Raw genomic sequence first — 72089 nt, 5'->3', positions numbered from 1 at the left:
AAGCGACTTCATAGACGAAAAAGTGAGAATCAACAAGTCTGTGAATTCGAGAAATACTAGGAGCGATCGCCCCGGCGCGAAAGTTTTTAAGTTTAATACTTTGATGAAGACGACGAACAAATGCTGCCACTACCAAGCGTGGAAGAAACAGTCCGTGTAATTCATCGGCTTAAAAACTTTAAGTCGTAAGGAGTCGATGGAATTACAGCCGAATAGGTTAAATATGGAGGCGAACAACTACACTAAGCTGTTCTTCAACTGATGCTCAAGGTTTGGGATGAATCAATGTCTGACGACTGGCAACGAGGCATTATCTGCCCCATATATAACAAGTCGGGAAATCGGAGCTGGGCGCTTCATGTATGTAAGGTTTTGTTTGCTTCTTCTGTGAGTATATTTGAGTGTAGAACTATCCCATTTGTACGTAGCCCGTTATGTATATTATGCATTTAGCATGTCTGACTACCCATTTTAGTCTGATATTGATATTTAGTAGCAGTAAATATACAAGGTGAAGTCAACTTTGGACTTCGTTAGTAATAGTATCATTTTGATCAAACTTGGGGATAATATGCTCCATATTATATTTTTATAATAATACCTACCTTTGCAGACAAAACTTTCAAAAGGGAGATATTATGTAGTGTAGCAATTATAGAGGATTTATGTTGCTGTGCACTGCCTATAAAATATTCTTCGCTACCTTACTAGGCCGGATAGCCCCATACGCCCAGAACAGCATCGGCTCATACCAAAAAGGTTTTACTCCAGGCAAATCAGGAACATATCAGATTTTTTCTTTGCGGCAGGCGATGGAAAAACTGTTGGAATATGGACGTCAGTTGCACCATATTTTCACCGACTTCAAAGCCGCGTATGATAGCATAGCCAGGGTAAAACTGTACACGGCCACGAGAGAAATCGATATTCCGACGAACTTCATAAGACCAACTAGGCTGACCCTGACCAATGCGCGAGGCCATTAAACAAGGGTCCAAGACAAGGGGAAACCTTATCATGCTTTCTTTTTAACCTGGCCCCGGAAAAGGAGTTTCATTATGCTGATGTAATCGTGAGGGGTATCATTCTTTTCACATACACTCAGCTACTGATCCATGCTAGAGATGAGAGATATGCAAACATGCAAATTGCCTTCATCCAGACGAAATACAACATCCAAAACGAAAGCAACAACCACCTAAGATAACAATAGTCAACTGAATACAATAAAGATAGGAAAATACGACTTTGAGACCGTTGATTATTTTCTCCTATACAGGGTTGAAAATCACAGCCGATAACAGCTATGATGAAGGAGTCTACAACGGTTATTAGCAGCCAACCCAGTCTTCAGTCTATAATAACTGTTTCGCTCGAAACGACTCACCATAGGATCAGGATGAATCCTCTTTAACCTGGCCCTAGAAAAAGTGAAATGTGATGCTGATGTTAATGCGAGAAGCACCACCCTCTCTAAATCTATCCAGCTACTGGCATATGTTGACGATATTGACATTATGGGAAGAACAACCCGAGATGTACAATCTTCTTTCATACATATGGACCAGGTGACGCAAGATCTTGGGCTGCACATTAATGAAAGTAAGACGAAGTACATGGTGGCAACGTCAGCACCAAAAACAAAAGAACCAACAACATCAAATGACACTGGTAAGACGTCAAATAAAGATAGGAGACTACAACTTTGGGATCGTTGAAAATTTCTCCTATCTAGGGTCAAAAATCACAATCGATAACATCTATGACGATGAAATCCGCGCACATTTATTGGCTGCCAACAGATCCTATTTCAGCTTAGAAAAACTATTTCGCTATTTGTCTCACAATAGGACCAAAGCTCTTAATGTACAAAGTGATGTTCTCACCAGTTCTCATGTATTTCTCGGAGGCCTGGGTTTTTAGCAAGAAAAATTGCAAACTTGGCCACGTTCAAGAAAACTCTCCGAAGAATTTTTGACCCTATGCATGAAGATGGATGATTCCCTAGTCTACATAACAACAAAATTAACGAGCTATACCACGACGTCTGGTTGTGGATAAAATCTGGCTCAATAGTTTGCGGTAGGCGGAACATTTAATCCGCATGTGTGAGAATGATCTAGTCCAGAACGTCTATAATGGCAAAACCTATCGTAGAAAAAGAAGATGTGGCAGATGTACCTGAGACGGAGCAATGGCATAGGCCAGGACGCCAGGCAGCTTTTATGGATATCGAATTGGTGGACTTCGGTGCAAAATCGTGATGACTCCAGTTCTTTACTAAAACAGGTCTAAACCGGATGCCGGTTGTTGCGCCGTTGATAATGATGGTGGGCTCTAAAGAGTATTAATTTCCCCAGGCTTCGTTGTATTACGGCAAACGTTCCATTTTTAAAAACGACTTACAGGATAGCAAACAGTGGAAAGCGAACGTAATCAGTATTAATTCAATATGGAAATGATATTTATTTCTGCAAGGTTTTCCCTCTAAACTCTAAACTGAGTGCCTTACACATTGGTAGTGGCAAATGAAATCTGTTTTAATTAATCTAAAGCCGGCGTTAATGTTTTCGAGCTATTGAGCACTTCTGCTGCGTAATGATAAGAACGCCAACTTGCTTACCGATTGGGGAGCCGTGATAGAGAGATTGCGATGATATTTGGGCCAAATTATAAATTTTCTCATTCGACGCTACGCTTTTTACATATTGGGGGTGATCCAACCAAACAGGGTCACAGAAATTGAGAGGCTATGAAAGAGCTGAGCAGTAGAGTCGAGGTTTGTACTGTGTTCATAGCCTTTATATTTTGATTTTGCATCTGAAATATTGTAACATCGATCCCAAAAGAACAAAGACTATAATTCTTTTCAATGTTTATATACTTTCATTTCAAAATGATAAAAGAATAAAATGGTTTCCTTGGTTTCATGCCAAAATTTAAAACTTAGAAGAATGCATTTCGCAATCTATTGTTCAAATAGATTTATAACAAAATTATTGGAAGTAGACTTTCAAAAATGAAATTATTCAAGCATCATAAATTTTTGTATAATTTAACTGCAAGTAGTTGTGTATTCGCTTCAAAGCTATGTATTAATCTGTACGTTTACTTAAACTATGATAATAGTATAATTATTATTGAAGTAAAACCATATCATCTAATACTTAAGAAGAAATTATCACGATCGCTTTTTATCGCTGCCGCATCAAGTAACGCAAAATCTTTTTTAGTCACAACACTCATGTTGTAAGACATAATCGCATTTCAATTCAGTTAATTATAAAAACATTTTCATTGAGGCGTACAGCATGCATTATTTTAAATATACATTTATCATAGTAAAAAATTAAATTTATTGTATTCTCATTATAAATATTCTCCATTCAATATATACTTTTTTTCTAACTACTGCCACACTCCCGCGTAATTGCCTATTAGCGTCGTCTGAAGTGGTCCGCCGGCAGCAAATATCCGCATGCCACTACTATCGTAGCAATGTGTGTATATTGCAGGAACATACTTCCCTTGTTGTATGCCATCAAGTTCCTCCTCAGGATACTAGATAAAAACGGAAAAGTAATAACAGCACAAGCAATTCGGCTCAATAACACTTACCACATATCCTCGGCTAGCTTTCAAAACTACTGTCCGTGAAGCATTCACACTACTCTCTAGGTATTTACCGGCCCTGATATCGTAGAACATCAGCATGCCCAGGCCAGTTCCAACAGTTAGGATATTAGCTTTAAAACTAGTGGAGCGAATTGCACAACCACTATATCGTGCGGGAATTTTTTTAACTGCCTGTTCGATTCAAAAATAGAAAATTGAATAATTAGTTGAATAAAATTTAAACGAGGAGTTCAGATCACTATCAAGAGTTATTTTCGTGGCCGATGAGGTAGAATACCTTTGAAAACGAGTGAATTGTATCCGTACTGTTCGATGTGTAGACAATTGTATATATTGCACAAACCGGAAATAGTTCAGCTGGGCAGTAGCGAACCATTAATAAACTAAAAATCGATTCTTCAGCAGTATCAGAGTATGTAAAGGTTAAAAATATCAAGGTCTATCGTGGTTAGGATCGATGTATTCTACTAAATTATGGTGCGAGATTGGAAACTTTGAAACACTACTTGAACGAATTGGTGTTCTAGAACTAACGTTCTTTCTGGAAGGCGCACCAAAGAACGTCTCAAATCCAAACTTGCAGTTTCGTCCACCCTGTCACCCTCTATGATCTTCATTACTGGAAGATTATCGAACATAATAATCGCTGTCTCGTGGTAATGGAGACAAACATGTTGTGTTGGGCCAATGGCGTAACACACCATGATCATATTCGAAGTGAAGATAACTCCGATCGATGTGGAGTGGAAAAATTGCGATTCGATACTAAGTTTGGTTTGCGCATCGTGGCCTATGGCTGAAACAGCGATGGCCTGATATGATGACTTGAGAGTTTCTCGACTCCATTCACATGAGGCCTATGACACAGCATCGATCAGGACGAGCCGAACCAACAAAGATTAAACAAGATGAAGGTAGGATAGACCACTTATCTGAGTAAATTCTGGTAGTAACTTTTACGAAAGAAACACGCTGTAAACCGGTGGCGGGAAACCCTGTGCTATGACTTAAAACCGGGCTCTTCTTCCTGGAAATATACATTTTTTTAATTGCCTGTTGCTCTGAAATTCAGACAAATCGTTCTCGATCATCTACCGAAGTCAAGGACGTGGCAACCGTTCGAATATTCGAGCAGATCCCTAAGCATGCGATGCAATATTGGATCGAGTTCAACACGCCTACAAAACAACAATTTCGGTTAGTCTGATAACATTAAAACGGAGACTAACTTCCTCTCGGTATGGATATCGCACTACACCCATGAAAAATTTTTCAGGCGAAAACCACATTGAGAAAAATCACAACGGTTCATCTATGGTCTATGACCGCATATTATTTTACGCACTAGACCACAACAAAATTTCAAACGCGACGGTTGAAAGGAGAGCAGCGGTCCGCCCTACGGCTAGTCGTTAAATTGGCTATACACAGGGCGGTTTTAATAAGCGGCCAACCGTCATGAATTTCGACATTGAGAAATTTTTGCTTGTTGTTCAAAAACGGACAACAATTTTCTATTTTTTTTTAAATTACAACAATGGTAAGAATTATACTATAGGAATGGAGTATACACACACATACATAGTATAGTATACCCAAAATTCTAAGTCAATTCCTATATAATAGATATAATAGATTTTTGATCGCAAAATTTATTCCCACGATATTTGGTTCTTGGAAGTTATTCAATATCATTTATCTAATTCTTGCAACTCAACAAAATCTGGGATGGTGTGAGACTGGTTCATTTAGAATTTTTACATATTGAGTTTCTGCAAAGTAATAGTATATCGTGGGAAGCTAGAAAACTTAAGCTTATTAATAAATGTTTAAGGAACATCAATAAAGGACCATGAAATGGTGGATTCATTAGGTCACCGAAATTCGAATTTGTTTCAATTCATTTCATACTTTATTTAAGATATAGCGCTTCAAGTGCCGTGCATATCACTTATTAATATAGTACAGGTAAAGCAATCTTTTTTTTTAACAGAAAGCATTTTGGATACCATCGCCATGGTATATGATGACGTCCACTGCATCTCCGAATCAAATGTGCATTGTTCGGCAATCTAACTGCCCTATTTAAGCGGGGGTTTGCCGCGGTGTTCAGCCGCAAGTGCGTATGAGCCCTAAGCCTCAAAATACATCCCGTTTCGATATCTACTGAAATAAAGTGAATAATGATATATTACCATATTTTAGAAACTTACTTGAAAACTCCCGTGAAGCTTATCCTAGAAGTAAATAATTCTAGGAAGGAAATCGAACTATTATTAACGAAGGTCTGGAATGTCAAAATTTTGTATTTCACGTGAATCAATACATCATACACGTGTATGCCATCATCATATATTTTAAAGCGAACTGAAATGAACGACGAGATGCATGAGGATATCTTAGTTTCCTTTTTTATACCCGAAGCGCCCAGCTTAGTATTCCGTTGTTTCAGTATAAATATGTTTTCAAAATTCATTTCTTCATTTAATTTCTTTCATCGTTTTGTAGCATTAGAAAATCATATCCTGAATATTAAAGTAAGACACATAGTACAGTGCGATGAAATTAAGAAATTAATTTTTTTCTTTACATATTTCGAAAGTATAACATATTGAAAATGTACAGTCAAAATCTCAGATTCAAATTCAAATATTTCTAAAGTTAAACCACAAGGAATTGAGCGCGCCCCAGTAGCTGTATAAATAGTAGTAGTAATTAGACGGCACCAACCACTTCAATCGCTCCTTCTTCTCTCTTCAACCCTATATTGTTACACTCAGCTGACTAGGGTCTAAGCATTATGTAAAAATATATGTTATTAGAAAATAAGAAATCTGCACAGAGAAAGAATTCCGGAACATCACATCAGTAAGTTTGGTTACGAACAATTTATTGTCAAAATTTTAACGCGTTTTACACAAAACCACGTTTTCAAAGTTTCGGAGAAGCACTCACAAAAACTATTTAGGTGATTTAATTGAAATTTGCATCCTTTCATAAAAACGAAACTTTATTGTGAAGAAAATAGTTACATATAAATCATTTAAAGTATTGCCCATCGCTAGCTTTAACTATTCCCCATCTTTCTGGCGTGTAGAAATGCAGAGCATTGCTGTGCGCCCACATGGTTGCGAGCACGTGGCAGCATCTGTCATAACAATAGACACAGCTGCTTATGGCTTACCACATCCCAACCGAAACTAAAGGCAGAGCTTCCTTAAAGATTCATTTCGTATTAATGATAATTGATAATATTTTAACCACATTTAAAATTTTTGTAAAGAATTCATTTTCAGTGACCAAAGCGGAAGGAAAATTTTCCATTTTTATCAAGTTAGGTGTGAAACGCAATTCCTCAGTTGGCGGAAATCGAGGAATTGAATTTTTCAATGATGGTAATGTGAACGTTGTAGCTGATAGTTTAGCAAGGGTGATTGAGTGTGAGAATAAGTTTCCGCCTTTTTTATACACAATTTTTATTCATATAAACCGTGAAAGATCAGAATAAATAGAACTTCGAAGGAGCAATGTCCTGAGAAAACCCCGGGTTGGACAAGATTTCCCAATTCACTCCTTTCAAATATTTTTTTGACTACTCGAGAAAGATGTGTAAGAAAATGATTTTATTCTTTCACAGCTCCATTTAACCATATTAGCTGCAGCTGGTAACGATCACTAGTAGTTGTTTCGGATGGTTTAAAGGGTTCATTATAAATGACACTCCTTTGATCCCACTAGGTGCACAACATAGCTTTTGAGGTATGATTCTGCTTTCGAGGCGATGGATCTTGTTCACCACTTAGAATTATCGTAGTATATGCATTTTTCATTGCGGGTGGTAAAGTGGTGCAGAGAACTTTTTATTTTCTGCTGTTAGAGGACTTTTCACGTCACCAAACGATGTCCTGCTCTTTCAATTGCCCATTCCCTGTTTCCCCTGTTTTGAACCATTCCCATCGCATCCAAACGTCTACCCACCATCGATCAGACAACATTTAACTGTTCGTATAAATCTTTATCTATTAATCAATTCAAGATATGACTTTCATGCATGGTGCTATGGTGGCAGATGGATTTGAGTAGAGCACCTGATTCAAATCTATCCACAATATTAAAAATGAAAATGTGGGCCACCCGTAAAAGCGTTCTCAGGATTAAGCAAAAACAAGTAGGAATGGCGCTCTGGGTGTAAAGGTTTTGTGTTCATCTTATGTGAGGAACCTTCTATGGAAAGGGACTTTTTCAATTCGTACATAACTAAGAATACAAAATATTCCTTCATATATTGCCAAACTCCTAGATATGTGGATATAATAATATAATACATAAATATTATGCTCATTCTAAACAAACTAACAATCTATAGTTGCTCTCAAAACTAATCACGCTTTTGCCAAGTGTAAGATTTTATCAGTATTTCAGGTAAATGTATGGGTGAAATCCTCCAAAATGTACGGTATAGTACCGAAATAATAAATTAATGGCGCATCTTTCAATATGCCTATTTTTGCATTACTGATTTTTGTGGGTAATAACCATGATTGCTTTTGCGAGTTGCGAAAGCAAGTGAACAAAAAATTGCTTATTTCCTGCCGAATAGAAAACAAATTTTTTGTATGGAAAATAAAAAGAAGTTAAATCAGAGTGGAAATAAATAATATAAATAATATTTCTTTTGGTGGAAAAAAAATGGTGAGTCCCATCGGTAAATCTCATTTTCGACACACGTATCTATTATCATAGTTTAATTAGCAAAATTTGCAAAAATATAGAAAATCTTCCAGCAACAAGTAAAGGCAATCGACCAAAAGTTCTTTTTGAAGTCGTAATCTGTGATTAAATATTCCATCATCCTCGACTCCGTAGAACTATAACAGAGAGTTCTAAAGAGGTCGGTTACTGGAGAGACCGGAAGTAAGGAGCAACTGTAAGTAAAAATATGTCATGGTAGGATATTCCCGCAAACATCTGCAAGGATCTTTGTTTATAGCATTTTAAGAAGAACTAGAAGTTGCGCTGGACACAAAAGTGAATGCAGAAAGTATTGATGACGATTAATTTCCGAAATGGTTAAAGTTGCAAAACTGATTATGGAAGGATTTTATAATTTTACTTAACTTTATGAAATCAATTGCAGTACAATTGTCTTGATGTTTAGTTTTAAAGAAATAATTAAAATTTACCTTTGCGAAGTTGCATAAAAGGTACGCAACCGGTTTGTACGAACCCATCTAAATTGATCAAACGCATTTGAACATTTCTGCTTTACTCCGTGCCCAAAAGCATACAGGTATATGCATGAATACGGCTGGTGTTAACATATCCAACAGAGCCTATTTCAGCGTACAAAAACTGTTCCGCTCGAAATGTCTCACCATAGTGTCAAATCTCTTACTGTACAAGACAATGATCTTGCCAGTCCCCATGTATTCCTCGGAAACTTGGGTTCTTATCAAGAAAAATTGTGAACTCTTAGCCGCGTTCGAGAGGAGAATCCTCCGAAGTATTTTTGGCTCCCTACATGAGGATGGACGATTCCGTAGTCTACATAATGACGAAATCTATGAGTGATACCATGACCGTCCGGTTGTGGATAAAATCCGGCTCAATAGGTTACGGTGGGCGGGCCACTTAATCCATATGGATGAGGATGATCCAGCCCGGAAAGTCTATAAGGGCAATATCTATGGTAGAAAAAGAAGACAAGGCAAACCCTGCCTAAGATGGAGCGATGGCGTAGGCCAGGACGCCAGACAGTTTTTAGGGATATCGAATTGGTGGACCTCACTGCAAAACCGGGATGTCTGGAGTTCCTTATTAAGGCAGGCCTAGACCGGATACCGGTTGTTGCGCCGTTGATGACGATGATGATGTTAACATATCTATTTGATTTGAACACTAATCGCAAATTTCATTGCCATACACACGTACATATGTCTGCCTCGAGTGGTTGATGCTGAAATACATGGACGCTTCGGGAATAAGGGTTTTGTGTTCAACTTTTGTCAGAAATTCCCTATTCACGTTTTCCCAATCGCGTATAGCTCCAATTCAAAATATTCCTTGATATACATATGTATTTCAAAACTCCAATTCCGCTGTTCATATGAGTTCACTTTATATGATAATGACGGCAAGCACGGCTTAGATTGCGACATATTCACAATTTTAAATAAATTTTTCAAATTTATGCACTGTTATTATGTATAACTGTACCGTTTTGTACTTCTAGGATTAAGTTAAGAGGGTTTTGGTGTAAATTTCTAAAATGTGGTAATATACCAGTATCAACTTTATTTAAGCAGTTATCGGTTTGGGATTTCGTATGGATGTATCAGACAGACGGACAGAGAGACACTGAATTGATTTTAGTCTATCACACGTTCACTTTAGGTTTTTTAGAATCGATTTTTTTTATTGCATATATAGTATATAGGGGGGCATAGCGCGTCCACCACACCTATGCGCGATGGCTCGCGGTTACTCGAAATGCGCTTCAGCTTCCGACACCACATCCCGAGATGCTCGCATTCCCCCCTACTGGTCTGCGACAAGTGCGTTTGGGGGCGACCCACCCGTTGGTCATCTTCGAAGAATGGATTCCACTGTATGATGTAGCCTGCAATACCACTGTCGCCCCTCCTTAAAATGTGACATATTCACTGCCACTTCCGTCTTCCGATCACAGTGCGTATGAGCGACAGGCCTGTACGCCGACCAAGTTCTTCGTTAGATATAGTGGCATGGCAGCGAAAGCGGATCTAACGCTGATAGTTCGTCGGGCGACATCAAGTTCGGTGCCACCGTCCGCAGAAACCACGCTTCCTAAATATACAAATTGGTCGACGTTTTCGATGCTCTGCCCATTAATGCTGTCAAACCGAAAACCTTGGTTTTGTTGGTGTTTATCTTCAGTCCAACTTTACTTCCTCTCTTTCTAAATCCAGAGCCGTTTGGTCAAGGTTCATGACCTGGTGAGAGAGCAAGCAGATGTCATCAGTGTAATCGAGGAAAGATGTGATCAGCGTAGTCGATGAAAAATGTCATTGCCCACTGAACACGTCTTCCGGAACACCGGAACGAAGAACGCCACCGATATTAAGGGGAAATAATATCAGTGACAGAATGCAACTTTGGCGCCATCATATATCGCTCTGATAATAGTCATTAGTTTCTCTGGAATGCCCCTCCTGTGTAGAGCACTCCAGATATACTGCCTGCTCACGCTATAGAAAGCTTTTCCGAAATCTAAGACGAGCAGGTGTTGGGCGTGGTCAATGCAGGAGTATCTCGAACAGAAACCAGCCTGCTTTCTGTCGATCAAACTTTCGAGATGTTCTTTGATGCGTCCCAGAATTATTTTAATTATCATTTTTGCAACGACAGGAAGCACAAGATACCCCCAATTATCGCACCCAAAACAGGTCCCTTCTTGGGGATTTTGACGACCATCCTTTTTCCACTCTGTAGGAAAAGTCTCGGATTCTCTAAATTTGCTGTACGAGTGGAAAGAATTTCCTGGGATTTCGCTCGCAATCGGAGTTTGAGCGCGTCACGCCCGCCATCACTCGACAGTAGGCAGTAGTAGTTGAAGGCTTTCAACCCCCTCCGTTCGTCGATCCACTTCAACGATTCCGCAGTCATCCAGATCTTATAACGCCTTTGTTGGTGCGCAGCTTTGTACAATTGTGATGCTCCTTAGCCTGGGACGGAATCTTGAAAAGTATGTTAGAAACTAGCTCTCAGGTCAAGAGAGCGCGCCTTGTGGTAGAAGTCAGAAGCAAGCGGGCACCGGATTCGCGTCTGCTACCACTTGGCTTTCCAGAGTACAAAAGCACGTTGGCGCAAAAGGCAGAGGAGTATTCTCCAGAGTCCCACCATCTTACTTCACTTAGGCCCAGAATGTACTCCTTATATCGCTGGAATTCCCGATCAAGTTGGAGAAAGCGAGCTTTCTAAAACCAATCATCATAGTCAGTTTTTGATAGCAAAAAGTCGTTGTCGTGAGGTCAGTCCCTATCTGAGGCGTTGTTGACGCTTCGGTAACAGTAAACTTTCAAAATTTGCAACTTGTTCACAAATTTCTATCCCTTTTAGTCGCCTCTTACGACAAGCAGGGAAGACTTTGAGTGTATCTTTAAGCTCCAACTCACGAGGAAAGCTATTCTAGAATACACTATAAAAATTTCAAATAGGCGGTTCGGGTAACTTCATGCAATTTTTTTTTTCATTGAATATAGCCATGTGGGTGTCAGTTTTGGGATGAATTAGAAGTAGGAGTGCGAATAAGGACTCAAAATATACACAATTGAAGTGAGACGAGACTCATTTTCAGAAACTACCCAATCCGGACAAAATCAGGGAAAGGTGCGCTTATATGAAATCTAGGCCTCAAAATATGTTCTATACCGATATCTGCTCAAATAAACTAATAGTATATTACCAAGTTTTAGAAATTGACTAAAGTTCATCCTAGGAGTGCCAAATTTTGCAGCAGCATAGAAGACAATCTCGCATACACATGCCAAGTTGGAAATGGAAATCCAGCTACTAATACCAAAGTTATAATAGCTCAAACTTATCCATTTCGGGCGTAATTACTTCATTTGAAGCCATGCAAATAAGATACTGACGTCATAATCAACGAGAATAATTGACATTCGAGTGCAATATTAAAGTCCCATATATGAATAAGTTACTTCTCCCCAGCCCTTTTACCATTTGCTACTATTAGGGGAGCCCTGAGATTTATTCAGAAACGGTTGGACCGATTGCCATGAAATTTGGCGAGAACCTGTGGTCTGTGAATCACTTTACATATGGCAAGTGGCGTCATTTTGTGGTGAGTTTAAGGGGCTCCCCAAATATGCGAAAAAGGGATGGAAACTTTTTTAACAGAATATAGCATGTGGGGTATCAAATGAAAGGGCTCAGTTAATACTTTTTTAAACTGCTATAATAGGGAAGTGAGGGCTCTAAATATGCCCCTCAAAAAGTGTAACAGGTCTCGTTCTTACAACCATCCAACCGAAAAATTCGACAAAATCACAGTAGTATATCTAAACGAAATCTACTGCTCAAAATGCATCTCATTCCGATACCTACTCAAATAAAATTAAGAATAGTATATTAGCATAAAAGTAGATTTTTCATGAATGGAACTTTAATATTTCACTCGAATGTCAATCATTCTCGGTAATTATGACGTCAGCATCAGGATTTTTTTAGTTAATTTCGAAAAGTTGATAATATACTGTTAATAACTTATTTGAGAAGATATAGGAATGGGACATATTTTGAGGCCTAGATTTCATATAAGCGCATCACCCTGATTTCAGTCTCACACATTTTCACTTCTTACTGGCGCATTTTGCAATTTGCGTGAAAACTTGCGATTCTATCCCATTATAAAATAGTCATTACGTGAAAAAAAATTACATCCCCTCTTTTCACGTATGGGGAGCCATCCTTTAAACTACATACATTGAAATAACTTTTGAGGCCTAGATTTCCAATACGAGTTGCATCATTATGATTTTTCTGAATTTTTTTTGTTGCATTGAATTTGAGAACGCCCGCCATTTGTTATATGAAATGGCCTTGTTTAGCCACCGTTTTCCTGAGAAGTAGTTGTAATCATCGTAGTTGCGGCTTCCATTAATGGGTAGAAAATTGACTCTGAAAGCGGGTAGTGATGCGAAATGCGCTTAGGTGAAATGCTGTATATGACTAACTTTATGAGATAATAATATCCAGACATGCATGATAACTTTGTACACCGTATTTGTGCGAGTTAGCAAATTTTAACTACTAACTAGATCTATTACAGTTGATAAGATACACTGTCCGTATATATAATAGCCAATTTTGATAAGAGGATCTCAACAAAATTGGACATAAATACATCACAAGGTTATTGAACTGTGATACTGACAGGTAACAGAATATACTGACAGATAATAGAAAATATGACAAAGGTACACTTAAAATTGGTCATAAATCATCAATAAATGTTATCATTGGTATTCACAATTCAATTGTTCATATTGTGCGGCTAAAAAGTTACAGGGTTGAAATGCCCCTAACTTTTGCATAAATAAACATTATTTCCATTTTTAATGAGACTTCGTCAAGGTGTACTATCATCATAAACAAAGCCAAACATAAATATTTATGATCGAAACCAGAATTCGAATCCATGGCACAGGGATTGCGAAGCTGACGTTCAACTACCTCCGTCATCGCACCGCGAATTAAGCAAGCGTACTAGTCATAATTGTAAATTTTATTTATGGTATACATACCTGCAAAGTTCTCGCATCAAGTAATATTGTGTAGGATCTACAACCAACAGCGTACAATCCGTCATGATGGTACGCTAAGCTAACGTTATCTTGGCAATTCGGCAACTTCCTCGACAATTTTTGTTTGAATGTTTCTGCGTTGAATATATGTATGTAACCATTTAGAGACAGCGCTGCTATTTCTTTATATTCATTGTTAAAACAAAGCGACCGTATCTATGGAAAGATAATAAGAATATTTTCTCGAGAATCAACAATGTATCATCGCTGTACCCTTTGCGATTGATGGCAATCTTTAACGCACACTGGCGAAACATTTGCGTACGTAGGACAAGACTCTTCACCACCATCAGGAAACTCCATGAGATCTTCATTGATTCGCCATAATGACATTTTTGAATCCTTTGAACCTGATACTAAAAATTGGTCATCTAACCAGCAGATGTCCATGATGCAGTCACGATGACCATTTTCACCAACACAAACTGGATCAAGTGTGGGCAACCTGTAAACAGCTATATCCACTGAATGTCGCGCTCCTGTCGCCAAATATGTTCGACTCGGATTGATTTCTATCGCGTGTATACCGTTTTGCATTTCGGGTCCATTCAAGCGTGTATTAGATAGCGTTGGTATAGCATCAACACGTCGCATATTAACATCGTAAACCATTAACTGAAATAAAAACACTAGCGTTACATTATATACGCTCACAAGACATTGATGTTTATATTTGGAGATTGGCTAACAAACGTAGAGAAATATTCAAGAAATAAATGTTTCCATTCTGAACATTATAATAATAATAATCGGTAGCACAACGATCCATATTGGAGCCTTTAAGTGTGTGTGTGTGATTGCAGCCCCTTCTTAATGTATGACCTGCCACTTCCGTCTTTCAATTATAGTGCGTACGAGTGCCAGGCCTGTGCGCCGACCAAGTTCTTCGTTTGTGATATTAACTTAAATTCATAATACGCCGCATGCAAGTGTTTACGAAGATTTGGACCTTTTGAGCTACAATGGAGTGCACTTTCTATGTTCTACTTCCATATAGCGACACAGAAAGAACAATAGCACAGAATAGTCTCAACTTGATTTTGATATTGAGATAACTGTACTGCCAGGTTTTAGACAAGACAGCGAAAGCGGATCTAATGCTGCTACTGCGTCGGGTAACATCAAGTTCGGTGACACCGTCGCACCGTAGGACGAATGACCAACCTAGGTGCAAAAAAAGATTTTATTAGCCTATTTTGTTCAAAATTTTACGTCGACGACGAATATACCCCGCGTGATAGCTTAAAAATATAATAGTGAGAAACTATTGGTAAAAGCAACTTTTTTGCCGGTTGTGTGAATAATTTGCATACGTTTTTGAAAAAACATCTTGCACTATTACCGTCATTATTGAAACTGGAACCCGCTTTTGTTTATCCACTATCAAACCAAGCTCCTTAATGTTTAACTTTCTGTTTTTCATTTCGTGCTTTTTCGAATGCTGCTTTATACTTCATTATTGGGGTTCTGTGTAAAGCAAAGCGTTATTAAAACAGTTTACTGTCATATATTCGTTTATGTGTCATCATATTTACTTTTCTCGGAAACCGCTACACTTCTTTTGGTGCAATTTCGTGAAATTATTATATATAGAATATGAAATCCCATGCATACAGCGCAAGTGACTATTTTGCGTGGAGTTTAAGCAGAGTCCCCATACAAACGAAGAGCGATTTCACATTGTTAGCAAATTAGGGGAATAAAGGGTCAACAAGAACAAATTTGAAGTGAAGAGGGCTCATTCTCATACCCAGCTGAAAAACTGGAAAATAATATAAAGATGCCTCTTCCCTCCTTTGCTTAATCCTCTAACGCATTTTATTATTCGGATAGAGGTAACAGAATTGAGCCCATATCTTTACATTTGTGTCACAGTTCGTCATTGTGGGTTGGCAGAAACCACCCTTCCTAGATATACAAATTGATCAACGCCGTCGATTCTCTGGTGGTGGTGGTGTTTATCTTTAACCCAACTCTACTTTACTCACTTTTAAAATGCACAACCATTTTGTAAAGCTCCATGACCCGGCGAGAGAGCAAATAGATGTTATTAGCGCAGTCGAGGTGCTCGAGGAAAGATATCATCGTCCCTTGTATTCCTCCACGCCTCCGGACAAAGCAGTGTGAAGAACATCACTGATTACAAGAAGCCACTCTGGTGGACTCCGCTTTGGAGCTACACTCCCTATTCACATTATGGAAAGCTTTCTCTAAATCGAGAGCAAGTGAAGCGAAGATCTAAACTCCGCGCACTACTCTTAGATGGTCCGTAGGGTGTTTGTGTGATCAATGCGAGAAGATACGGGGCGAAAACCAGCCTGCTCTCTGTCGATCAAACTTTCCAGATGTTCTTTAATGCGTTTCAGGATTATTTTAGCTATTATCTTTACAACGACAAGGAGTACCCAGATACCACCACATTGTCACACTCACCCTTCTTCCACTCGCTGGGAAAAGTCTCAGATTTCCAAGATTTGCGTACGATTTTAAGCAGCGGATGTACAGTAACTGTAGATGCAGCGATAAATAATTTTGCGAGGAGACCGTCAAGCCCAGTCGGTCTACTCCATTTGAGTGCACTGATGGCCGAAATGATTTCTCTTCTGCTTGGAGAAACAGTCCGTATCCGCACAATACGCTGACTAGTCATTTCGCTCGGTGTTACTTGACTATGTTAAATCCTCCTTGAACTATCTTGGTGGCAGGTCCCACGAAATGCTGGCCAAAAACCATTGGTATGGTGGATATGTTGAGACTTAGATGTCCCATACGGGCAACTTTGTGATTTTTTTCAGATTTTTCGGCCGGGTAGCTTTTAAAAATGTCCCGGGGCTCATCCCTTCATAAATAATATCAAAACTAGGACCGGCTTCGGAAAGTACCCATTGATACCTTTTAATTCCCTATATTTGGGGGACAAAATTGTACAACCCACTTTAACATGAATGCGGAACCTCGTCCACCTTACAATAAATGTAGAACCGTATTATTCATTGAATCCATGTGTGTTCACAGTTCTAACCTTCCCACCAAATTATGTCTGTCATAGACAATTAACCGATTTTGGAAGGTTTTTTTTTAACACTAAACCTGAAAGCTGAATTAAAAATTTAAAGGTGTTTACCTCAGTCGACGTCCCCTCGGGCAATCAGCAAAGGGTTCCTGACGTAAGCAAATTAGTATCAAACAACAAAATCCTTGTCTGCACGCTGAATATTGGTCCCTTCACTGGAAAATCGAAGGAAATAACAGCTGGTTTTGTAAACAACTACGGAAATACTGGCGCGACACACGCTGTGCGACTACTGATTGAGAGACATCATGAGAAGCATCGAACTCTCTTCATTGCATTGGATCGTGTGTCATATAAACTCATTTGGTATGCTCTGTGACGATACCAAGTGCCACAGGTGCTTGTACGCTGGGTAAAACTGCTCTACCATCATCATCATCAACGGCGCAACAACCGGTATCCGAAAATAGTCTAGTACAGTCAGAGGTTTTACTCAATGGTGAGACGATTCGAACGAAACAGTTTTTGTAAGCTGAAATTGGTTCTGTTGGCAGCCAACAACCGTGCGCGGATTTCATCATCGTAGCTGGTATCAGTTTTCTCATGAACAGTTTTACTCTGGTTAAATCTGATCTGTTGCTACTTTGCCTGGAGTGAAGCCTCTTTGGTATGGGCCAATGATGTTCTGGGCGTATGGGGCTATCCGACCTAATACGATAGCGAAGAATATCTTATAGATGGTACGCAGCAACGTGATACCTCTATAATTGTTGCACTTCGTGATATCTCCCTTTTTATGTATGGGACAGGTAGTGTCTCGTTGCCACTCATTAGGCATTGATTCGCTGTCCCATACCTTAAGCATCAGTTGATGAACTGCTTGGTGTAATTGGTCGCCTCCATATTGCACCAATTTGGCTGTAATTCTATCGGCTCCTGACGATTTATGATTTTTAACGGACTGTTGCACGAATTGCACGGACTGTTTCTTCTATACTTGGTGATGGCAGTATTTGTCCGTCGTCTTAAGTTGGCGGGACCTCTGACTCGCTGATGTTCTGGTTGTTAAGCAGTTCATCAAAATACTTAACCCATCGCTCCAATATGCCCATTCGGTTGGAAATCCGAAAAGTAAAGTTCGAATTGTAGCGGGTATATCAAAACCCCTTCGTATCTCTTCGCCTCTCGCCCTCTCACCAATCCTTTTTGTTTTTGTTGTGAACACTGTCAGGTGGGACATCCAACGTCCAGCGTCTTAAACATTGCTTTATGAAGATTGTGTTTTCCTAGCACCCCATAGCAAAGCTGAAAGCGGAAATAAGCACCATCACTATCAGAAACAGTGACCTGCGCATATTCCGGATCAATGCAATCAGCTTCAAGCATCCGTGCAACTTGGATGAAGTGACGTTCCACAACAGGAGTTTTTCTTTCGTTCTAAGTGTTGGCCGATTATAAAAGACAAAGAACAGCGCGTTGTGGTAATACAGACAAAGATATTGCATTAGGCCAGTGGCGTAACACGCCATGACCACATTAGAAATGAGGATATGGGGTTGCACCGATCGTAGAGAAATTGAGAAAGAAGCATCTTCTATGGACTGGGCACGTAATTCGTGCTGATGAGAACTCGACTCACCAAAATTGGTTTGAACATTGAAGACGATAGGAAACGACAAGTGTTGTCTTATTATTACCAAAGATATCAAATTTAGTACCTTTTGAAGTTTACCAGTTCCCAATACTTTTTCTGATCTTTCAGTATTTTGTTAGTTAAATTAGTACTTTTCAGTACTTTTCAGCAAAAGGGAAGGGAAAGCGAGTTTGTCTAATATTTTGTAAATGACAAAATGACCTCAGAGTTAAATTCGTATTGTTACGGAGCCTGTCGTCACTTCGTGAAATATTTTATGAAAGTTGTAAAATAACCCACTAAATTGAAAATAAAGTGAAATGATTCCCCACGGAAGCTGGCAATTCGAAAACAACCGGACGTCATTTGCAGTTCTAAAAAAAGGCCGTTCACGACATTGAAGGAAGATGTCGCAAAATCTACGGGCAGGCAAGTTCACTTTAGAGCAGGTAGGCAGGTAGATATGTATCAGTGGGCGCTTCGAGGAGCCCACTTAGCGTTGAGGTGCGGCTTTTTGATGCCATAAACTCCTAAGACCATGACTGCTGTTATGAGAGTAAGGGGGCAGATTCCAGCCGGCTCATATAGTCAGAGCCAGTCCCCAGCATTCACGAAGGAAAGCAGCTCTCCCACCTTGCAGCAAGGGATCTCTCTGAGGTCCTCAAAGAAAATTCACATTACCTAGTGTCCGTGGCCTAACTCTAGCTAGAGCTGAGGAATCGCAAAAGAAATGCCTTAGGATTTTCATGTCTTCTCCGCAGCTTCGGCAATGTAAATTGCAGGCTATGCCGAGTCTGATGGCATGGTCCCCTGTAAGCCAGTGCCTCATGCAGACCGCCGTATTCTTCTATGCATTTCTACGCGTCTGATACAAAAGCTCTCGCGATCGGCTTTTGTTATAGGTGGGCCAAATCCTCCTTGACCGATGGTGAGCCGTCGCCATCTGAGGTTCGCGGCTGTTAAGTAGTGCGAGTAGATTCCAACCTTGACCGTTGCCAACGAAGTTGATTGTACCCACCGAAGGACTGCCAGGAGCAGAGCCCCGTCTGGCCAGTTCGTCAGCCCGATCATTCTCATTTATGTTGACCGGGAACCCAGAGGTGGGTGACCTTGAGTGTGCCACCCAGACTGTTAAGCGCGTTTCTGTACTGCCCCACCGGCCTGGGAATGCCGTCGCTGAGTAAAGGCCTTAATGGCAGCTTGACTGTCGATCAGATTGATATCGTTTTTGGGGAACGGGTCATACCACAGCCATCGACAGTATCTCGGATACACTGTGTGTATTCGAGAAAACTCCCGCTCCGACTCTAAAGACCAAAGTATTGTGGGTAGCGAAGTTCCATAGTCGCAAGGCCAGAACAAAACCGTTTATCTCTGAAAATATCCAGGAGGCAACCTACCTTTGTGAAAAAATGTTTAACTTTTGATATTCTTTTCTGTGTCTGCTTAAAGTGAATACAATCTGTTTGGGCATAGAAGAACCATTTGTCTTAGAGTAGGGCAAGAAACCCAAGTTCACTTCCTGCCCGGCACGAGAATATAATAATCGTTGGCGCAACAATCCATATTGGATCAAGGCCTTCAAGTGTGTTAGAGCACTTCATTCAAGACCGTAACGGTACACTAGGAGGCAATGTGGTCAGCATTGCGCTCGCCCGATATTATTACCCTGATTTGACTCAGGTACTCATTCACAGCTGAGTCGACTAGTATCCGACGGCACGAGAATAGTTACTGTATAATGTCCCACACCTCCCCAATCTGCAAACCTTAATTTCTGTAATATATGTAGCGTTTACTTCAACTCTAGCTCTATAAATGGCACAACTCCCCAAAAAATGGTTTCTGGAAGGCATTGTAGGAACTTAGGAACAAAAGTTCTCCCTCCTGAGTAGGACAGACATTGACGAAGGAGAGGATTTGGGCGCCCGCATCGTATATATTGGAAACGAAATCACGGAGATCAGCCAAACTTTTTTACGAAATATAAGATAGTGGGTTGCATTTGTATTGCTTCAATTGTCCTGAATACAGCGCTAGACTCTTGAATCAGAATCACGTTATATTCCATTCCATATTAATTCAAGAGATTTTGAAGAATAAAATTGAAAAGCTTCCATGATTGCGTGACGCTCTTCTGTGGTTGTTCTGAAATCTACCTAACTTCGCAAAATTCTTAGAAATCGCAAAAAAATATATAAAACGAATTCGTTCCTTTCATTTTGTATAAGTACTCTGAGTTGCGAGCTGATGAATGTCGAACACCAGGAATTGCGTAAACTTACCTTATTGCACTTTGTTCCGAAAACAACTTGCCTGTTGCTAAGCCATTGCGAACAGAAAACTTTGTTCAAATAACCCAGGGAAATGGAAGTCTCCCGAAGCATGTCATGGGTTAGTATATATCTCGTAGTGTAGTCCAAGCTGACGTACCTCTCCTGGAAAGGCAAATTGGTTCTTAGAAATTGCAGGTGGCAAACAAGAGCGAGCATTTACTTGTTTCAAGTTTGATTCTCGGCTGCGAAGGAAATCTTCAAAATTGAATGTTGTGTGTAATATCTCGTCCTGCTGTTGTGGAGTCTCTTCCTCACTCTCGGAATCATCGTAGGTTATGAAATCATCTGGTTTGTCGGGTTTTCGTCGGCGTTCCTGTCTGAAGTTTCAAGGTACACTTTAAGTTCGTTTTTAACAGGAGATAAGAAGTCTCTAATGCAGTACCTCAAAATTCGGGCTTTGGCTCGTCGCTCCTCGATCCGACTGCGAATATGACATGGTGGATATGTTCCTACGATGCTGCTCCGAACAGTTTTCACCATTGTCCCAAATCCCAGACTTTCGAACATGGTGCGCTCCGTGACCGAGACGACGTCTTGGTCAACACCTTGTCAATGCCAATGTTTGCCTAATCATAAATATTTCGACAACGACTAGGCTTGCCGATACTTTCAAGCAATATCGACAATTTTTCGACGAGATTCCGAACCAAAACACAAGAAATTGTTTACTTTGTTATACACAGTGCTGTCACTTGTTCGGCTGACAATCCAATAATAAAGGGAAATTTCGATCTGACAGTGATGCCAGCATTTATGAATGATAATGTTAATGTTAAGAGAAGATTTAGATTTCCAACATCTTACAAATAAGCATTCGTTAAAGATCACGAAATGAGAATTTCAAAAATAATATAATATATTTAGTGTACTCTATTCGAAATCAGATTATACTATGCCACGACAAGTGTTGACATTGCAATTGTGGGTTAACATCCCTGTATTTCTGTGCTGGAAATAAATGACAGCTTAATGACATTTTGTCGGCCTCCCCCATACGTAAATATTAAAACGTGCATTCCCTATTGTGTAGGAAGCGTGCAAGCGAATTCGGTCGTGATTATGGTGCAAGTGCCAAGAGAGAGGATTTTGGAGATCGGCAATGTCTTGAATGACGGGAAACGGCCTTTGAAAGAACGATTCCGGGCTTTATTCACGTTGAAGAATATCGGTGGTTTGGAATCGATAGATTGTATCAACCAGTGCTTCGGCGATGAATCCGCATTGCTCAAACATGAACTGGCGTATTGTTTAGGGCAGATGCAGGACCCGAAGGCTATTCCAATGTTGGTGCGCGTTCTGGAGGATGTTCAACAGGAACCAATGGTGCGACATGAGGCAGGTAATAGTCTATTTCTATCCTTGATTCCAATCAATGAATAGAGCCCATTTTCATTACTTGTGCATGACGCATTAGGTACTTCGGTTATTTCCCAGAAAACCTTTCGTCATTCTTTCAGCTTTCCAATAATTTGAAACTATTGACAACCCACAAAACTTGGCATACCCTGTCCACTTTTCATCCCGATTTTATGAAAATTTCCATTAATTTCTGAAAGAGGTTCTAAATATTTATTTTGCTAACGAAGGCATTCTACCGGCTTTCAAGGCCGAAAAAAAAAACCAAACATTTATTGAGTAATCTGAGCAATTTCCCGGAACGAAGAAGATTACTACAAAAAGAGAAAGAAGAGAGCCAAGCTTAATTATTTCAACAAAAAATATAACACTTATTTTGCGGCAAATTTACTTAAATAGGTAAAAAAAAATATCTAACAAGTTCATTAGTATTTATCGTTGCCTCCAAATATCACAGCTTGTATTAGGTGTACAAATAAGTTTCCGCGGTTTTTTATAAAAAATTAGGAATTTATTGTGAAGGAACAGTACATTACGTTTTATTTAAAGTATTTTCCATCATTTGCCACTACTTTTCCCCATCTTTCTGGCAACATTCGGATACCCCGTCGAAAAAACTCTTCATCTTTTGACGCTATCCACAAATCTACCCAATTTTAGGTGTCTTCATATGATGTGAAGCGCTGCTCAGACAGACCATGTGCCATCGACCGGAACAGGTGATAATCGGAAGGGGCTAAGTCTGGTGAATACGGCGGGTGGGGTAAAACTTCCCAGTTGAGTGTTTCCAAGTATGTTTTTACCGGCGCCGCAACATGTGGACGAGCATTATCGTGTAAAAGAATAATTTTGTCGTGTCTGGAGTAGTAATGGGCGCGTTTTTCCTTAAGTGCCCGACTCAATCTCATCAATTGTGTTCGGTAGAGAGCTCCAGTAATGGTTTCGCTTGGTTTCAGCAATTCATAATACACGACACCAAGCTGATCCCACCAAATACACAGCATAAGTTTTTTTCCATGAATATTCGGCTTAGCTGTCGATGTTGATGGTTCGCCGGGCTTAACCCATGACTTTCTCTTCTTTGGATTATCGTAGTGAATCCATTTTTCGTCACCAGTGACTATACGATGCAAAAAACTCTTTTTTTTATTCCTGGCAAGCAGCATTTCACTCATGCATAATCGGCATTCAACGTCTCTCGGCTTTAGTTCATATGGAACCCAATTTCCTTGTTTTTGAATCATTCCTAACGATTTTAAACGATGTGAAATTGCTTGTTGAGTCACTTGTAATGTAAGTGCAAGTTCTTTTTGCATTTGGGACGAATCTTCCTCCAATAGTACTTCTAATTCCATGTCTTCGTACACTTTCGGCCTTCCACTGCGTTCTTTGTCCTTCACGTAAAACTCACCGTTCTTAAACTTTTGAAACCATTCCTGACAACTTCTCTCACTTAAAGCAGCTTCACCATATGCTTCTAGAAGCAATCGATGCGCCTCAGCTGCAGATTTTTTCAAATTAAAGAAGTAAATCAAAAGTTCCCGCAAATGATGCTTATTCGGCACAAAACTTGACATTTTTGCACGAAAAAAATTACGTGATGCTGATACGGAATCACTAGTACTTTAAGGTTATGGTGTTGCCGGATGACGAAACTTGGGATATTACGTTTTACATCTGACAATTTCTCCATAACCTTCTGGTGGAGCAATCTTTTGACAAACCGCGAAAACTTATTTGTACACCTAATAACAGTCTGAGTGCAAATCGTACCAGATTTTGTAGGTAATTGATAGCAACCGATTTTCGAGATGTTTTAAACTTCTTATATAGTTTCATCTTTATTCCTCCTATTATCAGCAATACGTCTTTGCTTTATAACCCACCATACATGTTCGATGATGTGCGAGTCCGGGCTCTGTGGGGACCCATCCTGAATATTGACTCAATCTTAACATTTTCTCAAAATCATTCCTTTGGTATTCATCATCATCATCAACGGCGCAACAACCGGTATTCGGTCTAGGCCTGCCTTAATAAGGAAACCACACATCCCGGCTTTGCGCCGAGGTCCACCAATTCCATATCCCTATAAGCTGTCTGGCGTTCTGACCTACGCCATCGCTCCATCTCAGGCAGGGTCTGCATGGTCTTGTTTTTCTACCATAGATATTGCCCTTATAGACTTTCCGAGCTGGATCATTCTCATCCGTACGGATTAAGTGACCCGCCCACCGCAACCTGTTGAGCCGGATTTTATCCACAACCTGGCCAAGAGTTCGCAATTTTTCTTGCTAAGAATCCAAGCCTCCGAGGAATACAGAGGGCTGGCAAGATCATAGTCTTGACCAGTAAGAGCTTTGGCCCTATGGTGAGACGTTTCGAGCGGGACAGTTTTTGTAAGCTGAAATAGGCACTGACAACAACCGTGCGCGTATTTCATCATCATCACTGTTATCGGTTGTGATTTTCGACCCTAGATAGAAGAAATTATCAACGGTCTCACAGTTCTAGTCTCCTATCTTTATTCTTCCTGTTTGACCAGTGCGGTTTGATGTTGTTGCTTGGTTGGTTTTCGGTGCCGACGTTGCCACCATATACTTTGTCTTGTCTTCATTGATGTGCAGCCCAAGATCTCGCACCGATTGCCGCCTGCTCGATCTGGATGAAGGCAGTTTGTACGTCTCGGGTGGTTCTTCCCATGATTTCGATATCGTCAGCATAGGCCAGTAGTTGGGTGGACTTAAAGAGGATTGTACCTCTTGCATTTACCTCAGCATCACGGATCACTTTCTCGAGGGCTAGGTTAAAGAGGACGCATGATAGGGCAACCCCTTGTCATAGACCGTTGTTGATGTCGAATGGTTTTGAGAGTGATCCTTCTGCTTTTATCTGGCCTTGTACATTGGTCAGGGTCAGCCTAGTCAGTCTTATTAATTTCGTCGGGATACCGAATTCTCCCATTTTCATGTACAGTTTTACCCTGGCCATGCTATCATAGGCGGCCGCAGAGAGAAAATCTGATATGTTGCTGATTTGCCTGGAGTGAAGCCTCTTTTGATATGGGTCAATGATGTTCTGGGCGTATGGGGCTATTCGGCCTAGCATATGCGGGGAATATCTTATAGATGGTACTCAGCAACGTGATACCTCTGTAATTGCTGCACTGTGTGATATCGCCCTTTTTATGTATGAGACAGATAATTCCTCCTTGCCAGTCGTCAGGCATTGATTCGCTGTCCCACACTCTGACCACAAGTTGATGAACCACTTGATGTAATTGGTCGCCTCCATATTTAACCAATTCCATGTAATTCCATCAGCTCCTGACGACTTATGATTTTTAAGTCGATGAATTGCACGGACTGTTTCTTCTATATTTGGTGGTGGCAGTATTTGTCCGTCGTCTTCAGTTTGCAGCCAACCCATTCAACTACTCAACCCATCGCTTCAATATGCCCATTCTGTCGGAAGTCAGATTTCCCTCTTTGTCAGAGGGGATTCTGGATGGTGTTGTTATTCGAGCTCGGAACGCCATACCAACCGACTCGTCTATATTGGCTCCCCTATATGTTCTGACATTCATCAAGGTTGAGTGGTGGCGGCGTTCGATCAACACGTGGTCAATTTGGTTGAAAGTGGTCCAGTCTGGAGAGGCCTACGTACTTCCAACAACCACTTCGTGTGACACAGCTAATTGAATGATCGACAGTCCGTTATCATTTGTATTTTGGTGTAAGCTATAGGAGCCAACGTATCGCCTGAATACGGCAATATTGTAATGGTGCTTTAAAGTTACAAGCCTGGAAAGTTGACAAAAGTTGCCCCATTATATTAGCTTTCGGATGACACGTAAAAATAATGATCTTAGTTATGAAAAATTTACGAATATTACTTATCAAATGTAAGATAACACGGTCTTGATGTGAATCAAATTGACTTAGATATGGTAGTACTAATTATTATAGAAGTTCCAAACAACAAAAAGCGCTTGGAAGATGTTTGATTTGTTCCACTTCAAGACCACGTTTTTACCCGTAATTTATGTATTATAATTAGGGGACACCCTGTATATATGATTGCGATTCACCCCTTGTTAGGGTATAGCGGGTCAATCACATCTATACTTCAACTCCCCACCAGAACTTCTCGAGACGCTGGCGGCTCTCTTCTAATGTTCTGCGCCAAAAACTTCTGGTCGCCTTTTACGACAAGCAGGGAAAACTTTGAGTGTATTAAATTCCAACTCACAGGGCACAAATGATGATTTTTCACCCACCAGAATTACATTTTTTATTCGATCGGAAAACTGGAGGTATGGAAAAACATATATAAGAGAAGCTACAAGAAGAATCAAATTGGTTCTATAATTTATTTTCGAGTTATTACTAGAGTAAATCTGGAAAATGTAGTTTCGAAAAAAAAACATGTTTAAAGTTGGAAGTTGCTGATTTCAAGGTTATAAATCGAGAAATATCATATCTACTGTTAATTAGCTACTCCACGCGCACATAATGTACCCTAGTCTTCTTTGAATGATATCCTTAGGGTTGCTGAATTCTCTTCGAAGAGCCCGAAGAATAACTTGGGTACGGTTCCTACCTAAAATTTGAAATTGTCGAGAAAACAATTGTTTTTTTTTTCAGAATTTCACACTGCTCACACTAAGGGAAATATGGAGAGCGTTCCGGAAGACATACATCTTCAAATTCATTTCTCCACATCTCCGACGAACTGCTCTATTGCTCGTCTTTACACCTCCATCCTCCAATATAGCAACGGATCAAACTTGAAATAATCTGATCGGCTCTTGTGAGTCGTTTCCCGCCTGATTCTGTCTATTTTCTACAGTAATAAAATGGTTTTGCTCCCGCACGGTACTCGGTATGTCGAAAAATTCTATATTTTTCGCCAGCTACAAAGCTGGAATTCCCGCTTTAAATTTAACAGACTGGATCTCGATACTTAGTTCTGTCGTTTTCACAACACGATTACAAACTGTTGGTAGATAATAGATCTGTGAAGTAATATCACCTTAAAGTGTGATATCCCATTACCATCACCATGCGCGATTCAACCCACCATACTGCATTACCAAAAATAGCCGTATTACAAATGTGATGTTGTAAATAACGTTACCGCTCTTCGTAGCACAAGTCGCGTCGGCAATTGTGGATATCGACGCCGAATATCGGACTAGTTTGGTGTTGCTTTACGCTGACTTCAGGCTGGCTTTGAGCTGGAAAATGATTTCGAGTGCATGTGAATGTGGGGATGCAGATTCTTGGCATTAAGTAATTGATTTGTAATGTTATGGACTGGAATGAATGCTGCCTGCTGGTTGATGTGTGTATAACGTTGGGCCACGTACGTACAAGTGGCCGAGGCGACTATCGAGTGCTGATACCGACTATCGGTTGCGAATCTTTTCTTTCGGGTGGCTTTGATATGAAAAGGTGATTTCGATTTGTATGTGATAGGCTAACTTTAATTAAGGCCAACAAAGATTTTTTTTGAGAAGAGGAAATCTTTAAAATGTTAACCCCACGGTTCACGACCCCAGATATTGGTATTTACCAACTAAAACCACCTCTCGCCAAGGTATAACCAGCATTTTGGTTGGCTCCGCTGTTTCGCAATAGCTTATAACCTTAGGCATCCTTTATGTTAGCAAGTCATTTAGCTTTACTCTTTTCAGTCATATTACAGATATCACTTTATTTTCGGATTTCGTTATTTTTAATATGATCGTGGTCGGTGGCTATGCTTAATTACTTGGTCTTGATGACTTCACTAACTAACTGTACTTTCAGGTCCCTATGCAGATCCTCATTACGAATTAACCAGGGAGCGTCTACCATGCGTCCAAACATTTTATTTTGGAATGTGTGACCTTCAAATTTGATTCTTTGGTACAGCTAGTACATTTGTCTGTATTTGGCTTATAGTTCGTCCTTCATTCTTAGCATGTGTCTTTTCCAGCTAAGCTTAGCATCCAGTGTCATATTTAGACCTCACTCGCCTAAGGCATATCTTATTCGCTTATGATGACTTTAGCTGGATTCTCCTTTTTGTTTCTGAAATTAATGTACGTTGGTTTGCTTTCGTTTAATTTTATTTTCTAATTAGCTTCTTCCCTGGTTTGGGAACCATCAGAACTTTCGCCACTTTCCATTGTCGAGGGACGTATTTTAATCTGAAAGCTGCATTAGACCCTTTTCTGGCAATATTTTCAGTATTACCCCTGTAATAAGTTCATAGCTAGGAACTTTATTAGGAGGCACATTTGTTTTAATTTCTGTTCTTAGCTCATTTAGTTTTACACGGCCTATTGAGTAATAGTCCACTTTTCTGACTGGGGTTAAGCATTTAGACGCTTGTGTATCTAAAGGCTGGAAGTTACTTTCTTGATGCTTTGCGAAGAGATCTGCCGAATCTTTTGCAAAACGAACCCATTTCCCGTTTTCCTGTCTCATTTTAGATCTTTCCCAACTTCCACAGTGAGTAGCCTGTGTTTTTTTGCGTTGTCAGATTTGAGACATATTTGTTGAAGGACTTGTTTTTATATTTGCTAGTTAAGGTCTTTAGCTTGTTTGTCAGAAAGTTTAGGGTTTTTTTCTTTCTGTTGTGCGGTTTCTTTGCCATAGTTTGCGTGCTTTACATTTCTCTGGAAATAGTTCGTTAACCTCAGGAGGATAATCAGTATATTTTTTATTCAGTCCGGATACCGGTTGTTGCGCCGTTGATGATGATGATGATGATGATGAGCAAGAGTGCTTTCCAAAGTCGCCTCTTGCATCTTCATGGTTAGCAGATCAATCTCCTCCTCGAGTTGATAAGCAGTGTTGATTTGATCATTTATGTAAATATTTTCTCGGATGTACTTATGGAATACTGCCTGTCCTCATTTTTTCGCTAACCAGCATCATAACAGGCGTGTTACTTTTTTGTTTTTGTTGTTAATTCTCTGCCTCTGAATGTTAAACTGGATCCACAGAATCTATTTTTTGCGTTAAAGTTACCTCCTAAAATGAATGAGCTTCCGATGAACTGGAGGAGTATGTGAAACAAAACCTTATTAAAACCGATTCAATGTCTGTCTATCTGTCACATCAGATTTACTCGAAAACAGCTGAATCGAATGTCACGAAATTTGGTGAGAAGGTTTGGTTCGGCAAGGAAAATGTTTCAGGGGACAACTAATTTAATTTATACACCAGGCCTTAGTGCCATATTTTGTCGAATGTCCACATGATGTGGAGAAATATGGCAGTGCAGTCCTTTTTGTTTCTTTAGAGACGATTGTCCATCATCCTCCACTTTAATGGGAGATTCCCATTGTTGTGAGCACCTCATTCCGTTAATCAGCCACTGTTGAAAGGTACAAAAGACTCGAATTTTTATCTTGTTTAAAAGCTGTCTTTAACTTTTTGGTGGTTACTGCTAATTGCTGTTTTAGTGATGAAGATCTTGAGAAGAAACAATGTGTGGATCTCGTCAGGTGATTTAGGTTTTGTGTTTTACCAGCTGTTCGTTGCAGGGTGAAGTGCTTGATAACCGATTCTATCCATTGAAAACCTCGATAACACATCGGTTTCAGCTTTGATCTGGCTAGTTAATTTGGTCGCTAATCTGCCAAAGTCTTCAATTTCATCTTCTAAGATGTTTAGCGCTTTTTACTATCACTAGAGAACGGTATGAAGGAAGATGGTGGCACATCTTAGCAATCCACAGTTGACGAGGGACTTAAATATTCATGAAATCGAACCAATTAACTGGGGCATTATGCCGATTGCTCGGTGGACACAAAGTTCAGAGCATTGCCGACTGATAATATATGATTTTCGACCCGCCGCACAGTGCATCGTCCAGTGAACAAAAATCGAAAATCAAAATATAGTTTTTTGTTTTTTCTGCTTGGTATTAATAAGAGGACCTTGGATAATTAGTGAATCCGAATGAAACATTGTTTACATTCTGATTGATGAATGAATTTCTTTTCTTAAATAATCACTACATAAGCACTTTATTTTTCGTGTCAAATGTGTCATTTTGAATAGAAGCCCGTCCACGAAAATGGAATATACACGACAGGGTAGGCACTTTCAAATAGTATTTTTGAAATAAAATATTTCTGTCTAACTGGCCAGCACTCGAAACAATTGAATGCAAAATGTGGAATGAAACGAATGTGTCGACGGCAAAAAACGCCAGTTGTGGAATTCCGCTTCATCCAAATTGCGCTGATATATGAAGTCATCTCATAAACTAGTTCATCAATGGCTGAGATCACCGATCCGAGAGGTGGCTTAATTTTGGAAAGGTCACTGTCACTGACAGTGATTTCACTGGGATGATTCGTCTTAAGCTCTCTTTTCTTCAGATTTAATTGAAGACTATATGGGATAATCATTCTACTGTTGGACGAGTTACTCTAGATTAGTTTAGTTTTGAGAAGCTAGGGAAACAGGGGCGCTGTATATTAAATATTTCGCCTGACAGAAAACAAAGATGAAGAGTAGTGGGGAGAGAGTACTTCTTCGGTGAACGCCATCTTGGAACTCTGGTTCTTTACCTTTATCTATTGTGTAATCAATTCAATTGGATCAGGGCCTTGAAGTGTGTTAGAGCACTTTAGTCAAGACCGTAATGGTACACTGTAGGAGACGATGTAGGCAGCATTGTGATCATCCGAGATTATTACCCTGATTTAACTTAGGTACTCATTCAGTAGACTGGTGTCCGACATCCAGTCACGATAGCAAATCCCTCTGCCACCAGCTAAATTTTGAAGCGCAACCTTCCGCTCTAACCACTTGAGCCATTCAGACGCACAATATTTTGTCAATACGTATGAATAACACCCACCCATTCAAAAATGCATTCTTATGATTTTGTTGAATCTAGCAGTTTCATTCCTTTCATTTACTAATGATGTTTTCATTTTTTCAGCTGAAGCGTTGGGCGCCATTGGACATCCAGATGTATTGCCTATCTTAGAAAAATATAAAAACGATCCAGTCATTGAAGTTGCCGAAACCTGTCAAATTGCATTAGACCGAGTTAACTGGGTAACGAAAGGAAACAGAGTAAACGACGAAAATCCATATGCTTCTGTGGATCCATCTCCACCAGCCGAAACAAAAGACATTGAGGAATTGACAAAAATATATTTGGATGAAAACGAATCCTTATTTAATCGTTACAGAGCAATGTTCAGTCTTCGAAATTTAGGTTCGAAGGAAAGTGTTTTGGCACTATCGAAAGGATTGAAATGCAATAGCGCCCTATTTCGACACGAAGTTGCATTTGTGTTGGGCCAAATGCAGGACCCGAACAGTATTCCATATCTGTCCGAAAATTTACAAGACAAATATGAAAATGAAATGGTCCGTCATGAGTGTGCTGAAGCCCTTGGCGCAATTGCAACAGAAGAGTGTATAAAAATTTTAAACGATTATCTGAAAGATGATAAACGTGTTGTTAAGGAGAGCTGTGAAGTTGCTTTAGACATGTGTGAATATGAGAATAGTCCTGAATTTCAATATGCGGATACCCTCGGTAAGGTTTCGCATTCAAAATGAAGTATTATTGCTATATAATTATATTTGTCAATGATTTGTTACAATTTCCGCCAATAAAACATATGAATATGTATAACTTTTAACCAATTTAGGGTTTTTCATTGGATAGAGGAAAATTTGTCATTTTAACAATCGATTATAGATATATTTCGTAAGGTGTACGGTTATGTGTGTGATATGATCAACGCGAGTGGATATCATTTACTGAGGGGGGAGAGCTTGAAGGAAAGGGCAAATGCCGAACAATTTCATATCCCTCAGATTAGATATTCCTTACCAATGCATGAAATATTTTACTTTCGACTGGTCGTAAGTGGTCTAAACTAATTAATTCTATAAAATTACCAATTTTTTTATATATAAGCAGCTATAAGCAGCACGCGGGATAGATATTATCTAAATTATACAAGCAAATATGGATATGTGTAAAATGTTTGAAGGACATTTAGCAAAATTTGTTTTAGAAAAGGAAGCCGACGCGGTGATTACCAGGGAGCAGTACAAGGAACTTAACTAAACTAAGGATACAGCAAGAAAAAAATCCTAATAACCTAGGTTCTAATCTTCTACAGTCTTTGTTCCGTTTGGTAGCATATCAATCTTAACTCAGCGCAGATTACATGGCCATATAATCGAAAACACCACTCGCGATTTTTCCACCACTGGTGAACCCCCATGTTGATCGCGGTTGAATTCATTTCGGATGTGATCATAGCGTATTATTCTTGATTCGTTATCATCAAGAGGACGACCGAGCCAACCAAGCTGTGGTATATTTTGGATTTGAGACGTTCTTTTATGTGTCAATTTCGAAGAGCGCCTCTTCATCCTGGTTAACGGGAAACGTGAAACACTTCCATGACGCAGTTCACTATCGGCAGAGAGTATCCATCGATCCCAATTAGTTCTGGGCAGGCGGTTGTCAAAGTCAATGATAGTGTTAGTTGTCAAAAAATGTGTTTTTTTGCAGATTTAGTCGGAAACTGTGCTACATGAGGCGGTTATGCCACGTTCGGATGAATTGTCCGAAATTAAATTTGTTGTAAGAGGCTACCAAAACATCATCTGCAAAGAGCAGTCTGTAGTACACTGGATGTTGCATGTCCCGATGCTTCCTTGATGAACATTGATAGAGACACGATGCGGTTTTGATATACCCGCCATACTTTTAACATTGTTCTTCGGATCGCAGTAGAGCCATTTGACCCAACGTATGAGTTCTTTTGCCAGGAAATGCTGTCATAGTGCTGACCATATGAGTTTGTTTGACCCATGTTCGAATGCCTTCTCTAGATTCAAGGAGCTAATGTACATAGAGCGATTAGGTGTTTCTCCATGACTAACCGCGCAGCGTGTATTGGGGCAATAGTTCAATTCCTCCCAAATCTATCGACCCACAAAACGCTAAAAACGTTCAAAATAAAATCAAATCATGTCAGTCAATTAACAATATCAAGCCTAGTAAATTTTAGATCAAATAATCCCCGAACTGATCAAAAAACATTTCGAAAGTTGACGAACTAGAAACAGGGTTCCACTCTGGAGTTTCTTGCACTGACCACATCGGCTTGCGAATCATATTCGAACATCGCGTGAAATTAATTGATGTTAAGAAACCTGACCAGACGGTTCGACGGCTGATGGGGTAGAGCATCAGCTTATCGATCTCGTTGCTCCGGTTTGGACCCTCCGTCGTTATAGATATGTTTTGTTCGTCTTCGTAGTTGTCTCTGCTGCTGTAAGATTATCGCTGCACAGCATTAAACGTTAATAATGAAATTGAGGCGTAATCTCATCGACAAGAAAAAAATAAGATGTGGGGGAAAAATAACAATAGTAACAAATAGACTGTGTGGATTTCCTATACTCATCAAAAGAGTGAAAAAGAAACAAACAAGTCGGAATACTGGAAGCTAGACGCTTCGGACGAAAGGTTAAGTATTCATCTTATGTAAGAAGTTCTATGCATGATTTTCCATTCGTACATAGCTAGGAATACAATAAACTTCGTCATATTTTGTCAAACTCCAAAATACACATAGGTACATACATATCAACGACATAACATGTTCATGCTAAATGAACAAAGATTGTCTATTACCGCAGTGATAAATTGATCTAACGCCTTTTCGCGCATTTCCACTTTACTCCCTGCATAAAAGCACGTACGTAAATTAAAAACCGCTGGCTGGTTTACCAGGTAAACACATGTTTTTTTTTTAGTTTCCCGCAAGGTACATACATATATAGATACACATGTATTTCTCGAGTAATTGAGACTGATATGCAAGTAACCAAAAAAGGCAAAAAAGGAAAACTAAAACGTTCCCATAGACCCCGCTGTTCATATAAGTGTACTTTATATGATGACATCGTCATACATGTCTAAGGGTGCAACAAATTTAAGTGAAATGCCAAACTTTCACCTTCTATAATTTTGTTAATAATATTTGGATTGCCTTCAGATTTTTTCCTATATTATCGCCTATGCTGATGCCAAATTCTGTACTTCTGGGATAAACTTAAACGCCCTTCCGGTAAATTTCTAAAGCATGGTAATCGGAATCGGAACGAGATGCTTAGATTTCATATAGATGCATCACTGTGATTTTTTCAGATTTTTCGGTTGGATAAGTTTTCAGAACGAGACCTGTTTCAATTTTGAGCCCTATCCCCAATATATTTCACCCAATTACTTACAATTAGTCTAGGAAAGTACTATTTGAGCCCTTTCATTTGATACCATATTCTGTGAAAAAAATGTACAGTCCCTTTTCACATTTATTTGGACCCCCCCTTCATACTTAACACAAAATGGCACCACTCGCTGCACGCAAAGAGATGTACAGACTACATGTTCTCACCAAATTTCGTGACAATCGGTTCAGCCGTTTCCGAGTAAATTGGGTGTGACAGACTAGCAGACATTCAATCGATTTTAATAAGGTTTAGTTCCACAGAAAGTATAAAAAATTGAGTATGCATGAGACATTCGCTTTTTGAAAAATACAGTAGAATACCGACAATTCGTATGGTCAAGGGACTGACGATTTGCTACGGAATTATCGGCAGTGTAAAGTAAAGAAAATTAACTCTAGGGACCGGTAAATTTGTACGAATTAGTCTGAAATACGAATAATGGATGTACGAATTATCGTAATTCCACTATAGTAGCTATCACATGGAAATATTGTAGCACTGAATATAATTTACTGCATCGAAGTTACATTGCCCTCTATCTAGCTAGAGATATTTTGCTTTTCTACAGAGCCATGAGACTCGGCTAAATTGTTCTGCACCTGGAAAAATACAAGGAGAGTTGGACTTATATCGCAATTCCATTGAAACCAAGGTTCGCCGCCTGACTGATTAGTATGCTTCTCCTGTTCTTACTGATGCGTAAGATATTGATTAATTTGTACTTGTAGGTAGTATTGTTTTTGAAAGATCGTAGTAGGTCACTTAACATATCAATAGCCCTATAATTCGCTTCCGCAACTTTGCTCAAAATCTGGAGTTACAGGTTCCTAAACTCGAACATCAAACTTAGAGTTTTCGCCGCAATTATCGCTTTGTGGCAACCACTGCTACCCGACCGCCCCAAGTCTCCTCAGGATATTTAGTCTGACATAATTTCGAACGAAAAACTGTCTCCGTGTACGGGGCAGACAGATGTTGATTAGAAAATGGAAGCGGCAGTGGATAGACCACATATAAATAAAGGGCGACAAATATATTACTGATTGTGTCATGTGACGGAATACGACACTAAACTGTCCTAGAAATACATGGCAAAATAATGAAGGAACTCTGGACCATTCGGTTTATTAATGTAACTACATATTTATGTTTCACAAAGACAGTACCCAGCTTCAAATATTTTATTTTTCTAATAAGGCAATAAAAAACATTAAATTGCGTATAAAAGGTAAAATTTATTCTTACGAGAACAACGTATAAAAGAACATTTGTGAAAATACAAATACTTTTGATCATCGCTTAATTCTAGTTGAACTTTATTGTATTGTCATTTTAATATAAAAGATACTTAATTTCGATACTGTAACAACATACACTTGAAGACTGTTGCAAAGAATTTCGTACCTTACAAGAATCATTATTAAGCCGGTGCGAATTCTTTTTAGACAAGTTAAAATTTTATCGACCCGTCGCAACTAGGAATGGGCGGTCATATCGTACTTCCTCTCGAAGTCAAAATCACATAATTGAAAATCATTTGCACCACGACGGGGAAGGAGCAGAAAGGATTTATGGCAGTTTGCATTGTACATTTTTACTTGTTTACTTTTATGTCTAAAATGGAGAAAAAATAAGCAACCGAAGTGGGATTGATGTTAAACCATCAATATTCGCAACGGTAGTATATTTTTCTTCACGTCTATACTTTTATGCACTTCGAATATTATTTTTAAATGTTATAAAAATAATTGGCGCAACGAGCAAAAGCAAAGTGCTCAATATCTACTTTTTACAGAATAAAAGGTGCAGTTATAACCATGATTTCAAAAATATCACCAATTTTGTTAAAATATAAAAAATGTTGACTACAAATACTATCTCTTTTTGGAATCTAAAACAAAGAAAAAATAAGATATATTCTCCTTTTTTAGAAGTACGAAAACTTTTCCCAAAGGCTAGATGAATAGTTACATCTAATTACTGCGATGTTCTTCCATGTGTTTGATCATCGCACTTCGATAACGGAACTTTTGTAGACATATAGCGCACTTGTGGAATTCTTCATTTGTATGGATGGCAACGTGCATTTTCAAACTATACTGCGTGGTAAATCCGCGTTGGCAATAAGGACATGTATGCGGTTTCTCGCCAGTGTGCACACGATAATGTGTGTTCAGGCCGGTTTTATCGCGGAATGCTTTGTGACAAACGTCGCAAACGTGATTACGTACAACTTGTTTATGCTTGGCAACATGAGCATCGAGGCCTTCTTGGCTAGGAAGCTTGATGCCACATACATGGCATTTGAATGGTGAATCCTTTTCAACTGCATGTGCCAGGAAGTTGTGAGCTCGTAGTTCAGTCATGTTGTAGAAGTTCTCTTGGCATAATTCGCATTTATATGTTTTGGTCCCGTTGTGCTGTTCCAAATGTTTACTTAAATATTTTCGTTGTTTAACTTTGAAACCACAAATCGGACACGGGTAGAATTGTGGCACGTGTGTGGTTATGTGAGCTGATAAGCTGGCGTGCGATTTGAGAACTGAAATAATAGATGTTGAATTTAGATTTGACTATTGGCATGAAGTTTGAAATGAAATTAAAAGTAATTTATGTATTACCTCGCCTGCAAATATTGCATTCGAATCCTCGCGTATGTTGTTCTCTTATGTGTTTTTTCAATTCGCCTGCGGATTCAAAAAGTTGAGTGCATTTTGGACATTCTCGTGCATTCGATTCTGCGTCCGATATTTCATATTGTGAACTGTAGTCGTTACTGCTGTCTGGATTAAGGAATGCTTGGTAGGAATCGTTCGCGTTTCCAGTAATTTTCTTAATACTCGCATAATCTAATACTTGGTATCCTCCATTCATATATTCATCGTCTTCCTTATACGTATCGCCCTCTTCGTCGTCCGAAATTTCTATCTCGAAGGATGTGTTCTGTTGACGAGACACTTTATCTACTGTGCCACTGTCATCACATTCCATTTCCTCATCGTTCTCTTCATCATCGGATAAACACACAACATCATCCGCATTCTCACTGCTTTTATTATTCTTCCCATTTTTCATTGAATTTCTCGGCTTCTCATCCACTTTGTATTCTATTTCTTGGCCATTTTCATTTGTATCTATGGTAATGGATATGTCCGGAGGTAGATACGGTATATCACTGTTGCTATGGTAATTAATTGAATTCAATTTATTCTGCAATTTATTGTAATTTTGATTCAGAAGACGATATAGCATAATCTCGGAATTCTCGCATCGTAGCTTAAAAGTGTAGGCACGTTTAATTTCCTCGAAGCAGGAATAACAAATTTTCTCGGGCAAGCAATCGTTGGCAGACACCTGTAAGGAATGAAAATCAATTATACAAATATTGTTTAAACGTTTTTAAAAATTAAATGGTCGCGCGAGTTGTATGCTAACTTATTCTATCCGCTTTCTACCTTACAAATGTTATTTGCAATGATTCATGAAATGTTTCCCATGATTTACGTTTCACACAATAATGCATTGCATATTGATGTTTTAAGCGGCGCGGATGCTGGGAAATATATAGTATTTGAGCGTCGAAGCGCGCCTTTTGCGTTCGCTTTGAAACAGTTGTTGCTACAGAAGACGTTAATGTGAGGGTTTGATAAAGTTGCTGTGCTTTCAACTGTAGCTATAATTGGAAGATGTGGACTTGGTAGTACCCCTCATTGCATTCGCACCACCATTTATGAAGCCAAATCGTGGAGAGGTGGAGGCCAAACTGCTTTCGATGCATTACCTTCAACAGTTTCCATTTGCCAAGATGATTCTTCTACTCCATAGCTTCTCCGAATGCGACATCATCTCACCGATACATAGAAAGTGCGAAGTTAGAGCAAATCCACGCCGCATCCATATACCAGAAATATTCATGCATTGCTTTACTTTATCTGACGACATTAAATAGGCTGACGAGAAGCTTTTTTGCTTGTTTACCAAGCGCCTGTACATTAAGACAACCTGAACAGACATGGATGTTCGGGATTTTTGAAAGTGTCATGGCCACTCCACCCACTACCAGAGAAGCTCCAAAGTAACAATATATTTAGGTAGATCTACTTATATATATATTATAGTTATTAAATACTCCTTTCTTTAAATTACATATATCAATTTGTGTTAAATACTTACTTTGAGTTACTTTTTACAAAGATACAAAAGAGCGGCTAATGACTGGACTGGTGGCGGATGAAGTATATATAACAAAATATGCCTACAACTTGGAAATTTTGATGTCAGGAAAATTTTTCTTCGTTATAAGTGAGATTATGGAGGGGGCGTTGCGAGAGGTGTCCCTGTGGTTTCCAAGATCCGGAATCCACTAAAATTCAACCAAAACGAATCTGATGCTATTTATCACCAAGACAAAGGTCCCCGAATTGCAACTCCCGAGGCTACATGGACAAAGATTGGCACTTACCTTTAATGTAAAGTACCTGGCTTTGATCCTGCATTCTAAGTTAAATCCTAGACTAAACATAAAACTCAGGATTAAGAAAGCCAGTATAACCTTCTACCTGCGTGAAAAAATGAGATCTCGAGCCGAAGATGTTTCTCTGGATGTACATAGCCGTGCTCCGTCTCATCCTAATGTACGATTCTATTGTGGGGTAGTCGCTGCTGGTGAAGAAATACAATTGGACCAAGCTTAACGGGATCCAAGATAGCATATGCCTGGCGGGTGCCTTCCCACAGGAGGGTTCATATCAGACTCTGTGAGCCCCGATGATGTGCTGTAAAACTCTAAAGCCATAGTAATATCCTAGAGGAGGTTCTTCTAGAAGTCGGAACATTCCCAAAGGACTATGCCACATGCAAACCGCGCTTCAAGAAGAGTTTTGCTGTGGGCAGAGTGGGAGGTTGCGGCCTTGTGAGGTTATGACTCTTTATCGAGACGGAACGGGAGTATTCTCGGATACACAGAATGTAGCCGAGTCGAAGGTACTGCCGGTCCGAATTCTGAGAGTAACATTGTTATTCTGACCGACAGCCAAGCTGCCATTAAGGCTTTGTACTCCAGACTGGTTGACGTCTTCACCTTTTCAAAACCCACAGAGGCAACTGGCTCATGTGAGATATAGCTACTAAACTTGCTGCTGACGTGCCAGGAATGAAGTCGTACAAAATATGCCTGATAGTTGCTGCAGAAAAAATTAACAATTTTATTTCGTATTTAATCGGATAGCTGATGGAAATCACGATTTTGAAAGTAATTCGTCACTCGCTTTTTGAGCTAAGAATTTGGAAATGGAATGCGGGTTCATATATTCACTCATTAAATGTTCATCAAAATATATGCCATTAAACATTGTGCAAGATATCAGCTCCCTTTTCAGTCTATACTTTCATGATTCTTATAACTCCGTTTATCAATCCATAGCGCCGCAGTCCAATGCGAAATGCATTGGAGTTCTTCGTTTCCAGATCGAACAGTCTGCCACTACTGAGACAACTTCGATAATCAGTGCGTGAGCGTTTCTTCAATATTTCACTAACTTGGCGAAAAAATCAGGAAATACCCGTACGAAAATGGACGAACGTTCCTGCAATTAATTGCCTGTTGTCAGTTTCTGGTGGCCTCAGTTTGAAAAATAAGATCGAATGATGCACTCAACAGTTAAAGTGTGATTCGCAAATTCGGTAGCAGGGATAAATGCTTAATTCAACTGCCGAACCCTTCTAGATATTAAAAAATTACGTTTGCAACAGTAACTGGACTTTTTTAGTAGATTGTCAAAAATGTCGTTAGAAAATTGAAAGATAAATTCGGGTCTAAATGGAACGCACAGCATCCCAGTCCGAAATGCCATATATAGCAAAAGGCGATCAATATCATCAAAAGTGCGCAAGGAAAAAATAAAAACTATTTAGCATTCAAATCACTTGAAATTTTTTTGGGGATGTCTATATAGATAATGTATCTATCTTAAACAAATTGTTAAAATTGGTTAATCGTATCCTAAGCTATTGTTTTTCATTCATTTATTAGATGTTGGCGGACCTGCATGGGCGACTTTTGCGACTTTTTTGTTGTTCATTTTGCCATATAGTACAGGAATATTTGGCCGCAGCATTGAAGAGCTACTCAGTGACGGCATCCTCGCAGAAAACGAGATTGCGCAGATTTACAACGCCACATATCCCTGGATCGGCTGCCGACAGAGAGGGCGAAAATCGTCCAGATTGCAAGAACATCTAAGTATTGGAATAATGAAACTGAATTTATAAATGCAATATGGTCGGTAAGCAAAGTATCGTTCTGTTGCGTTAATGAGAAGAACAGTACTTTGCTTATCGACGGTCAATCCGCGACGGATAGGTGTCGAGAATATTTCGAGCAGATTTCAATTGAAGAATTTTTTCATCCTCCACTACCACAAGCATTGAAGATATTTGTAGCAATCCCAGCAGACAGCACACCTGAGGACGAGGAAGTAATAAAACGAATGAAATCAGATAAAGTAACAGGACCTCACAATATCGCATCTGAGCTCTGGAAAGCGAAGAGCTGGGACCGAACACTGTAGCTCAGTAAATTTTTCAATCGGGTTATTATGGATAGTAAAACACCATTTGACTGGCAAAAAAGTACCACAGCACCAATATAGAAAAATAAAGGTAGTCCAGTAGAATGTTCAAATTACCGTCCGAACCGGTTACTTTCCCATACCATGAAGATTTTCGAACGTATTCTAGACGACCGTATTCGCCAAATGTTGAAATAACCGTGAATCAAGCGAGATTTGTCAAGTACTGTGGAACTACTGACGCAATACACGATGCGCGGTTACTCATGAAGAAACACCGGGAGAAGTATCGCTCTTTTTACATTACATTTCTGGATCTAGAGAAAGCGTTTGATCGTGTGCCACATGAACTCATCTGGTATGTTCTACGAAAACACTTAGTGCCAAAAGAACTTGTGCGCTGGGTCCAACTGCTCTACCACGATTCAAAAAGTAAAGTTCGAAGTGTGGCGGATGTATCAAAACCGTTTCGTACAAAAAAGCAACTTGTCCAAAAACGGAATGATTGCATTATATAACGCGGTTTCAGATTGAATCTGAATAAAACTGAGTTTTTGACGAACGATCTCCATGAAACATGAATGAATGATCGTCAATGGCAATGAGCTGCGCAGAAGTGAGCGATTTAAATATCAATGCTATCAGCCAATGGAGAACTGCATTGTGAAAGTGCTTCATGCATGAACGCAACCTGGATAAAGTGGCGTTCCACAACTAGTGTTCATTATGATCGACGTATCAACGAACGTCTCAAATCTAAAATTTACCGCAGTGTCGTCCTCTATAGTTCTGAGTGTTGGCCGGCTATAAAAACAATGAACGGAGTCTTGCGGTAATGGAGACGAAGATGTTACCTTGAACTAGTGGCATGACACGTTTTGATCACATCCAAAATGAGGATATCCGCGTTCGATATGGAGTTGCACCATAATAATTAATTTCCGCTGAACATCGAAGTTGATGATAAGGGACTAAAAGGCCGGCCGAAACAACAGTGACTTCATACGCTAGATGAGGATTTGAAAGCCTCACGATTGCATCCAGATCAGGCTTTTGATAAAACAAAATGGTGAAACCAATCACTACGAGCCGACTTCTTTGTGAACGGAACAAATCCTGAAGAAAAAGAAGATAGGCAAATAGCTAGTGACATCGATCACTTACAATTTGAACAGAAGTGGATGAAAAGCAAGAATAAAATGTCTGATACGTGCACATATCGATAAAAAAAGAAACAAGGCAGTGGAAGGATTCCTTTTGAGCTATGATGGTGACGGGCGCTATAAGAGTTAATAGATGACTGTCGAATTAAGGTCAAAGAGTTAGCAGAGACCCGAACATATCTGAAGAATGTAGTTGCCACATATTGAACCAAGGTTTCGGCACGAAAAAGCTGTTTTTCGACATAGTCGTGGAATTTTCTTAAAGGAGTGTTTTCATGTGACAAAAGCCTCTTTTTTTTAATTCTGCTGCTTGAAAAGTATTTAATATTTTTGAAAGCATTTTTTTTCAGCTAGAAATAAAAAAAGGATTAGAAAAAAAGTTGCACCCTTGCGAAGAAAGGCCTTCAAAAAACCGTGGATCTGTCTATCAGTTCCTTAGGAATCGTGAGAACTAGTTTGAAAAACGTAATTTTGAAAAAAGCTCGTTCAAATTTTTAAGTTCGCGAGAACCCAATGAAGCGCGTTACAAAGCTTGCCCTAAAATTCCTTTTTCATTTCGAGTCCCGCAAAATCCCTTTGATATCTAATTTTTAGCTTCCCAGACTTGAACGAATTGCTAAAAAAAAATTTGTTTTTAAAAGAGTCACATGAGAACACTAACACATTAACCTTGAAATGCGAAACCCTGTACCTGTATACTTATGAGTTCTGCTGCTATTCGTATGACAACATTAACACTGCGGCATTAACCTTCAACGTGTGACGCACTTCCCTGAAATTCTTAACTGTTGCAAACAAATTTCCATTTCATATCATAAACGAATTGTTTGAGTCGATTTCTTTGAAAGTTGTAAAAATCATCACAAGCTAATCAAAGTTAAAAGTAACCTACCGCTGGACCAGACCTCAAACCAATTTTACTGTTCAGGAACACACCTCGCACATTTCAAAACTGGATAATAATTTGCACAAAAACTAAACATATATCTGAACAGAAAGTCGTTTATTTGTAAATAAACACAGACAATTCGAAGAAAACATAAAAATTATATCAAGAAATACGGACAGATATTTCCTTAAATAATACATCCTCAATGCACTTTCTAATGATATTTCTGCTCACTTTTCTGTGAAAATAGACTAAATTGATAATCACTGGTATGTAATTCTATTAAAAACGGGCATTAGCGTTTTTGAATTGAAACATCACATATCGGATCCACTGACAGCAATGGCACCAAACATCTTCAGGACCTTTTTCATAGGTAAAAAGGCGGTGTTTATACTTTTAATTTTCAATGTGAAGTTCCATTTTGCCCATAAACTAATTAAGGTACATTTCATGTCGAAACAACTAAAAAATAAATAAAACAACTAAATCATCATATCTCTATGCATTTGTATGTGTTTCTGCAGTTCGCTCCGTTGTCGAAATGCCATGAAGCATATTCGACATTTGAAGAAATGCTCGTTTGTGTGAATGGCCAAGTGCATTCTTAAACTAAATTGTAATCTAAATTGTTTATGGCAATATTGACAAACGTATGGCTTTTCACCCGTGTGCAGGCGGTAGTGCTCAGTCAATTTCGTTTTACTTCTAAACGCTTTGGAACAAACATCACAAATGTGGTTTCGAATGACAGATTTGTGCTTCTCTTTGTGTGACTCTAGAAGATCCGCGTTTGGCAACTTTAATCCACACGTATTACATTTGTACGTTGAATCTATTTCTTCAGTGTGGTTCAGCAACACATGCACACGCATTTCCGAAGTTGTCAGGAACAACTGGTCGCAAAGATCGCACTTCACTTCTTTGTCACGAGCGTGACGTTCTAAATGTTTCTTTAAATATTTCTCTTGTTTTAATTTGTAGCCGCAAATAGGGCAGGGGTAGCAAACAGGTATGTGGATAGAACAGTGCTCGAACAGGTTACTGGAATTAGAAAATTCTAAAAAGAAAGGAATTTTATTAAATTTTGCTAGAATATATGCATTTTAGTATTACCTCTTTGGCAAATATTACATGTTAGTCCTTCTGTGTGACAATCTTTGATGTGTCTTTTGAGCTCATTAGTAGTTTGGAACATTTGGGAACAAACAGAGCATACTACATAATCGGAATCGAAACCCTGTAAGCTGTAGTAGTCTTGTATGGCAAATGGTGATTGCGAATCGGAAATGTTTTCCGAGTTATCCTGGAATGAATCTTCGTCTAAAGCATAGCCGCTATCAAAATTGTAATCATTATCATCCTCCTCATCATCATCCGAAATTTCTATTTGTTCTGGTTCCATTGTGCTTTCGTTCGACAATGCCAAATTCTGTTTACTTTGATCATTTTCTCCACAGTCTTCTTCATCATCATCTGATAAACATACAACTTCATCATCATCGTCATGGCCCGTTATTGTTTCTTCTTTTATACAAGACGATGTCCCTTTGTCAGAATCTTTACCTAAGCTACTAGTTGCCTGGCGCCTCGAGTTTTCTGACTTGGGTATTATTTTAGCTTTTGCGACTCCGCTACTATCCGCTTTCTCAACTAACTTTTTACAATAGTCCTGTAAGTAACGATTCAGCACTGCTTCCGAATTTTCGCATTTCAGTTTGAATGAATATGCACGTTTTATTTCTTCCAGACATGCAGGACAAATGTTGCCAGGTAAACAATCATTGGTTGATATCTGGAATTTTTTTATATTGTTTGTTATGACAATATGAAAACAGCACTTGAACTGATGTCGACGATGTTATATTTTTAGTTGATCTCAATATTTAACACACAACAAAAAGGATAACGAAAAACGAAAACGGAACTGAACGATAATGAACACGAAAACGTAATTAAGACACACACACATGGATGTTAGCTACGAAACAATGATATAAAATGGTTTTTATGGAAACAAATAAAATGAGGTGTTAAAACACATTTCAATAACAAAAACATTTATTTATCTATTTAAAGTGGATTTGAAGAGACAATATTTATTTGATATTTGCTGCTTTTTTGTACATTTAAAATAATAATAATAATCGTGGGCGCAACAGTCCAATTGGATCAAATCCTTGAAGTGTGTTGGAACACTTCATTCAAGACCGTAACGGTACACAACAGGATTACAGTAATAGGAGGCAATGTAGTCAGCATTGTGCTCGCCCAAAATTATTATCCTGATCTGACTCAGTCACAGCTGAGTCGACTGGTATCCAGCGCCAAAATCCCACTGCCACCAGTGAGATTTGAACCGTGACCTTCCGTACGACAGCCTTGGGCTCTAACCACTCAGCTATTCGGGCATGTATGGTCAAATTGAATAAATAACTATAATGTCGGCCTCAATTAGATTTTTTCCCAGGCAAACAGCTCGTTGATTAGTTTACAATAACATGAAATTTTCAATGCAATTCATGATTTATAACGCCGTTTTCAGTCCGCCTCTCAATTAGTACTTTTCAGTAATAGTTGAACTTTTCATATAAGATGAGAGGTAAGAACTCAGAATGTAGATACCATAAAGTGTAACAGGTCCCGTCCTAAGAGCCCATGAAACCGAAACATCTGAAAATGGTACTGCGAATCAATACTTGATGATTGGCAAGGAGCCATCATCTCTCTCATACATGAGAAAATAGATTCTACTCAGTGGCAATTGTAAAGGTATCACGTAGGTATTATTTATAAAGGGTGTTTCAAAACAACCGGAAAAAACGGTATGCCAGGTTATTTCTCATGTAATTATAACCAAAAAATATCATCATCATCATCATCAACGGCGCAACAACCGGTATCCGGTCTAGGCCTGCCTTAATAAGGAACTCCAGACATCCCGGTTTTGCGCCGAGGTCCACCAATTCGATATCCCTAAAAGCTGTCTGGCGTCCTGGCCCACGCCAAGCTCCATCTTAGGCAGGGTCTGCCTCGTCTTCTTTTTCTACCATAGATATTGCCCTTATAGACTTTCCGGGTGAGATCATCTTCATCCATACGGATTAAGTGACCCGCCCACCGTAACCTATTGAGCCGGATTTTATCCACAACCGGACGGTCATGGTATCGCTCATAGATTTCGTCATTGTGTAGGCTACGGAATCGTCCATCCTCATGTAGGGGGCCAAAAATTCTTCGGAGGATTCTTCTCTCGAACGCGGCTAAGGGTTCGCAATTTTTCTTGCTAAGAACCCAAGTTTCCGAGGAATACATGAGGACTGGCAAGATCATAGTCTTGTACAGTAAGAGCTTTGACCCTATGGTGAGACGTTTCGAGCGAAACAGTCTTTGTAAGCTGAAATAGGCTCTGTTGGCTGACAACAACCGTGCGCGGATTTCATCATCGTAGTTGTTATCGGTTGTGATTTTCGACCCTAGATAGGAGAAATTATCAACGGTCTCAAAGTTGTATTCTCCTATCCTTATTCTTGTTCGTGTTTGACCAGTGCGGTTTGATGTTGTTGGTTGATTCGTCTTCGGTGCTGACGTTGCCACCATATATTTTGTCTTGCTTTCATTGATGTGCAGCCCAAGATCTCGCGCCGCCTGCTCGATCTGGATGAAGGCAGTTTGTACGTCTCGGGTGGTTCTTCCTATGATGTCGATATCGTCAGCATAGGCCAGTAGTTGGGTGGACTTGAAGAGGATCGTACCTCTTGCATTCACCTCAGCATCACGGATCACTTTCTCGAGGGCCAGGTTAAAGAGGACGCATGATAGCGCATCCCCTTGTCGTAGACCGTTGTTGATGTCGAATGGTCTTGAGAATGATCCTGCTGCTTTTATCTGGCCTCGCACATTGGTCAGGGTCAGCCTAGTCAGTCTTATTAATTTCGCCGGGATACCGAATTCTCTCATGGCCGTGTACAGTTTTACCCTGGCTATGCTATCATAGGCGGCTTTAAAGTCGATGAACAGATGGTGCAACTGTTGTCCATATTCCAAAAGTTTTTCCATCGCCTGCCGCAGAGAGAAAATCTGATCTGTTGCTGATTTGCATGGAGTGAAGCCTCTTTGGTATGGGCCAATGATGTTCAGGGCGTATGGGGTTATCCGGCCTAGCAAGATAGTGGAGAATATCTTATAGAAGGTACTCAGCAACGTGATACCTCTATAATTGCTGCACTGTGTGATATCTCCCTTTTTATGTATGAGACAGATTATGTCTCGTTGCCAATCGTCAGGCATTGATTCGCTGTCCCATACCTTGAGCACAAGTTGATGAATCACTTGGTGTAACTGGTCGCCTCCATATTTAACCAATTCGGCTGTAATTCCATCGGTTCCTGGCGACTTATCATTTTTTAGCCGATGAATTGCACGGACTGTTTCTCCTAAACTTGGTGGTGGCAGTATTTGTCCGTCGTCTTCAGTTGGCGGGACCTCCAACTCGCCGATGTTCTGGTTAGCTGCCACAGGCATATAACTTTTTTAAAAAATGATTCGCATTTAAAATACTTAAATCTTAATAACTCATGAAATATTAATATGATATTGGAATAAAGTTGAATGGTAGCGAAGATGTCGGACTAAAATGTCAGTTAGTATAAATAGCGTAAAATAAATAATATTTTTTCTATTAATTTAACTTTTTTAACTGCTCTTACGAACCTCTGATAATTAAAACCCAACAATACTGAAATATCAATCGTAATTTCCAATGAACCAAAGTTTACAAGAAACAATCATGTAAGATTACCTAAAAGTTATAAGCGGGAACAGTAAAGCGCAAATCGACTATATTTTCATAAGACGCCGACATTTTACCATCGTCACAGAGTGCAAAGCCGTTCCCTATGAGACTATCGCACTTCAACATCGGCCGTTGATTGCCTTCCTGTGAATTAGGCCACCGATAAAATAGTGTGAGGTACGCACTGGCCCGCCGCACATTAAATGGTGGCTATTTCGTAAGAAGAAAGAAGAAATGACCTCACTTACGCGATTATCAACCATTACGAATGTGGAAGAATCGTGAAACCAAATGAAAAGCACGATCCAGAGAGCGAGCTCTGCAACCCTCGGGGTCGCCACACCAACCGAGATACTTAGAATGACGATTTTGAAATGAAGGTCCGTGAAAAGAAATGCCTCTACCACAAGTTTCTCGACGATAAAATGCTCGCCAATTAGCAAATTTATAAGAATGCCAACCGGGAAGCAAAGAAAGTGGTCGCTGTTACCCGAGGGGACCATTACAAAAATCTTTATGATAAACTGGACAATCGGGATGGCGAGAGGGAGATCTGTATCGACTTGCCAAAACCCGAAACGAACGCACACAGGATATCGAACACTTCTTCTGCGTTAATGACAACAACGGTACTTTGCTTACCAATCGTCGAGCGGTAACTCATGGAGAAACAGCGTGAGAAACATCGCCTTCTTTAAATTGCATTTCTGGATCTAGAGAAAGTGTTTTACCATATGCCACACCAACTCATCTGGTATGCTCTACGACAACACTTCAAAGTGTGGCGAGTTTATCAAACCGCTTCGCACCTCCGCTGATGTTCATCAAGGAAACGCCTTTTCACCACTCCTCTTTGTTATAGACAGTCACAGTGGACACCCAACGACCGGAGCCGTATACACTGCTTTATGCAGATGATGCTTTCCTAGCATCTAATAGCAAAAATGATCCCGAGAAACTTGTCCAAAAATGGAGTGATTGCCTCATGTAACACGGTCTCAGATTTAATCTGAATAAAACTGAATTTTTGACGATCGATCCCCATGAAACAGGCACAATCACCGCCGATAGCATTGACCTGGCCAGAACTGAGTGATTTAAATATCTCGGGACAACGCTATCAGCCAAAACTCCGCCATGCTATTAACATAGTATGCTGGTCCCAACCCCAGGTAAAGGAGAAGGGTTTGAGGCAACGTACTCTGTACTATCCTCAGTAAAACAAAAATAAAATGCTGAAATCAGGGAAAGAGATAAATAGAGTATAGTTGGAGTTATTCTACTATGCTAAATCCTACCTGATCTCTCTTGGTGACAGGCCCCGCGACAGGTCGACCAAGAAAATGCATAGAATGTCGTTACAAACATGATGATCGGATTAAGTCACAGGCCTCGGAGAAATGCTAGGGCGTCCACCTCAGTCGACGCGGCAGGACGGGCCCCGGTCCTGTCGAGAAATGGGCAAGGGTTTTTGACGCAAGGACGGCGTCAGGACGTAAGCAAGTTAGTCCGTACACAACGAACAAAACAAATACGTGTCTGCACGCTAAATGTTGGTACCCTAACTGGAAAGACCGAGGAACTCGCAAGAGCCCTTCGGAAAAGGTGCATTGACATCTGCGCTCTGCAAGAAACCCGATGGTCTGGTTCCAAAAGCTGCGACATTGAACGCGAACGCGGTAAAAATGGCTACAAACTTCTCTATTTTGGTAACCCACACACTCAATATGGTGTTGGCATTGCCATCTCAGAGGGTTTCCGTGATGCCATTAAAGAAGTCGAACGATTTGATGATCGGCTGATGAAGCTCACCATTATATCAGCTGATCGCACTATTCACTTCTTCACCGCGTATGCACCACAGACAGGCCGACCAGATGCCGAGAAAGATGCCTTCTGGCAACTTCTCGATGAAAAGACTTGTCACGTGCCTGATGACGATTACATAATCATTGCCGGCGACCTTAATGGTCATGTGGGTGAAAAGGCAGACGGTAACAGGTGCCATGGGGGAAAGGGGTTCGGAGCGCGCAATGAAGGTGGCGAGCGTATAATCGATTTTGCGGACACCCATGACCTTGTACTTATGAATACATGGTTCATCAAACGATTGCCTCACCTTCCCACATTTTATAGTGGGAACAATAAAACGCAAATCGACTATATTCTCATAAGACGTCAACATTTTACCACTGTCACTGATTGCAAAGTCGTTCCCTATGAGACCATCGCACCTCAGCATCGGCCGTTGATTGCTGTCCTGCGAATTAAGCCACCGATAAAACGGCGTGAGGAACGCACTGGCCCGCCGCGCATTAAATGGTGGCGATTTGGTGAGAAGAATGACGCAACGGTCTCACTCATACGATTGCCAACCATTACGAATGTGGAAGAATCATGGAACCAAATGAAAGACACGATCCACAAAGCGGCCTCAACCCTCGGGGTCACCAAGCCGGGTAAGCGGTACATCAACCGAGATACTTGGCCTTGGAATGATGATGTTGAAATGAAGGTCCGTGAAAAGAAACGCCTCTACCACAAATTTCTCGACGATAAAACGCCTGCTAATTGGCAAACTTATGAGAATGCCAACCGGGAAGCAAAGAAAGCGGTCGCTGTCACCCGAGCGAACCATTTCAAAAATCTTTACGATAAACTGGACACTCGCGATGGCGAGAGAGATCTGTATCGACTTGCTAAAAGCAGTGATGAACGCACACAGGATATCGAACACTTCTGTTGTGTTAATGACAAGAACGGTACTTTGCTTACCAACCGTCGAGCCGCAACGGATAGATGGCGAGAATACTTCGAGCAGATTTCAACTGAAGAATTTGCTCATCCTCCACTTCCACAATCATTGCCCACATTTGGAGCAGTTCCACCAGTCAGCGCAACTGAAGTCGAGGAGGCAATCAAACAAATGAAATCGGGGAAAGCAACAGGACCTGACGACATCGCATCTGAGCTCTGGAAAGCGAAGAGCTGGGACCTAACACTGTGGCTCAGTGAATTCTTTAACCGGGTTATTCAGGAAGGAAGAACACCATCTGACTGGCAAGAAAGTACTACTGTTCCAATATGGAAAAAGAAAGGTAGCCCAGCAGAATGTTCAAATTACCGTCCGATCCGGTTACTTTCCCATACCATGAAGATTTTTGAACGCATTCTTGACAACCGTATTCGCGAAATCGTTGAAATAACCGTGAATCAAGCCGGATTTGTCAAGAACTGCGGAACTACTGACGCAATACACGCTGCGCGGTTACTCATGGAGAAACACCGTGAGAAGCATCGCCCTCTTTACATTGCCTTTCTGGATCTAGAGAAAGCGTTTGACCGTGTACCACACGAACTCATCTGGTATGCTTTACGACAACACTTCGTGCCAGAAGAACTCGTGCGCTGGGTTCAATTGCTCTACCACGATCCGAAAAGTAAAGTTCGAAGTATGGCGGGTGTATCAAAACCGCTTCGTGTCTCTGTTGGAGTTCATCAAGGAAGTGCCCTCTCACCACTCCTCTTTGTCCTTGTTATGGACACCGTCACACGGGATATCCAACGTCCAGCGCCCTACACACTGCTTTATGCAGATGATGTTTTCCTAGCATCTGATAGCAAAAATGATCTCGAGCAACTGGTCCAAAAATGCAATGATCGCCTCATGCAACATGGTCTCAGATTGAATTTAAACAAAACTGAATTTCTGACGACCGATCCCCATGAAACAGGCACAATCACTGTCAGCGGCAGTGATCTGCCCAGAACTGAGCGATTTAAATACCTCGGGTCAACGCTATCAGCCAATGGAGAGCTGCGTTATGAAATTGCTTCACGCATTAACGCAACCTGGATCAAGTGGCGTTCCACAACTGATGTCCTTTGTGATCGACATATCAACGAACGTCTCAAATCTAAAATTTACCGCAATGTCGTCCGTCCAGTCGCTCTCTATGGTTCTGAGTGTTGGCCGACCATAAAAGACAATGAACGGCGTCTCGCGGTAATGAGACGAAGATGCTACGTTGGACTAGTGGCGTCACACGTTTAGATCACATCCGAAATGAGGATATCCGCGATCGTTATGGAGTTGCACCGATCGTGGAAAAGTTGCGTGAGAGGCGTCTTCGATGGTATGGTCACGCAATTCGTGCAAACGAGAACTCACTTGCAAAGATTGGTCTGAACATCGAAGTCGATGGTAAACGACCAAAAGGCAGACCTAAGCAACGGTGGCTTGATACGCTGGATGGGGATTTGAAAGCCTCGAGATTGCACCCAGATCAGGCATTCGATAGAGCCAAATGGCGAAGCCGATCACGACGAGCCGACCCCGCTTGTGAACGGGACAAAGGCTGAAGAAAAAGAAGAAGAACGCTATCAGCCAATGGAGAACTGCGCTATGAAATTGCTTCACGCATTAACGCAAGCTGGATGAAGTGGCGTTCCACAACTGGCGTTTTTGTGATCGACGTATGACTATTGGCCGACTATAAAAGACAATGAACGGCGTTTTGCGGTAATGGAGACGACTATGTTGCGATAGACTAGTGGCGTGATACGTTTTGATCACATCCGAAATTAGGATATCTGCGAGTAATATGGGGTTGCACCGATCGTGGCGTCTTGGCGTCTTCGTTGGTATGGTAACGTAAGTCGCGCTAACGAGAACTCACTTGCCAAGATTGGTCTGAACATCGAAGTCGATGGTAAACGACCAAAAGGCCGCAAACAACGGTGGCTTGATACGCTGGATGGGGATTTAAAACCCATGAGATTGCATCCAGATCAGGCATTTGATAAAATAAAATGGCGAAACCGATCACGACGAGCTCACCCCGCTTGTGATCAGGACAACGCCTGAAGAAAAAGAAGATAAGCGGTTTCCACAAATTTTTTATCTTTGGGTTCAAGTATTTGGGGTATTTTTCAATAAGTAGGTTTCTATTCAACCGATTAGAGCTGCTACAAAATTTATCATAGTAAATCAAATATTCATTTTTAGTAAGAAAATCAGTACATTGTATAGGTTATTCCAGAAAAATTTGTTTAAACAGCAAAATTTTGGGAGGAAAACACAATTACTTTATTTATATAAACTAACATTTTAGGTTGAAATTTTCGTTACGATTCAACGTTTATTTCAATGACGTAGCTGTTATAGTTTTTTTAAGAAAAATTAAATTGCCCGTGCTAAATGGAAAAAAAAAATTGGTTTGAATAACATGAAGAATAGCCTGGCATACCGTTTGCCCCTTTTGTTTTAAAACACCTTGTATAGTTGTAAACATCTTGGATAGACACAAGAATTCACTGAAGGCAAATCAGAAATATGTCAGATTTTCCCACTAGGCAATTGATGAAAGAAACGCTGCAACAAATCATCTTTCTTTCTACTGAACCTGGCCTATGATAGCATAGCTTACTTTATATATCGGCAAAATTCGTAAAACTGACTAGGCTACCACTATATACTAGTCAAGGTTGCTATTTAGAATACTTTTCAAAAGACATTTGAAAAACAACAAAAGAAATGACCACCACTTTTATTGCAAGTACGTTTAGACTCCATAATTCCTTTCAGACTTTTCAGTTAAATTCTGAAGTGGCCTAAAAGTGAAGACTTTAAGTCTTCAGTGACAGTTCATAACTGCCCCATAAAGGGAAAAGTCGTCAGATTGTTACTATTATCCCAAGTAGAATAAAATAAATCAAAATAAGAATTCTCTTCATTCATCGTTTTAAGACTTAAATGAAACTGCTGAATGATAAATTGGATTAATAGACAGTGTCTAAATGTTAAAAACGGGAATAGTAATTTGATAAAAAAGAAAAAAATTAGCATGCCTCGCAAACAGAAAGATATATACATGGAAAAGGGCATGTTAAATCGGTAAATAAAATGTGATTAAATAATTTGGTAACTCGAAAAAAACATCAGAGCATTTTGAAATTCTGTACCTGGTTGGACGGTTTACCAAATCTTGAACTCAAATCATTTTTTCAATGGTTAAACTGCAATTTAAAATTTGCCTTGAAAATTTACTACAAAGCCAGTGACTAGAATTCGTTAAAAATGCATGCCATGGAAAACAAAAAGTTGAAAAACAACTTATTCTGATTGTTGTAATATGGAAAAGTAAGTGATTGTTAATTGATCTTAATTGGTTTTTCAGGTGGCTGGATGGGACATCACAAGTTTTTCGTCGATAAAACGCTAGCTAGTCGACAATTTATAAGGATGCGATCTGGGAGGCAAGGAAAGTCATTGGCGCTACCCAGGCGACTTAACACCCCGGACGGCAAACGAGATGTACACTGACTTGTACAAAGCCGACTCCAGCGCCTACAATGTACATACTACTGTTGCGCTAATGGAAAGAATGATGTTTTGCTTACCAACCGACGAGCCGCGACGGACAGATGCCACGAATACTTCGAGCAGATTCCACAAGCACTGCTGAAATTTGGAACAGTTCCACCTGTTAGCAATACCGCTCAAGGAAGCAAATCAGTGAAAGCAACAAAATTTACGACATTGCAGCTAAGCTCTGGGAAGTGAACAATAGAGATCCAACACTTTGGCTCAGTGTTTTTCAATTGCGTTAGGGTAGAACGCCATCTGACTGGCAAGAAAGCATCATCATTACAATATGGAAAAAGAAGGGCAGTCGAGCAGAATGTTTAAATCATCGTCGGATCCGATTGTTATCCTCTACCATGAAGATTTTTAAGTGCATTCGCATTCGCGACGTCATTCAAATGACCCTGAAGAATTTCTTACGAACTGTGAAATGCTTCGCGGCTATTCATGGAGAAATACCTTGAGAAGCACAGCGCTCCCTACGTTGCCTTTTTATCTTTAGAAGGCGCTTGACGTGTGCCCTTTTAATTTAATTAGTATATTTTGCTGTAACACCTAATGCCAGAGGAATTTGTGCGCTGGATTAGATTCTTCTACCGCAATCCCAACCGCAAACTTTTGAAGAGTGGCAAGTATATCAAAATCACTTCATGTCTCTGTCGGTATTCATCAAGAAGCGCCCTCTCACCATTACACTTTGATCTTGTCGTAGACACTGTTACACGGGATATCCAGCGTCCCGCACACTACACATTGCCTTATGCAGCGCAGGTTTTAATAGATTCTCACAACAAAGCTAATCTCGAGCAACTTCCCCACCGCCGACATGGAACTAGGAGACCAGAAGACTAGAGCTTTGTTATTAAGCAACCGCCGTGGATGAAACATTTAAATTCACTGTTAAGGATTAAACAATTAAGATATAAACCATCGATTTCACGATATATTATGGTCGATTCCAAGATTAAATCTAAGACCCGCGTTGAACGGGTGTGAGGCTTAGAATTCTCACCTACAAGGTCATGAAGAGTTATATCATACTCGGCACAGCATCAATTTGGGCAGGTAAATTAGAATTAGCTGTAAACTATTACTAGCTTTTTTTTGGATAGGGTAATGAATGAATGCATTCACGCACAGAGTGTTGGACTCCCGCTTTGGTACGTCGTCGGACTATCAACTAAACACTTCCCATTCTCAGGGAGCTAGCCTGGAACCGTTTGTCACATTACTTCGGGCTAGTCCCTGAACTCTCCCGCCTTGCGGAGCATTCAAAACGGAATTCCTTTCACCAACGGGAGGGGAGAGGAGGAAGGGAACTGACAGTTTAAGACTCCTCCAACGGTTGAGCTCTTATCTTCTTAGCAACGAGAAGACCCCCCCCCCCACTCCTTAGCATTTCCTCGAGAATGTTGTCTGGAGAAGATCCCCTGTGGGTAAATAGAGCTGCTGACGAATCCCATCCCACCTTCCGCAAGACAAAACAAGTCGGGAAACCGGAAACTGGGCGCTTCGGGTATAAAAGGTTTTGTTTGCTTCTTGTGTGAGTATATTTGAGTGCAGAATTATCCCATTTGTTCGTAGCCCGTTAAGAATATGCATTTAGCATGTAATATTTAGTACTTCGGGTTGTAAATTTACACGATAAAGACAACTTTGAGCTGCTATAACTTTGTTACTAATGGTATGATTTTGATCAAACTTGGGGATAATATGCTTCACATTTTATTTTATACTACTACCAAACTTAACTTAAACTTAAGGGGGGTTTTACTCAATTTTCCTAAAAATATGGTCATATACTATTATTAACTTAATTTGAACAGATATCGATATGGAGAGTATTTTGAGGCCTGGGCACCATATAGAGGCATCTTCATGATTTTTTGGTTGGTTAGTTTCTGAGAATGGGTCCGTTAAAGAAATCATCAACACACAATCCGGGAATCGTGCTTTTCCAATCTTGCGCAGGTAAGACTGAAAACCTCCATGTCCAATTAAGAACTGTGTAAGGAAATGTCAGTCTCACTGTGCTTCCGATTCAGCTACGCATCTAAGTTGCGGATGAGTCGTGCAGTCTATCTGCCTCTAGTTTCTCTTTGCCAAGAGAGTTGCCACTCGTCTAGGGTGCGTTGCCGTTCTTCACGAGCAACCACCTCCATTGGCTTATATATGTCTTGAGTTTCCTTAGCAAAAAGGGCAATGAAGATCACTCCCGCGATTACCGTCACGGCCGGTTCAGAGAGAGTGCGGTATGCAGATGCCACTTGCAAAGCTCCCCGTCTCTGTACTTGCGCGAGACGCTTACGATATACCTCCTTGCCAAGATCGTCAAACCATACCTTTGCGCCTTAGAGCAGGACAGACTACGTTGAACTCATCAGGTACTTTACCGCTGATTTTGACTGGATTATGGACTGGCCGAACGATATCGGATGTAGAGTCGGAATTCTCTTTTTAGTCAGAATGAATACTTCGGTTTTTTCTAGTGCAAGATTGAAACCATGAGTGGTCATCCATCCACTTACCCGTCGCATCAATATGCCAAGTCTGCTTTGCGCCTGTTCGACAGTGCGTCCAGCAACGAGCGTCACGACATCATCTGCATAACCGACCAGGCGCGACTCTTCTGGCATGTCGAGTTTAAGTAGACTATCATAGGTAGCGTTCCAGAGATCTGGCCCGAGGATGGTTCCCTGTGCTACCTCCGACGTGACCTCCATCCCCTTCTGACTCTCCAGCGTTTCATAGAGCAGGAAACGGTTCCTCAGATAATCCTTCAATATCCGTAACTATTACTAGTAGCTTCAGCACAAAAGCCTGTCCTACTCTCCTATTTTGCCCTCTCCTCCTTAAGTGGTAAGTTAACAACTGGTTCATCACTCACTTTAGCCACAGGACAATACGGCTTTGTGAAACATTGCTTTACAGCAATCAACCTACTAGACTTTACCAACTTCGTTGCTAAATGTCTAAATTCTCGACAAATTTCTATAAGGCCTTTGATTTTGTAAATCACACGGTACTTTTGGCCAAGCTCATCTCATGTAATATTCCCCTGTCACTCATTACATGGCTCGCCACGTACTTTTCTCTTCGTTCCTGTGGGGTTTTTATGGTTGCGTATCCCGTTCACTCCAAATTGATTGATTGACACCAAATTTGGTGGAAAGGTGGAAACTGTGGTGGAACGCTCACGCATTAAGTGAGAGGGGGGTATCAATTTTTGTTCACCAAATAGTCATGTGGGGTAACAAATGAAAGGTCTCGGTTAGTACTTTTCGAAGCAGCTCTTGGTTTTCTTTCCGTTGGAAAGGTGGACCCATTTTCCGAAATTACCCTACCGGAAAATTAAAAAAAAAAAATCAAGAGGCTGCCTAGGCTCCAAAATACCCTCCATACCGATATCTGTTCAACTAAAGTTAATAATAGTATATCACTATAATTTTAAGTAATTGACTACAAAAAGCTCCTTGAGTTCATCCTAGAATCACGAAGCAATGAAGGCTGTAACATAGAGCATGATCCTACCTGCAGTATCGAAAATTTCCCCCTACGAGTGTCGAAAAAAGCGGTTGTCACTTTTCCTAAGTCTTAGATATAAGTTACCAGAGGAGATATATCTCATATATTTGTAAGTGTTTCTCTCAAAATTCGTTCAGAAAGTATTAATTAAGACAATCTATTTGACAATATCCGATGAGACAAGTGTTATAGATTTGGCAAGAATAATGTAGATGTAATTCCAATAGCCCATCAAATTTCTTGTTCGTAACCTTTAAGTTTTATAGAGTGTAAATTACACATTTTTCGAGGACCTTCCTGGAATGCACAGAACGTCACTATCATTAAATACATTAATATTAGAAACGCTATTCTAATTGTTTTTCTCTTCCCAATTATTTTGATATAAAATTATCTAGCATTTCACCCTGATGGCAAATTGTCCCCCTTCTTAAGCCTTTACCTTTGAATTGAACTTAAAAGTTCATTGGGACAAATTTTAAAATATTCAATTCTATCTACCTCTACTATTTCCCTCAATGATTTAGAGTAACCCAAACACGAAAAATACACATGCCGTACGTGTACCAAAACTTATTCGTCAAACTGCATCTGAGTCACAGTACTAGCGCGATCTTCAGCCGGCATATTTTCCATAACAGATGTTCGCACTGTTTTTAATTAGCTAAAGCCGGCAAAGCTTTCCGCGCCCCAGCACACAACCTCATGTAAACGTCAGTCCGGGCCGCCGACTCGCGACCACCTGCTACCGCCGCTCTTCATGCTCGTTCAACAAAGCACATCCCTTTCTCCACTCACGGCACATCCGCGACGCTCGAGCTACCCATGTCGCTGAAACCTGATTCTCCCTCGTAAACGAAACCCACTAAGTCTAACCGCACTCGCAGGTCGCAAGAACAGGCAGCTCAAGCCTCCACCGTCTTAGCAGGCACATTCGAACAAAAGGCCTGCTCGTACCGCCAGGGGTACAGGCAGCAGATGTGCGACAATAGCTGGGATCCGGTCTCGGACCACCAGGTCCCTGCTGCCTCACAAGATGTCCGCAGCCTTTAAAAATGGCTGCTCTTGATAACCACCCCGACTTGAAACCAGCTTTGCACCGCACCTAGGTCCTTCGTCAATTGCACGCAAATTTTCACAACAATTTATGGCACACATATTGAATTTCTTAGCTGTAGCGTGAATGCCACTAGTACTTGTCGAATTAATCAGATTTTACGTACCTTGATATCAGTTAAAGTGGTTAATAAATCAATTACAGTTGTCGTCGACTCACTGCCCGCTACCTCGATGATATTGTTTTCGAAAATTGAGATGAGCGAACTCTCGCTAGACAAGCATGTCCGGCAGATTTTCTCGAAATCCAGATCCATTGTTTCGCTTCGCGTCGAATCGACCGACTTTGCAATAAGTTTTTCACATCAAACACGATTTAAATTAGAAATACAAAAAACACCTTATCCGAGGATCAGCAACTTCCGAACGGAGGGAACTCTATTGTGTTTCACGCACGCACACAAAACCAAATAAGTGCTCTTTTGACAGCTAACTCCATGCAAACAAGAAATGATGGGGTCCTTGAATGTTTTCCCGCAGGGTGTCGACACAATCTGTTTGGGGAAAAGTAATTTGGATTTGCTGCACCAATTTTGACATTAAGGGATGTCACTGATGTAAACATAAATAAATCTTGACGTATTTTGCTTGCCGGCAAAAGTTCTTTTTGAGAAAAAGTGTCTAGAGAGTCTATGTGGAAGTGAAAATGTCACGCCAAGACGCGTGTTATATAGCACTGCTTGGATTAGCAGAGTATTTTCGCACCTCAAACCCGCCAAATATTAAAAAATGCATTCAGTGTCTACAAGCACTTTTCACTTTCCAACCCCCGTCGAAGGTTGAGGCTCGGACTCACTTTCAAATGGGCCAGGTAAGTTTTGAATTGATCTTGTCCTTTAACATGTTAAAATTCTCGTGTTCTACGAGATAGCAAGCTTGGGAAAAGCATTTCTCAAGATACTGCGACCGGCAAGCCGGATACTCGCGAAAATCTGACAAGGTTTATGGGCTAGTGGGCTGAACATATGTAAACATGCTACGAACTATTTGCTTTTCTGTTTCCCCCAAAAAGCACTTTATGAAATTGCTCGAAATGACTACGAAGTTAATCAATGATACCTTTTATAAAGATGAATAACATATTGTCGACGGGCCACTTTGTAGACGTCCAACGTCCATAATATGGTAATTATCGATGATTGAATTTTTCCCTCCCAATTAGCGAATCGTAATGAAAGTACGCTATTAAAGCCTTTTTGCTTCTCTAGTTTTTGGGAAATATATTTGTTAGATTTTATCCATTTGTACGGGACAGGCCTTATAGTTTAGTAATGTTGGGCACAGGGGGTTTCTCTTAAATGTTGTACAAATAATTGCTGGACAAAATATTTCATTCGAAGCCATCTTATTAAGGTTTTGTGTGAAACAAAACCTTATTAAAATAGAGGAGTTTAAAGGGGGCTCCCTATACATGCAGAGGAGGGGATTCAAAAAAATGTTTCCACCGGATATAGTCATGTAGGGTTTCAAATGAAAGGTCTCGATTAGTAACTGATATTAGGTTAGTCGTGAATTGCAAAGTGCGCGCGTGAGCAGTCAAAATGTAAGCACTTAAAGTGAGACGGGACTCATTTTTGGAAATCTAATTCTCCCCAGCCCTTTTTTATACCTGATGTAGGTTAAATTCTTGGCATTTGCTAATAATATTAAACACAGAGTGTGAAACGTATAAGATTGACTATTATCAATACAGGGCTTCCCATCAAATGATTTATTTAAATCGCCTTCTAAAAAATAGAGGGTAATGGAATTTTTAGCTATGTGACCCGGTGCTGTCGTGGACTCGTCGCTCCTCACATCTTCTTCTTTTTCTTCAGCCTTTGTCCCGTTCACAAGCGGGGCCGGCTCGTCGTGATCGGTTTCGCCGTTTTATTTTATCAAATACCTGTTCAGGATGTAATCGCGAGGCCTTTAAAACCCCATCCAGCGTACCAAGCCAACGTTGTTTCGGCCGGCTATTTGGTTGCTTACCATTGACTTCGATGTTTAGACCAATATTGGTAAATGAATTCTCGTTAGCGTCTTATGTTACGTGACTACACCATCGAAAACGCCTCACTCGCGGTTTTTTCACGATCGGTGCAACCATATATCGATCGCGGATATTCTCATTTCAGACGTGATCGAACCGTGTCACGCCACCAGTGCAATGCAACATCTTCGTCTCCATTACCGCAAGACGCCGTTCATTGTCTTTTGTAGTCGGCCAACACTCAGAAGTATAGAGAGCGGCAGACGGACGACATTGCAGTAAATTTTAGATTTGAGACGTGGGCTGATACGTCGATCACAAAGAACGCCACTTCATCCAGGTCCATTGGCTGATAGAATTGACCCGGGATATTTAAATCGCGTAGTTCTGGGCAGGTTACTGCCATTGGCAGAACCGAGCAAGTTTTTTTTATGTTGTCATAGATCGATTTTAAGGCCCCATATTTGTCCGACGTCCGATTTTTGGCGTTGATTGCTTGAAAGTCGGTTTTAAGTGCGACGGAGTGCAAAGATCACATAATTGACAGTTTTTTATATATTTGGGTTGATGTTTTGAACGCCAATTTGTCAGAGAATTTATGATGGGCCTGATCACACTTCGGTACCCATGACGGTCCTTTATAGTTGCAAGTCATCAGCTCTCAGCTAGCGAAAAAATTTAGGATTGTAACGGATATTTTGACTTTTTGAACAACTATGTAGACATGATCCTTGGTGGTCAAAGAGTAAATTATAACCCTCAACACAAAGGATATCGGCTTCACCTGTTTCAGAATGTGCCCATCAATGACAAGATTGAAAAGGGCGATTCTATTTTTCGTGAAGGTTATAGTTTTGGATTTATCCAAATTGAATTTTGGAATTTGTTCATCCCCGTGTAAACAAGGTGGCTTGATAATTTAAGGACTGCTCTGTCTTCCCCCCTGTATTACCTCTGTAATGGCAGAAGTTTAATACCGTACTCTTGGCGTGAAAGGATGCGGTGTACATACAAAACTGCAGACTTAAGAGGCAGGGAATGCCATTGTTGACAACAGTCCCGTCCTAGAATTTTATTAAGGTTCTTTATCTGAGGGTCCAAAGAGAGGTTTCAAGTATCTTCTTCATTTGCAGAATTTGAACGTGTTTCTTATTGTTCTTGGCAATCAAAATATAAAGATAATCTATGATACATTTAGACAGGAGGTGGCCAAAGGCTCTTTCTTGTCATTTCCTTCTGGGTAAGCAGTTTGAGCCTTCAATCAAAATTACTAGTTTGGTCTTAACCATTCCGTTTGAAGTTTCAGCATATACGTTGAGGTAATCGCTCGGAAGCTCCTTATTTCGTTTGATTCTTTGTCTTTTTTGGAGATCGAAATGACACTAGTTCTGTACATTCCTTGAACTTCCGGCTTGAATTTCATCCGGACTTGTTTTAGAGTTTCCAGAACGTTGGTTTCACCTGGGGTATGGGATAGTGAATATGTTGTTACAAGTGCGAGTATGCTATGTTACTATTAATGTAAGTTATTTTTTGTTGTTTTGGTGATTCGAGCATTTTCCACTGATGCTCACCTCTTGAAAATCTTGGACATTGCATTTTTGACATAAGGAACTCCAAACGTCTGTACATAGCTTCCTTTCTGCCTTCCTCATAAGGCCACATTTTCCAAGTTAATGTGGAGAAAACGGTTCAATGCCAGCTTTAATGTGTTTGAATACAATCATGTACTTGTGGTTTATTTTCTAGCTCTGAAGGCAGAAGGATGTATGCTCACTTAACGCATCACATTGTTAAGCAGTGGTGGTGGAGTGGGATATCGCTACATCCGGGCCGGCATTCATTGATCAAAAGAAAGTGGACTGGCCATTATTTAGAAATTTGAATTTGGAATTTACAGACCATCCCAACCAGGGCTGGGCCTTTTTGTAGAGTCAATGGAGTCACCTTTGTACACCGCTCTGACATTGTCATCTCTAGTAATATGAACGTTAGGTTTGTTATCCAAAAAGAAAATTAGATTAGTAACATAGTAACATTTTCTCTATAAACTCCAATTCTCCCTGATTATCGAGGGCTCGACTTTGGAACTTCCGTAGAATTTTTAGAGTTGCGTTTGTGATTTCGTAGATAATTTTACAGTGTCCGTGAACCGCAGATGCATGAATACCATTTGTTTGAGTTGGTATTCTTCAAGCCTCGGTTTTCGTTTTATTATAAACTCGAATGGTGTTTTTGTTGTTTGTTTGTAGCAATGCCACTATTTCATATATGCATGTGTGTGTACTGACTTTAATTTTCCTACTTCTGTCGTATCGATGCTAAGGAAATTAACCGCCTCGATGGGACCGGCCTATAATGCCTTGATGGTAAGCAACGTTCGACCTGTTGACTATTTGAAAGAATGCTATATGCATATGACATAAAGTGTGTCATTGCACGCTGGGCAAAATAATTTGGATATTATGCTCAATTTGGTGCAAATATAATTAGTTCTCCTTAATGGGGATGAATTTTCTCATCTGCGTGATATTGCATGTAGTTTTTCCACCAGCACCAGATTGGGATTAAGTTTCGTAATTAACCTTAGGACCATCTTAGGTGCAGCTGAGCATTGGCACACTTGTAGGCTGCGTCGTCGAAAGCTCTCATTTTAAATCTCTGAGCATCCCTCATTTTACATCGAATTTGATGGGGAAGTGGTGTTGTTTTTATTAGATCGTCACTGCACTGTAGTTGGAGAGTTGAATATGGGTCACAAGTGTCGGTTGGAGTAACGTTTTGAGTGTCTTGACAAAAGTAGTATTGCACATTTCCGGGGCTTTAAGGGGTTATTTCATTGGTAAAACACGAAAAACGACCTTTTTTCTTTAACTTGTTGCAGAAAAAAATGTTAAAAGCAATCGAAAATAGAAAATTGCGGCTGTTCCAGCCCAGAAAACAGAAACTGGAAAATGTAAAAGTCTATACAGTAGAATCCCGATAATTTGCATGGTCAAGGGTTTGGTACGAAATATCGGGATTACCAATTATCGGGTCTGCAAAATAAAGAAAATTAACTTTGGCGATCGGCAAATTTGTATGAATTAGCCAGAAATACGAATAATCGATGTACGAATAAACGGGACTCCACTGTATTAAAAAAAATGTATTAGTTCAGACTATAATCAATTGCACTGAACATATCTTAGATAAAAAAAAAATTCTTTAAATTTGGCGCAGGTCTGAATAAAGGGGTCTCCTTTGATCTTATTTTTAATTGAAAAACGTGTCGCAGAATTGACAAAAATAATTTTCTTCTTTTAAAATCTGGTTAGTGCAATAGGTAAATAGCAAATATGTGTGCAAATTTGAAGTGAATCGGTCCCCAAAAAATTTTTTTTTATTTTTACATCGCGTGCAAAAAACACCGAAATTTTTTCACCGAATGTCGTCATGTTGGGTATCAAATGAACTGTCGAATAGTACTTTCTAAACCATTCTTAGCTTTGACATTTGTTGGAAAGGCGGGGAGTGCGGGGTCGAAAATTATGATTTCTTTAACAGACCCGCGCCATTTCTTGTTAAGTTTACATGTGAATGGAGGGTGCAACATTTTTTTCATAGAATGTGGCCGTTTAGGGTATCAAATGAATTAGTACTTTTCGAAACTGGTCCCATATTTGACAGTGGGTGAAACGTAGGGAAGTGAGGGCTTAAAATATGACCACCGAAAAGTATAACAGGTCTCGTTCTCAGAACATATCCAATCGAAAAATCTGAAAAAATTCAGTGTTGTATCTAAATGAAATCGAAATCTCAAAATACATCCCGTTCCGATATCTGCGCAAATAAAGTTAATAATAGTATATTACCATATACAGGGTGCGGCAGCATAACTTCCTTTTTTCAAAACTTAATAAAAGCTATTGTATGCATCGGAAAATATTTATTTATTTTTTATAATGTAGGTACATGTCTAAAGTTTTTATTTACATTGTTTTGAAGATCAAATCTGTTAGGTGACGTCCCCCATTCTCCATACATTGCGTAAACCGATTTCTGGCGTTTGTCATGACTCTTGTTAGCATAGCAGGTGTTATGTTGGCATTTTCTTCTTGGTTGTTGGTCTTCAAATCTTGTAGGGTTCTTGGACGTTTCACATAAACACGGGATTTCAAAAAACCCCATAGAAAAAAATTACAAGGGGACAGATCGGGAGAGCGTGCCGGCCATTCCAAATCGCCCCTAATTGAGATAAGGCGCTCTGGAAAGTGTTCCCTTAAAATAGCCATCGATGCTCCTGAAGTGTGTGCTGTTGCACCGTCTTGTTGGAACCAAAATCCAAATTTTCTAGCCGCGGGAAAAAAAATTCTGTAGCATGTTTACATACCGGTCCGAATTCACTGTCACTGTAACCTCATTTTCCTCAAAAAAACCAGGGACCAATAATTCCAGCTGAGGAAATTGCACACCACACTGTGACTTTGGGTGAATGCAAAGGCTTTTGATGCAATTCTCGAGGGTTGGTGTCAGCCCAGTAGCCCATGTTTTGTTTGTTAACCGACCCACACAAATGAAAATGGGCTTCATCGCTAAAAAAACAATAGCACCCTCGGGAACGACATCAAGAAGAAGCTCACACGCGTTCATCCGAGAATTGAAGTCACGTTCTGAAAGTTCCTGCACTATCGCCATCTTATAGGGATGAAAATGAAGATCATCACGAAGAATTCTTCTCACAGAACGATCGGATAGTCCAAGGGCAGATGCGTGTTTGCGCGCAGAACGCCGTGGCGATCGCAACATTGACGCTCTCATTGCTTCAATGTTCTCAGGTGATCTAACGGGCCGAGGGACTCCAGTTCTTCCTTTTGTCGCACTTGCAGTTTGTCTGAATGTAGTGACCCATGTAACAATTGATTTGCGGTCTGGGACGGGAGCCAACGGGGCTAAATTAAAGCGATTCCGAAATGCACGCTGTGTTGCAATAACCGAACATCCGCTTAAAAAGTAAACCTCAACGGCAAAGGCACGCTCCTCACTATTGCAACGCATGATGGCGACTGAACCGTGTCGGGACAAAACTTTACAGTATCCCCTCTTGAACGAGACCACTAGCGCTCCGCTATGACATCAACTAACTGAGTGGCGCGCATTTTAAAAAAGGAAGTTATGCTGCCGCACGCTTTATTAGAAATTTAGCCGGAAATCCCCCTTAAGTTCATGTTAGAACTACAAAATTGACACTTGCACAATTGATAACATAAGGCATAACGTTGGGAAGTTTGAAGGAAATCCAACTACTATTAAGGGGGTCATCCCGTGTCTCGCATCCGCGAAATTGATTTTGTTGGCATCAATTGTATCTATTATAGATATAGTGTAGAATATATGGGCTAAGCGATTTTTTGATATTCGAAGTCGTTCGGAAATTATAGTGTTAAACACCTAATAAGTCCATGCCACATTTATGTCGATCGCCGTAATAAAGCGCGTGTTTGTCGGTTCAAATGACGTTCGAATGACTTCGCTAAAAGGCAAGAATTGAAGCCAACGCTGCACATGTGTTTCTTGAAGAAACCTAAGGTTTATGGACTAGGTATAGCAGATTAATGATGAGTTAAGATTTTATGGCTAAAAATCACATTCTACTTTTTAAATGAATATTGAAAAACTGCTGCCATCATAGCCCAAAATCTATCCAACGAAATTCTTTGAAATGTTTACCATTTATTCAGAACATATTTCTACGCTCCGCAAACTAGGATAATTGCGATTCGTTCAGTAGTTTTTTTTTATTCATCAAAGAAGCCTTGAAAGAATTCTAAAATTCACAAAAAAAAGTTTAACATGGCCCCAAAAATTTGGCTTTTAATATTTTTTAATAATCCTAGTTTGCGGACTGTAGTTGTAGTAGTAGTCTACACGTTAAAATGCCGTTTACTTTTTTTTTCCTCTTTAAAATGATCGCAGCGCCCTCTAGCAGGGCAGCAGAAAAACACCTTTTTTGAAGATGGGTATATAAATTGCTCTGTATTTCAATAATGAACTATGGGATCGGGCTGGAAAAATTATTACGCAAGATGTCAATAAATATATGATGAAAAGATCGTATTTGTGTTTTTATGAGGAGTCGCATCATTTATATATTAATATCAATTATCAATATGTATGTATTTATTTGTATATATTAATGAAGCTAGTGCCTCATTCCGATAGATATATTTGTACATTGAACAAGAGGAATTCAATATATGTACTTTATATGTACATATGTATCAATACAGTATCCGGTAATAGGCAGTGCCTGTTTGTTTAGCGTAAGTATAATATCTACGGCTGTAATATGTACGTGTTTTTTGTAGTTTGAAAAAAAATATGAAGGACGACTGAAATAATGTGCGTAGAAAGTTTCTCACATAAGGTGAGCCAAAAACCTTTATACCCGAAGCGTCAACTTCCAGTATTTCCGGAAATTATGGAGGTTTTTGGTTGTTTTTGATAATATAAGAACTTATTGCAAATACAAAAATTCCATTTCTAACAAAATGATACTCTTTTCTAGTTACAATTTTTCGTCCGAAATTCCAATATTTGAATATCGATTCATATTGAATGGCTCTAAATTATTTTTTTCTTTTTCGCAGATTTTGATGGCATACACGAAAAATATCGATTTGGCCAGAAATCATTTAGAAAATGCCTGGCGTCTTTCTGAAAATTTAGTGAATTTCGATGATGTTAAATTCGATACAGCAAGTCTTCTGGCACAATTATATCTTCAACAAGATCAAGGTGCCCTAGCGAAAGCAATGCTTCGAAAGGCCATTGAACTTTCGCAAAACAATGTTTATTGGCACTGCAAATTGCTCCTTCAATTGGCCCAAATACATGCCACCGATCGTGAATATAGCCTTGCTTCTGAACTTCTTGCAGTGGGCGTAGAGTCAACGGAAGAATGCAATGCAATTTATTTGAAAGTGTTATTTTTACTTAGTCGTGCTATGATTCTTATGATTGAGAGGAAGACAAACGATGTGTTAGCATTGTTAAATCAAGCTGGGTCAATTATTGACAACAATATCGCCAACGTTCATCAGAAGGAATACTTGAAAGTATTCTTTTTAGTATTGCAAGTCTGCTATTACCTAGCTCTGGGACAAGTAAAAACTGTTAAACCTAGTCTGAAGCAGTTGCAACAGAGCATTCAAACTATTATGTCCCCAAACTGGCCGAACGATGATGGTAAGTGACGTTCTTTGTCATGAGTGACGTTCTTTGAAAAAAATAGTAAAAATTACTTTATTTTCAGTAATATTTGGGCAGAATACACTGGAAATGTTCATGTGGCTTCCAAAGGAGCAGCTGTACGTCCTGGTTTATCTCGTCACTGTATCGCATTCTATGATGGCAGGGTACATGGATAAGGCCCAAAAGTATACAGAAAAAGCACTAGCACAAATTGACAAGCTGAAGGCCCAAGACAACAAACCAATCCTTTCTGTCTTCAAAATAATCCTCTTGGAACATATCGTAATGTGCCGCTTGGTAATGGGTAATCGGGAGCAAGCTATAATGGAAATCGCGACTGCACGAGATGTTTGTTTGGCAATGCCAAACAAGACGCTATTAAAACGACATTCAGCTCAACTGCACTGCTTGTTGGCTCTGTATGCAATGTCCACGAGTATTTTCGATTATGCTGAACATCAGTTTATTGCTTGCATCAACGAGACCACCGAACGAGATTTGAAACTTTTCGCTTATCTTAATCTGGCCATTATATATTTAAGGACAAAAAGAGAACCAGATTTGCGGCAAATCTTAGACACGGTTTCGGCAGAAAATGCACAATGCTTAAACAGTCAAGCATTAATGGGAGGATTTTATTATGTGCAAGGATTGAATTCTTTCCATAAAAGCAGCTTTCATGAAGCAAAGTATGATTACTATTTTGTTGATGATTACACATTTAATTTAATTTCTTGTTGGTTTCAGACGATTTCTTCGTGAAACGTTGAAGATGGCGAACGCTGAAGATTTGAATCGTTTGACTTCATGTTCGTTGGTGTTGCTAAGTCACGTTTTTCTAAGTATCGGCAATTCAAAAGAAAGCATGAATATGGTTACCCCAGCAATGCAGCTGGCCTCTAAAATCCCAGATATTCATGTGCAATTGTGGGGCAGCGCTATTTTGAAAGATCTGCATCGTATGTCAAAGGACGTTCAACGTGAAAAAGAATCATATGCAAATCACGTGAAATATTCGGAAGCGCTTTTAGCAGACCAGAGAAAATGCAGTACCCTCCCGCAACACGCATTATTACAATGGCTCTCGGGTGATCCAATAATAACTGGTGAAGTTGTTTCGAATGTTGTAGCAACCCCACAGCCTTCGACATCTGCACAGTTTCAGCAATTTTAACGACTTTTACAAAATAAACATGTATGATTATAGTTTAATCAAATACATTTGGTGGAAAATTCATACTGTTGTTCATACTCGAAAATTTATTTAAATTTCTTCATACATTTGCTATAGGTATATAGTGTCCGGATAGCTGAGTGGTTAGAGCGCAAGGCTGTCGTACGGAAGGTCGCGGTTCAAATCTCACTGGTGGCAGTGGAATTCGTATCGTGATTTGACGACGGATACCAGTCGACTCAGCTGTGAATGAGTGCCTGAGTCAAATCAGGGTAATAATCTCGGGCGAGCGCAATGCTGACCACATTGCCTCCTAGTGTACCGTTACGGTCTTGAATGAAGTGCTCTAACACACTTCAAGGCCCTGAACCAACATGGATTGTTGCGCCAACGATTATTATTATTATATAAAATAGGTCAGCCACCGCGTACGGTAATGGCAATTCTTTTTCTATTGTTCTGTGCCACGTAGATCCAAAGCAACTCACACATCGAACCTTCTAGGAAAGCAAGTGCTGTTGCATGGAATAATATATCAACTGATCGCACGATTTATTTCTTCACCGCACACGCTCACCGATCGATGAGCCACAACGGATAGATGGCGAGAATATTTCGACGGAAGAATTTGTTCATCCTCCACTCCTACATTTGGAGCAATTCCAATTGTCTGCACGAGTGGAATTGAGGAAGCAGAAAAACGAATAAAATCGGGGAAAGCAACAAGACTGAGCTCCGGAAAGCGAAAAGCTGCGACCTGTGGCTCAATGAGTTCTTCAATCGGGTTATGGAGAAATATCTTTCTCCACCATCTGACTAGCAAGAAAGCACAACCGTTCCAATATGGGAAAAGAAAGGTAGTCTAGTAGAATGTTCAAATTACCGGCCGTTCCGGTTGCTGTTTCGTACTATGAAGACTTTTGAACGCAGTCTGAACAACTTTATTCGTAACATTGTTCAAATCATCGCGAATCATGCTGCGCGGTTACTCATGGAAAAACAATGAGAAGCATCTCCCCCTCTTTAAATATCTCGGATCAATACTATCAGCCAATGGTGAACAGCGTTATGACATTGCTTCACGCATGACTGCAACTTGGATGAAGTGACGTTCCTTGTGATCGACGCATCAACGAACATCTTAAGTCCAAGATTTACCACAGTGCCCTCTATGGTTCTAAGTGTTGGCTGGCTATAAAAGACAATGAATGGCACCTCCCAGTAATGGAGACGAATATGTTGTGTTGGACCAGCTCCGTAACACGTCATGATCATATCCGAAATGAGGATATTCGCGATCGATAGGGGTAGCACCCGATCGTGGGAAAATTGCGAAAGAGGTTTCTTCGATGATATAGACATGTAATTGGCGTTGATCGACTGGTTGATGTCAAATATGTTTTTGTTTTGCTTGGAATAGCAGTCCGCATCGACATGACCCCGCTTCTGAACGGGACAAAGGCTGAAGAAAAAGAAGAATATTCCTGCTGTATATAGTAAAAAAAAGTATGTACATAAAAATAGCTTGATCTTAATGGCTGGTCGAAAATCTTCGACATTTTCATAAAGTTATGACGTTACTGTCAGCATTGCAAAATAGTTTCGTAAAAGTTCGCAAACTATGTAGGGATAATTCATCTTTAATGGATTCATTATTACCTCTATGGGGTAAGCACGATCTACTCTTATTGCAAATGATACAATAGAAGGAAAACGATTCTTAAGCGCAATGATGAAGTTATAGGAAGATATGTGTCACAGACTAGGCTATTTTGACTAAATAAAAGATGCCATCCAGACACAGAATGAAGTACAGTTGAATATATAAATGATGAAACATGTGGGCCGCCGGTCTTAAAATAAGGCCACCTGCATTATGCCTAAAACAAAACTCGGGGAAATGCAAGAGTAACGAAACAAATGACGAAATAATATAACACTGAATAGCTTTTTAGTAGCTATTCTACAATAAAATCTAACCCTCCCCCTGCATGTACATACACTCCCCGACACATTAACATAATTAAACATTTGTTCAAAGGAACATGATCAGCCATTCTAAATTTTAGCGATAACAGGTCCTTTGAGAGAGAAAATGGAGTCAGTGTAGACTGTTTTGGGAATAAACACATCAGCCGGGAGAACAAGTGAATTAGGCAGGAGAAAATTAATGGTTTGGAAACTGGAACATTGTAAGAGCAGTGATTACGAGTGGAATATCAGTAGTTGTTAGACTACCCTTTGATGTTTCCAAAGTGCCTGTACCATTTATACAAGGCTATCTAGTAGTGCTAAAGGCGGGTATAGAACGCCTCGAGAAACTTTTAAGAGATATATTTGTTGCGAGTTTTGCTCTGAGTTACGTGCTTACCTCTTGGCTGAAGATTAGGATAGTCGTCATACCTAAGCTTAGGAAGCATAACTATATATCTAAACAAATTTTGACAAATAAGCTTAACATTGTTCTCGTTGATATATCTGGAGAGGTAGGTTGGGTATCACATTCGCGAGGAGGTACTATGGCCGTACCCGCTAAATAACAAGCAACATTCTTACAGACGTGGAAAATCCTGTGAGTCTGCCTTCCATTCCTTGTTTTCAAAGATAGTGGATAGCGAGCTCTGCGAGTACGTAATGGAGGTGTTCGTGGACATTGAGCTTTTG

At 40.0% G+C, this 72089-nt stretch overlaps 4 protein-coding genes and 1 long non-coding RNA gene across 6 annotated transcripts; 3 read left to right on the top strand and 2 right to left on the bottom strand.

Moving 5' to 3' along the window:
• Window positions 1–2863: 2863 nt before the first annotated feature.
• On the bottom strand, window positions 2864–21678 carry LOC119660169 (DDB1- and CUL4-associated factor 12). The gene is made up of 7 exons (XM_038068575.1): window positions 21365–21678; window positions 21143–21299; window positions 20932–21084; window positions 14214–14615; window positions 13941–14156; window positions 3619–3807; window positions 2864–3561 (listed from the first exon to the last, which is right to left on the bottom strand). Exons 1-7 carry the CDS (start codon window positions 21487–21489, stop codon window positions 3409–3411), a joined length of 1395 nt encoding a protein of 464 aa, XP_037924503.1. The 5' UTR covers window positions 21490–21678; the 3' UTR covers window positions 2864–3408.
• A 275-nt stretch (window positions 21679–21953) lies between these two features.
• Window positions 21954–32009, top strand: LOC119660182 (deoxyhypusine hydroxylase). Its single transcript, XM_038068591.1, has 2 exons — window positions 21954–22321; window positions 31291–32009. Exons 1-2 carry the CDS (start codon window positions 22042–22044, stop codon window positions 31920–31922), a joined length of 912 nt encoding a protein of 303 aa, XP_037924519.1. The 5' UTR covers window positions 21954–22041; the 3' UTR covers window positions 31923–32009.
• Window positions 32010–35788: 3779 nt separating this feature from the next.
• LOC119658920 (zinc finger and SCAN domain-containing protein 12-like) lies at window positions 35789–59476 on the bottom strand. 2 transcript variants are annotated; one of them, XM_038066744.1, is made up of 3 exons: window positions 59154–59476; window positions 37244–37976; window positions 35789–37164 (listed from the first exon to the last, which is right to left on the bottom strand). In XM_038066744.1, exons 1-3 carry the CDS (start codon window positions 59301–59303, stop codon window positions 36596–36598), a joined length of 1452 nt encoding a protein of 483 aa, XP_037922672.1. In that variant the 5' UTR covers window positions 59304–59476; the 3' UTR covers window positions 35789–36595. The 2 variants fall into 2 exon arrangements, with proteins under 2 accessions (XP_037922672.1, XP_037922673.1); XM_038066745.1 differs by lacking the exons at window positions 35789–37164; window positions 37244–37976 and adding exons at window positions 43339–44303; window positions 44360–45038.
• Window positions 44128–45264, top strand: LOC119658922. The gene is made up of 3 exons (XR_005250304.1): window positions 44128–44255; window positions 44704–44917; window positions 44994–45264. It is a non-coding gene; the product is annotated as an uncharacterized LOC119658922 (long non-coding RNA).
• A 118-nt stretch (window positions 59477–59594) lies between the features above and the next one.
• LOC119658919 (MAU2 chromatid cohesion factor homolog) lies at window positions 59595–69488 on the top strand. The gene is made up of 4 exons (XM_038066743.1): window positions 59595–59857; window positions 67648–68245; window positions 68313–68940; window positions 68999–69488. Exons 1-4 carry the CDS (start codon window positions 59693–59695, stop codon window positions 69423–69425), a joined length of 1818 nt encoding a protein of 605 aa, XP_037922671.1. The 5' UTR covers window positions 59595–59692; the 3' UTR covers window positions 69426–69488.
• Window positions 69489–72089: the final 2601 nt, after the last annotated feature.

Source organism: Hermetia illucens, chromosome 6 (assembly GCF_905115235.1).
Source record: "Hermetia illucens chromosome 6, iHerIll2.2.curated.20191125, whole genome shotgun sequence".
Lineage (NCBI taxonomy): Eukaryota > Metazoa > Arthropoda > Insecta > Diptera > Stratiomyidae > Hermetia > Hermetia illucens.
Note: the sequence above shows the minus strand (reverse complement) of the source record. Positions and strands in the feature narration are given on the sequence as shown.

What these genes read in the sequence shown, in the direction of transcription:
- LOC119660182 (XM_038068591.1), top strand. Translation starts at nt 22,042, where the DNA reads ATGGTGCAAGTGCCAAGAGAGAGGATTTTGGAGATCGGCAATGTCTTG. An exon ending in AATGGTGCGACATGAGGCAG is followed by an intron (nt 22,322 to 31,290) that starts GTAATAGTCTAT and finishes TCATTTTTTCAG; the next exon opens with CTGAAGCGTTGGGCGCCATT.
- LOC119660169 (XM_038068575.1), bottom strand. Translation starts at nt 21,489, where the DNA reads ATGTTCGAAAGTCTGGGATTTGGGACAATGGTGAAAACTGTTCGGAGC. An exon ending in TCGGAACAAAGTGCAATAAG is followed by an intron (nt 14,616 to 20,931) that starts GTAAGTTTACGC and finishes TTTTTATTTCAG; the next exon opens with TTAATGGTTTACGATGTTAA. An exon ending in AAGCTAGCCGAGGATATGTG is followed by an intron (nt 3,562 to 3,618) that starts GTAAGTGTTATT and finishes GTTTTTATCTAG; the next exon opens with TATCCTGAGGAGGAACTTGA.
- LOC119658920 (XM_038066744.1), bottom strand. Translation starts at nt 59,303, where the DNA reads ATGGATCTGGATTTCGAGAAAATCTGCCGGACATGCTTGTCTAGCGAG. An exon ending in CCACTTTAACTGATATCAAG is followed by an intron (nt 37,977 to 59,153) that starts GTACGTAAAATC and finishes CATTCCTTACAG; the next exon opens with GTGTCTGCCAACGATTGCTT. An exon ending in ATGCAATATTTGCAGGCGAG is followed by an intron (nt 37,165 to 37,243) that starts GTAATACATAAA and finishes CTATTATTTCAG; the next exon opens with TTCTCAAATCGCACGCCAGC.
- LOC119658919 (XM_038066743.1), top strand. Translation starts at nt 59,693, where the DNA reads ATGTCACGCCAAGACGCGTGTTATATAGCACTGCTTGGATTAGCAGAG. An exon ending in CTCACTTTCAAATGGGCCAG is followed by an intron (nt 59,858 to 67,647) that starts GTAAGTTTTGAA and finishes TCTTTTTCGCAG; the next exon opens with ATTTTGATGGCATACACGAA. An exon ending in AGCAGCTTTCATGAAGCAAA is followed by an intron (nt 68,941 to 68,998) that starts GTATGATTACTA and finishes TGTTGGTTTCAG; the next exon opens with ACGATTTCTTCGTGAAACGT.